This window comes from Arachis hypogaea, chromosome 3 (assembly GCF_003086295.3).
Source record: "Arachis hypogaea cultivar Tifrunner chromosome 3, arahy.Tifrunner.gnm2.J5K5, whole genome shotgun sequence".
Classification (NCBI taxonomy): Eukaryota; Viridiplantae; Streptophyta; class Magnoliopsida; order Fabales; family Fabaceae; genus Arachis; species Arachis hypogaea.
In genome coordinates this window covers 21,460,165-21,532,253 of record NC_092038.1, presented here as the reverse complement: position 1 = coordinate 21,532,253, position 72,089 = coordinate 21,460,165, and the positions used below count along the sequence as shown (strand labels likewise).

At 31.0% G+C, this 72,089-nt stretch overlaps 1 protein-coding gene, 1 long non-coding RNA gene and 1 pseudogene across 4 annotated transcripts; 1 reads left to right on the top strand and 2 right to left on the bottom strand.

Annotated features, from left to right (window-relative positions):
* Nucleotides 1-12,942: 12,942 nt before the first annotated feature.
* Nucleotides 12,943-16,882, bottom strand: LOC112789806 (uncharacterized). Of its 2 annotated transcripts, none has more exons than XR_003196412.2 (4): nt 16,177-16,882; nt 15,505-15,538; nt 15,043-15,185; nt 12,943-13,491 (listed from the first exon to the last, which is right to left on the bottom strand). It is a non-coding gene; the product is annotated as an uncharacterized lncRNA (long non-coding RNA). The 2 variants fall into 2 exon arrangements; XR_011879614.1 differs by having other exon boundaries at nt 15,505-15,566; nt 16,177-16,881.
* Nucleotides 16,883-37,371: 20,489 nt separating this feature from the next.
* LOC112774458 (isovalerate--CoA ligase AAE2-like) lies at nt 37,372-38,534 on the bottom strand (annotated as a pseudogene).
* A 9,466-nt stretch (nt 38,535-48,000) lies between these two features.
* On the top strand, nt 48,001-56,617 carry LOC112789805 (wax ester synthase/diacylglycerol acyltransferase 4). 2 transcript variants are annotated; one of them, XR_011879613.1, is made up of 6 exons: nt 48,003-48,423; nt 51,247-51,837; nt 52,514-52,867; nt 53,867-54,004; nt 54,924-55,151; nt 55,597-56,617. XR_011879613.1 is itself a non-coding variant. In XM_025831859.3 (5 exons), the coding sequence occupies exons 1-5, from the start codon at nt 48,238-48,240 to the stop codon at nt 55,065-55,067; spliced, it is 1,413 nt and encodes a 470-aa protein (XP_025687644.1). In that variant the 5' UTR covers nt 48,001-48,237; the 3' UTR covers nt 55,068-55,242. The 2 variants fall into 2 exon arrangements, 1 of the variants encoding a protein (XP_025687644.1); XM_025831859.3 differs by lacking the exon at nt 55,597-56,617 and having other exon boundaries at nt 48,001-48,423; nt 54,924-55,242.
* Nucleotides 56,618-72,089: the final 15,472 nt, after the last annotated feature.

Below are 72,089 nucleotides of genomic sequence, written 5' to 3'. Positions count from 1 at the left end.
GTTACTGGGTGTTCAACACTTATTCCACTAGCCATACAATAAGCATCAAAAGCTTGGGAAATTGTGTTTTTAATCGAATAATTTGAGCCAATAATCTCACAAACGCCAGGTTGCGAGAAGATAATAAGCACACATGTGACCATCTCGAAGATGCGTCTATTAGGACCATAAAATATCTAAAAGATCCACATATTGGATGAATAGGTCCACATATATCACCTTGAATCCTTTCTAGGAATTCAGGAGACTCAAATCCAATCTTTACTGGTGATGGCCTTAAAATTAACTTTCCTTGAGAACATGCAGCACAACAAAATTTACTAGATTTAAGAATCTTCTCGTTCTTTAGTGAATGTCCATGAGAGTTTTCAATAATTCTCCTCATCATGGTTGTTCCCGGATGACCCAATCACTCGTGCCAAGTTATGAATTCATTTGGGCTAGTAAACTTCTGGTTTACAGTGGCATGTGATTTAATTGCACTAATCTTGGTATAATACAACCCAGATGAAAGTGAGGGTAACTTTTCTAATATAACCTTTTTATTTAAATCATGAGTTGTGATACATAAATACTCATGATTTCCCTCATTCATAGTCTCAATATGATATCCATTTCGGTGAATATCTTTAAAGCTCAATAAGTTTCTTAGAGACTTGGTAGACAATAGTGCATTATTTATTATAAATTTTGTTCCTCCAGAAAACAAAATTATAGCTCTTCCGGAACCTTCTATCACATTGCCTGAGCCAATAATAGTATTAACATACTCTTCTTTTGGCACATGATGGGTAAAATATATATTACTTTTAAGAATAGTGTGCGAACTTGCACTATCCGCAAGGCATATATTTTCACAATATGTCCTTGCCATTTTTCTTTAAAAATAAATAATAATAATAATAATAAAATGAGTAAAGTACATGCATAGTAAAATTATTCACATGAATACTTAACAAACACATACATATCAAACTATTCCATCATTGATCAAATAGCCAATATTTCCTTCAGAATCCTTAAAGAAATTAGATACATCATAATGAGTGGTGAAATTTTCATCATTTGAAATAAAATTTGTTTCCTTTCCTTTGTCATCCCTTTTCAAGGATGCTTGATAAAGATCAACTATGTGCCTTAGGGTACGACAGGTACGTGACCAATGGCCCATTCCACCACAACGGAAGAATTTATCCTCAATTGATTTACTTTGCCCATTGTTTCTTTCTTTATCCCACTTCTGGTGAGATCCTTTCTTGTGAACATAATTTCTTTTCCTTCCATAATTTTTCTTGTTACTAAAACTTTGCCATTTACCTCTTCTGGGGTAATGATTTGCCGCATTTACTTCAAGAAATGGGGTGGCGCCATTTGGGCGCGCTTTATGATGTCTTAAAAGTAATTCATTGTTGCGTTCAGCAACAAGAAAGCAAGAAATTAACTCAAAATATTTTTAAATTCTTTTTCTCGATACTGGTGCTGTAGGAGCACATTCGAGACATGGAAGGTCGAGAAAATTTTCTCTAACATATCGGGTTTGAGGAAGTATCACCGTCTTTTGATGATTGTACCTTTCTTCAAGGTCTTTCCACAGATCTGCAAGATCTTTTAATGTGTGATATTCATTTTTCAATCATACATCAAGATGACGACGAGAAAAATTATAGTTTTGACTTTATTCTTTTGGGATGTGTTATTTTCATTCTCAATGGTATCTCCAAGATCCATTGAATCAAGATGGATTTCACCATCTATATCCATGATAAATAATTATTTCCAAATATATCAAGAGCATTATATTCAAGATGAAAGAGTTTTGACATAATAAAAAATTGTTACCTGAAGTCTTCTTAAAATATCGTTAGAACTTCGTGCTGATAAATTGTTATAAAATAACTAAATAAATAAATAAGGAAGAGGTAACAAATAAAGAAATATAAAGAGAGAGATATTAATAGTGTAGAAAGAAAGAGGAGAATGTTTATTATTGCTATGTGTAATTAACGGAGGCTTAACCTCCTATTTATACATGTACAAGAGTCCTCTTTTTCTTCTTTCATTAAATGTAATCTTCTTGGTAATATAGTACTTCACTATAGAAAAGTTGAGCCATTCAAGTCATACATGGTCAATGGTCATCTATATTATAACATGTTGTTCATTTCCTTTTTTATTATTGTTGTTGGTGACTTGGTGTCTTTTTTTTTTCTTTTTAATTATGTACCATCAAAAGTAAACTGATTGTTTGGATCGAATTAAGTAAAGCTCAAGTTAATTTCAGAAAAATTGAATTGTTAGCTTGCTTTATTAACAATTTAGCATATTTGTAAAGATTAGACTCAACTTACTAAAAGATCAAGAATTGACTCAAATTCAGAAGTTGATTTAAATAATATGAATATAATTTATAATTTTATATAAATAAATTATTATTTATATATTAAAAAATTATTAATTATATATTATTTATGTATATATCAATTATAATTTATATTTTTTATTAAAATTATATATAAAAATATTACTATAAAATTTTATATCAAAACATTAAAATATAGATATGTTATTCACTTCTATCATAATAATTTAGTTATATTTATTATGTTCTAATTAATCATACATTTAACCTACAATAAAATAAGATATTACAATTTAGATATGAACGAAAAAAAAAACAAAAAATACAGCTTCATATATATTTAACAAACATGAATATTATAATTATTTTATTGTGTTAAAAATAAAAAATAGAAATCACAAATCATATATATATATATATATATATATATATATAATCGAACCAGTTAAGAATCTAATCATTTGATTTTATCTATGTTCAAGTTCGATTTATTTAATATATGAGCTCAAATTTAATTTATAAACTCATGAATTTAACTTATCAAAGCTATTAATAAGTCAAACTCGAATTGACTTGCGTGTGGATTTTACAAGGCTACGTTGCGAGGCATAGAAGCCCCAAAAACATCATCGACAACTATGAAACTAAGTACGGGTGGAGATGAGTTCCAGTATCTAATCTCCAAGTTTTGTTTGAGGCTATGGGTAGCAAGTCAATCTGCACATCTGTTCGCTTCTCGATAGATATGTGCAATCGAATTTGCTAGTCTCCATCAATAAAGGTTTTTATTCTGTGGTAAAGCACTGAGTCCGAACCCGTCTTCTCCTTGTGACTCAAAATGCTCTCCACCACCGCTTTAAAATCACACTCCACCCACACTTTTGTAAAACCTAGCGTCTTTGCCGTCTCCAAGCCAATACACACACCACAGAGCTCAGCTATGGAGGCTGTGCAGAAGCCAAGATTTTTAGAAAAATTTATTATCCATCGATCGTCACTATTTCTAATCTCAGTCCACCACATTTTGTCTTACCTGGGTTGTTTTTTGTCGCTCCATCCGTATTCACTTTAACCCAACCAGGGACTCTTTCCCACTTAATATTCATGAGAGTATGTTGTTTGGGGTTAGGTCCTTTGCCATTCTGCCTAAAAATCTTCTGAATTTTCAAAGCATCTTTCTGAATGATCGAGTGTGTCGTTGGAGGTCTTCTATAGGATTAATGGAAGATTTCCATGTTCCTCCAACCCTAGAGTTTGAAACAAGCCACCATGAAGTGTTAACCCATTCAACTTGAATCGAGCTTCCCCAATCGAAGTTTAAACTCCACTAAATCCATTCCTGCCCCTGGATGTTGTAAAAAAAAAGGTTAAGTACGATTTTGGTCTCTAAGGTATAGGCCAAAAAATTTTTTTGTCCCCAACCTTTTTTGCATATAAAATCATCCCTAAGATTTAACTTGGTTTTAAAATCGTCCTTACTTTAGGGACCAAAATCGTACGGAGATGGCGGCGGAAATAGAGACAAAAGTGGATCGTGGATAGCTTTTTCTTCTTCTTTCCTTCCCCATTTATAAGAGCAGAAACACTCTCTCTTTTTTATTTTACAATTTTTTTGTTCTAGGTAATTTGGTCCAAAATTTTAAGATTTAAGTAAAAAGGATGATTTTAAAACTTAGTTTTAAATCTTAAGGACGATTTCGTATACAAAAAAAGGTCGGAGACGAAAAAAAACTTTTTGGCCTATACCTTAGGGACCAAAATCATACTTAACTCTAAAAAAAAAGCAAGACATCTAGTTTGACCAATTTTCTCCACACCTTCCTAGCTTTATTGCAGTCCCTGAGAACATGAATTGTATCTTCGATCTAAGAACATGAATTGTATCTTCGGATAATAACCTCAATTTCCATTTGCACTTTTTTCTCGTTCCAAAAATATTTTCGGTCCAGATGTTGCTTGCATTATCATTTCTCTTGTTTTGGCCCATCTAAATTCATTACACTTAACCTAATTCTTTAGACCAGAACCATAACAAAATCATTATTTCTTTCTAAAATGCTATTTGTACACTAAAATTAGTCGCTAATGTATTTGTGTATAAATATATATATAGTTTAATTTATTTTTAATGTGTATTTATATTCTAACATGTATTTTATATTGGTGGCTGACTTTGGTAGTTAATTTTAATATACATGTAGCATTACTCTATTTCTTTAGACAAGACATAAGAGAGTGAAGTACATACACTTAGTTATTTGTTCCTCCAGAAAAAAACTTGTCACTTTATTTGGTTGACAAAGAAAAAATGGTCACCAGAAGGAAATTAATGAATTTTTTTCTTATATTTAGAAGTATATATAACCAAAAAAAAGTCTCAAAATGGAAACTTGAAAAATGGGTTTAATTGCAGATTTTAGAAGGTTTAAAAACTTACTGAATATTTTTTTATTGTTAAGAAAAGTTCCTAAACAAGATATGTCACCTCTTAGGTATTGTTTGTTTCGAATGAAATCAACAGAAAGAAAATAAAAGGATGGAAGTGAGAGGAAAAACATTTATTTTTCTTTGTTTGTTTGGAATGAAATTTTTAATGGAAAAATAAAATAGTTTAAAATTGAGAGTGGGTCCCACTCAAAATTTTTCTTCCCAACTATAGACGGAAAACTGAGAGGAAAACGAAACCCAAGAGTATTATCTCACATTTGTCCTTTCATAAAAAAAAAAGAGAACAAAAAACAGAAAAGAGTTCCTCTGCATAAGATGGCGAAGTTGAGTATCACATAGAAGCAGTCAAGTTCTGTTTCCACCACAAAATTAGAGTGTTTTTCTTCTTCAACTTTGTTGTTACTATCAACATTGTACTACAATCATTCTCAGTCTAACCTTACACAACCAGGTTAGGATTTTACGATCTCTGATGTGAAAAAATTATCATTTTTCTTTTTTTTTCTATGGTAGTTCTTGAAATTTTTTTATCTTTAATTTGTATTGATAGCATTATTGTCTCTATCTTTTTAGTTTATTCTTTCTTTTTTGCATTGAGCTACCAACCTTGTGATTTAAGCGCGATATTGTATTATGTTCTGTCATAATAAGAAACCAAAAGTTGTGATACTAGAAATCCAAAACTTTTTAAATCTGTTGGTTACAAATAAAATGTTAAGAGTTTTATCTATTTTAGATATGGGTATTTAATCTTTTGCATATGCACATTATTTATTCTGTTGTTAATGTTAAGTTTTGTCTTTTATACCCCAAAAATGGTATTGTAGGATCTCATAAAATTCATTAAATATAGAAAAAAATTACTTTTCATTCACTATTTGCTTTAAACATGGTTTGATTATTTTTGTAGTTTGGGCATGTAATATACGTTGGTGATGAAGATTGAAAGTTGTTTTACTGCATAGTTTTAACTGTAAGCACAGCATGGAAAATATTTTCTTTGATGATTTTTCGTTATTCCAAATATGCAATCCTATTATGGTTGAAAATCAGGAGCATAGATTAGCTGTTTCCATAGGCAATTAAGGACTTATATATACATTTAAGAGTCAAGAATATTTATTAACTGTTCTCAAAGAAAATTGAAAAAGAGATAAGCAACTTTGTACAATAACAATGCTGTGTTATACTATCCACATGTTATATTTACAGAAAGTGATGGCCAAGAAAGTTGAGAAACCCATAAGAGATCACATTATTGGGAGAGAACGAACCACTCTGTTACAGCAGTTGCGCGAAACTAATAGGTGTCGTGAAGAATTACTCTTTTTTCTTCCACCGGGAGACAATCAGTCGTAATTTTCAAGCTGTTCTAAGAGCTGTAATCTCACTTGAAGAAGAGTTTCTTCAGCAACCTTCCGGAACAACCATTCCCTCAGAGATTCTTCATAACAATAGATTTTATCCATATTTTAAGGTATGATTAGTTGTTCATTGAAGTAGACAATCATAATTAGTATACAGAACAAATTTTTTTTATTAAGTTATATATGTAGGACTGTATTGGAGCCATTGATGAAACACATGTCAGAGTCAAGGTTCTGATCAACCTAGATTTCGTGGTAGAAAAGAATGGCCAACTCAAAATGTACTTATTGTGTGTCACTTTGATATGAGATTCACATATGCTTTAGCAGGATGGAAAGGCACTGCATCTGACTCTAAAGTTCTTAAAAGTGCACTATCAAGGGATGATAGGCTCAAAATTTCAAGAGGTTTATCTATTAAAAAAAACTTTGACATGTTTAAATAAAGTGGTGATATCTAAAGTATAGTATTTATATATGAATTTTTTTAGGAAAGTTTTATCTTGGGGATGTTGGATTCATGCTTAAACATGCTCTAATAACTCCATATCGAGATGTAAGATACCATTTAAAAGAGTTTGCTGGACGTGAACCTAAAAATGCATATGAATTATTTAACCTCCGTCATTCTTCGTTACAAAATGTGATCGAACGATCCTTTGGAGTTTTGAAAAAAAGATTTACAATTATAGCAGGTGGTATAGAACCATATTATGACGTAGAGGTTAAAGTTGACATTGTCCTAACATGCATTATACTCTACAACTTTTTTATGGGTGTAGATCCTGACCAACACTTAATTTCTCAAGTTGATTAAGAATTACAAAAATAATAATCCAAAAGCCACAAATGAGAAAAGAGAATAAGTAAATGAAGATTACAGGTGAGGTGCAGCGCTTAGGGATAACATGGCAGTTTAAATATGGGCTGACTATCAAATGGAAAGATGAGACTTATTTGAACCTTCATCCTTATGAAGGGGAATGAAATTTTTTGAACCAAAGTAAATGTAATGTGTGAATATCATGTGAATGTTATGACTATTATGTGTCAAACTAATATTTTGAAAGGTGTAATACCCATGAGTATTGTGAAAAGCATGATATTACTATGTATGAAGTGTGTAGTTAAAACATTCAGTTATGATGATAATCATTTTCTAAAATTAATTAAATTATTTCTATTATAGGACTTACTTCTGAAGGTAATATTCCTGGTTAATTGATGAATTCATTATTAACACTTTTTATATTATTATTCCATTGAAGTTATTTTATAGAAGATTATTTTTATAATTTAATTTTTAATTTTCAGTTTAAGACCGAATGGCAAAGAAGATGGCATCTCAAGGTGACACATCAAGCAAAGACAATTTAAGATGGACTGAAGAAATGGATGCAGCTTTTTTTGATGCTTTGATTGAGGAATGTAGCAAAGGAAACAGAGTTAACGGTACTTTTACAACAACTGCATATGACAACGTTCTTGCAACTCTAAAAGTTTCATTCGGAAACCATCTTTGTAAAGATAATCTTAAGAATAGACTGAAGACTTTGAAGGATCACTTTGGAGTTTGCTATGATCTCTTTCATAACTTAAGCGAATTTTCATGAAACCCAGATACCAAACTCTTTATCGCTGAACCTGAAGTTTGGGCGGATTTAATTAAGATAATTAATATCATGATAAGTTACTACTAAAGTTTATAGATTCCTTTGCGCATGATAAGTTGCAGTATGAAATTATTTTGCCCTGTGATTCTAAATGCTTAGAATTCTTCACAAGAGTCATATTTACACACAATATATACTTCCTTCATCTAAAAAATTTATACAAATAACTACTATGTGAGGACTAGATTTTCATGAAGCTATTGCTTATGTATATATTTATTTATGAAACTACTCACAACTTAAGGAAAGAAAACTGTATAATTAAATTAACATACATGCATCTATTTTTTTATATGGGCAAGACCATATGCAAAAAAGTGGATGCGAGTTCCCATCAAATATTATGATAAATTATATTTTATATACGGTCATGACAGAAAAACTGGAATTATTGCTGGAAGTGCCAAAGAAAGAAATAAAGGTATGGCCAAGATGAAGGAAACAATTAATTTGAATGATGATGAATATCAAGGGTTTGACTGTGAGTGGAATGATTGGCAACCCACTACTCATTCAACTAGCTTTGTTGCAGAAGAAAGCCTTGATTTAGGTAACTCAACCAATCTAATGGAACATAAGGGAATCATAGAGGTTCTAAGCGTAAAGCACCAATGAGTGGTTTATTTGAAGCTGATATGGAACGAATGAGTAAAGGTATTCAAGGATTGACAGATATGTTGAAGGATGAGAATAATTACTATGATAAATCACTTGATATTGCTACGAAGCAAGCATTAACTGCTAAAAGGCAAGTTGAATTAGCTGAAAAACAAGTTATGCTAGCTGAAAGACAAGTTCTGATAGCTGAAGAACAAATTCAAGTTGCCAAGATCCAAGCTCAGCTGTTGAGAGAGGAATTACATTCTTAGAAAAAAGTAGGGCTCGAGTTTACTCTGAAAATGATGTGTATAACGAGTTAAAGAAATTTGGTGTTGTCAAAGAGATCTTTTGGAGTTGCTATCGTTTTCTCTGTAGAGATGAAAGAGCAAAACGAAAATTTTTTGGTGTTCCCTTTGAAGATCGTCACGGTGCATTATATGACTTAATAAAGGAAGCTGGTGCAATTTAAGAGGAACGCAATCAGTAATGGTAAAATATACTTTGTGCATGTTTATGATTTTAGGATCTAATGTTGTATAATCTTAGTAAAGCCTCTATATTTTGTAATTAATATACTTATCAGAGTCTTAAAAGAGGCTTACAGTTGGTATATGCTTATGCATTTTGAATATATAATTATATATCTTGAATATTGACTGAAATATATATTTAATGCATCAAAAATTACATATTGTAATATTGGTGTTGTTGTAGTTGCTCTTTGATTAATAGACCCTTGAAAACTACAAGAATTTATGTGGTTGATTATAATGAGAGTGCTAGAATTCCAAAGGTGGTATGCAAATTATTTGGTGTTGATAAATTTGTGTTGTTGATATATTAACTGGATAGTAAATTAGTATTGTGCTTGAAATTTAAAACATATAATTTTTCTTGTTGAAGATAACAAATTTATAAGAGTTTGCTATAAAATATATGAAACTTCAAATCCTTCAAAATATATATACTATTAAAAGAGTAAGCACATGTTTTAGAATTTCTTTTTTACCTTTGATGTGTATGAAGAGAATTCAATAGAATTTGTATTAGCTATCCATCATGCTTTGCATGAATCGGACTGGAGTTATTATTTTTTAATAATTTAAACAATGCATTATATTTTGTCTTAAGTTTCATAGAGTGATATTTTATGTGATGTATGATTTTATTTCGTATGATTCAAACTTATTGTAACATAAAAAAAATATGATTCATGATCTATCTTTAAATTATTAATTGTATTAATATATTTTATTTTATTTTATTTTAATTATTTTAAATTAAATAATAAATTCATATACATAAAATACCCTTTATATAATACAAGGACAAAAATGTCATTTACTACTAATTTATTCTTCTTTCTCCCTAATTTTCTTTCTAACCGAACAAAGAAAATTAGTCTTTCTTTTCTTTTCATTCTTTTCATTTTCTTTTCATCCAAACAACTCAAGAGAAAATAAAAATACATTCAAATTTTTTCCTTTCTTTTCTTTTCTTTCTATTTCCTTCCTTTCTATTTCCATCTTCCCATCCAAACAAACCCTTAGAGTCTCTATGGTACGTACAAGAAAAACGTTTTCTCATAACTAGCTTTACTAATGGCTTAGCCTTCCGCAAACTGTCATCAATTAATACTCGTTGAAATTATTTAGATAGCGTTTGTTTTGAGGTACTGAGACAGAAACTGGGAGACTGAGACTCAGTATCATGTTTGTTAGTTCAGATATTGGTACTAAAATTTCTGTCTATCCCCAAAATTTCAGTATTTCAATACTTCTAAAAAATTGAGACACAAAGGACTAAAATTTTTAGAGATTGAGACTGAAACTTTAATAACATTGTATACCTAAAATACCTTCATTTCAATTAGTTAATTCCAATTTTACCCTTTATACAAATTAAATTAGAATTTCATTCTTATTTCAATTTTTGTCTTCCACTTTTCACCAAACAGAATACTGAGATTTATTTCAATCACTATCTCTTAGTCTTTGTCTTTCTGTCTCTGTCTCTCTACCAAATGCTACCTTTGGTGTTTATAGCAACAGTTTTACAGTCATCGTCTGTAATAATATTGGGGTATTTTATCAACATTCCAGCTGTTTATAAAGGACATTGAGATTTTTAAATAAAAAAGTTGTTGTATATTTTTATTGATGTCAGGTTTGTTAATAAAATTAGGTGAATGCTATGGTGGCTAAAAGGTGGTGCCTATTTACTAAAAAAGGTTAAAAGTTATTATTTAATTTAAAAAATATAAGAACAAATCATTTTTAAAAAATAAAAAATTACTACAAAAAGTTAGGCAAAATTTAAACAAAAACTTATAAACACCATAAAATTGGCCATAAAATTAAGCACCAATAGCAATAATAATAATAATAATAAAATATTATCCCATTGAATAGATAACATAAATCAAATGATACTTTTACGTCCTATCATGTCTTAGTGAAATTATTCACAAATATAACTATCTTGACCAGCTCATGCAAAACCTTTTTAGATATTACTCTACCTTAAATTACTGGTTTATATTCTATGTGATTGACCATCTTAACTGAATGCTTTATTAGTCTTCCTCTTACTTGTCCAAATTACCTAATAAGATAATGTTTCACCATCTTTTTAACAATGAATGATACTCCAACCATATCTTTTATATTTAGAATATTTATTCATTTTGGTCCTTAAAGAATTTTAGGTCAGACACTTTAGTCCTCAATTAAGATTAATTATTCGATTGGTCCCTAACAATTAATTCCGTCAATCACTTAAGTCTTTGCCTCCATCAACTCTAACGGAAAACAAAATAGTTCCTGACAACTTTAATAGGGGACAAAATTATCATTGACCCCTTTGTTCGAAAACGACAATGTTCTTTCCCAATTTTCATTATATCTCGCATAAACCTAACATTCATACTCTCCTTCACCTTCACAATCTTATTTTTCATCTTTTCCTTCCTCCTCTTCAGCTCCAAGATCAAGCCATGGTGTAATTATCACGCGTGTCACACCTACCTCAACATGTCATGGACCACACACTTTCTAAATCTTTGTGACTGGTACACCCACCTCCTTTGCACTTCACCCACCAGAAGCATCCACCTCGACGTCCTCGATAACAGTATCACCTCCAACCCTGACAATGTCCACCATATCCTCAAGATCAAGTTCCACAACTACCCCAAGGACACGCCTTTATTCACTCTCCGGTAAGAAATATAGATTGTTGGACATTAGAAAATCATGAGAAGATTCTCCTTCGACATCATATGCAAATTCTCAATTGGAATAGATCACGAGTGTTTCATTTCTTCTTTCTCAAAGTCCAAGTTGACAGACAGTTTCGACCTCACATCCAAGCTATCAATACAACGTGCAATGTCACCGTTGCCACTCATATGGAAATTGCAGCAATTACTAAACATTGGTTCAGAAAAGAAGTTGAAGGAAGCGATCGGAGTGGTGGACAATGTGGTCATGGAGATGATAGGGCAGAGGAGGAGGGAGATGGCGACGACGACGACGGGTCTTAACAAAACAAACTTGCTCTCTAGATTCATGGGATCCATCAAAGACGACAAGTACTTGAGAGACATAGTCATTAGTTTTCTGAGTATGAATTGGTTGAGAACAAGTTGGAGATTTTTCTTCTTGTGAACATTGAAGTTGCAGAGTGTGCATTGTGTAGCTTGAAGTTACAGTGTTAAACTATTAGTATTTTGCGAGATATGATGGAAATTGGGGAAGAACAATGTCGTTTTTGAACAAATATAGTTAGAGACCATTTTGTCCCCTGTTAGAGTTGTTAGGGACTATTTTGTCTTCCGTTAGAGTTGACGGAGTAAAGGACCTAAGTGACTGATGGAGTTAATTGTTAGGGACCAATCGAGTAATTAATTTTACTTGGAGACTAAAGTGTCTGGTCCAAAATTCTTTGAGAACCAAAATGGATAAATACTCTTATATCTATTTACATGTGTGTAACTTTTATCCATCTAATCATCTTCATTTCGATCATAATAAACTTATGTTTATGTTCTCTATTTACCTCTGAACACTCTATTCCATATAAAATAATTGATCTAATAGCAATTGAATAAAGTTTATCTTAAAGATACTTTTTGTTATATATAAAATCCTGAGCACATTGCCATTATTTTCACCAACTGACTTAAATCCTATGGTTTATCTTCTATTATTTTTCCATTTTTCCGAATAATACATCCAAGATAATTAACTCGCTTCTTCCCATGCTAAACCTACACTCCTTATATCCCGTCATGGTGTGATTTATGGGAAAACCATGTATTTCCAAACTCTATCTCTACAAATTTGGCTTCTCGTTTAAATCTTCTAGCAATCACTACTAGCAAATTCTTCATTACCGATGGGTTTACCAACAACCAAGACGTCAGTAAATATTTGTCAAATATATCTCTATTGGTAATTTTCTATCTACTTTTATCGGCGTCTTACAACCATCATTAATAATCATTAATAATATTAACGTTGATAACTATCGGTTAAATTGATTCAAAAATCATACTCAAACAACAATGATATACTAAATACAATTAGAAAAAAATTGTAAAATATATGTTAACAAAATTAAAAATAAACTACATCAATATCATTAATCGTAGTCCTCATCAAGTATTCATTATCATCTTCACCAGCGTTTCCAAGAGTAGTCTCACAGGCAGTGGACGGCCTTGCAAAAGTAGGTGGTTGATCACTACCAGGCATCAGAAAAAAAGTAGAGGAGACAATTAGATATCATTGGAGGAGCTACACATCTTTGTGAACGAACTCCTTATCTTGTTCATGATATATTAACGAGTGCAGATAGTTTGTTAGAGTCGGGTGATCTTCTGCTATTGCCTCAGGTAAGTCTGCCCCACTTATAATGCTCGACATGGTAGAGTGATTTACACCCTCAAGTCTAGTCTATTGGTAGTAGAGCGCTCTTCAAGTATCCTTCCATAAGCTAAGTGAGACATGGTACTAATGTTGACGTGAACTACACCATACACCTTGTGACATTTAAAAATTTGATTAATATATTGGTTTAATTACTCTATTGGTCCTTATAGTTTCATCAAATTTTCAATTAGATCTCTATATTTTTTTCCTTTTAATTGGATTCCTGAATCAATATTTTTTTTAATTAGGTCCCACTTGATAGTAAACGTTACAAAAAATATTAAACAAGAGTAAATTTATCATTATACCCATTAGTTACTCTTTACAAATTATTGATATTCAATATGTACTCTCTCCAGAATCAGTAAGTCCTACAACAACCACCCTAGATTCCTGAATAACAACCTAAGTCTATTAATAAAATCCACACTCACATACACTAACAAACAAAAAAAGCCTTTTCATGACTTTCCATAATTTGTTCAGCATGATTTATAAACAAAAATAAGTTTCATCATGAAAATGGGTGACAAAATCACACCCGAGAAAATTTAGAATCACTAGAGAGTGAAGCTTTAGCACGAGTCCTTCTGGCTTCTAATATAGCATGAACATTAACATAACTGACCATTGAAGTCTATAATCAAACTCATAAAGAGTCATATTCTTCCTAACACTACAAGAAAAAGTAATATATGTAACAAAAAAATTGTTACAAAAAATTAGAATTTTGAAACAAAAGGAATTTGTAACAAAAAACGGGTCGCTGCAGTATGTCCCGTTATAAAAAGCTTTTGTAATAAAAAATGGAACTGTTACAATTCAATGTAATATTTTGTAACAAATTTTTCTGATACAAAAACCAAAAATTCGTTACAAAAGTGATAACAAATTTTTATCTTCAAAATATTTTTGGTAATAATATATTTTTTCCTATCATAAAATTTTGTTACAAAATGTAACTTGATTTTGTAACATTTTTTTTCTTTAGTTACAAAAGCAAAATATTTATTTTGTAACAAATTTTTAATACAAATTGCATGCATAATTTACTAAATTATTTTTTTAATTAACTGATATATTAACTACTTTATTGAGCAAGTCAACATTTATATAATATGTAAAAACATATATGATTTAAACATGCTTTATTTAACTAAAATTGTTTTAAAACAAAATAACATTAGTGAGTACATTGATTAGTTCTAAAAGTTGTTCAACCAAAAGTTAAAAGTCTAACATAGATTAGTGTCTCTATGAATCAAAATAATCTTGAGTCCTTAAGGTAGCATGTTGTCACCATTTTAGCAATCTTGTAAATAAGAAAAACCAAAACAAAAAATTAGAAACAAGATATAACACCAAGTATAATTTTTTCCATGAACTTTTATCCAAAATGTTTAGAAAAATTTCGACAGAACCTCTCCTAAAATTTGGATATTTTCACCGTCTACGGTTCCATCAATAACAACCAATTCATTACTTATTTCTCAACCAATACACAACCAAATTTATTAAACCAAATAATAGGACATATGCCATTTATCAACAATGACACAAGTAAAATGTAATAAATAGATCAATATACAAAATAAACTATACTAATAATATATGAATCATCTATGAATATGTATTAAAACCATAAACAATTTTAGGAGTACCTTTAATTGTCATGTTTTTTTCATTGTCAAAGCACACTATGAAAGAGTTCACAATGGTTTGTTGAGCTTCCAATTGAGCTTTCACTCGAGCTAATTCTTCCTCTTACCATGTTCGTTGCTCTTCAAGTTTTTCTTAAGCACATCTATTACACAAGCAAAATTCAGCTAAAAAATTCAATAAATAAATTCAGTTCATTGTATCTACCAAACAAGTTAATGTATCCTCCAATTTGAAGACCTTCATCTAAGTTATCGCATACTCAAATGATTCAGTTAGATGATTTATATCAACAAATGCAGAACTTTCTTTTGTATAATTATTTATTGATAAACAGTAAATACTACCCTGCATGGCACTCATTGCAATTGCTGCACAAGCTGAGGATCTCTACAATGCTACAATGAACATGCATTTCAACGTAAAATTGGATAAGCTAATAATATTACGAACAGTATACTTACATGTTTGGATTCTTTGCTCACAAGCCTCACTTCTCTATATCCAACAAAAGGGCAAAAAATGTCTAAGATAACATCAAGGAATGTGAAAAATTGAATAAGTTTAGTTTGGGAATGTGAAATCAGACTAACAATCAAACAACTATTCTTTAATAATTCAGAAGTAATCAAATCAATTTATTCAACCATTCATCATAACACAGTTACAAACAACAAAACTAATCAAACCATTAAATTATCATTATACTAATACTGAAATCAATTACCATTTACTTTCACAGCCAAAATTCCATCACAATCACAGCCAAAATTCAAACTCAATAACATTACAATTTTTAACATACCTGACACAACATAATTAGTCAAAAATCAGAATTTCAACATTCTCAAAAGATCAAGAAACCAATTATACAACGATTTTACACAATTTTACAACAGAACATCATCACAATTTTACATTAGCCACGAATCCAACAATCTAATCAAAACTCAATAAACTAATTGAAACACGAGAGCATCATCTCAATACCAAACTAATCACAATTTTACAAACTCAAACCAAGCTTATTTTTATCAATTAATCACACAAAATATTTATAAATTATTTGCAGTTACTTACTCAACTTCATTGGTATTTATAAGTTAAAACGATTAATTTTAAAATAAATTTCCTACCTCGATGTCGCAATTAGGAGAAATCGGAGGCGGAATTGTTACGGTAGCAGCATCAACTGAATAGTTTGCAATGGTAGTAGCAGTGGATCAGCCATAAATTAAAAAGAACAGGGCAATAGGGCGACAACAGCTTTAGCGGCGACTTCCGGCAATCAGAGCGGCAGCGAGGAGCTCCGACAGTGACACAGTAGCAACAACGGCGTTGTTTCCCTTTCTTACCTCTGATTCTCGCGCTTCTCTTCTCTCTACACATAGCGGCAATGGTTTCTTCCGACAGTGGCTCCTTCTCCGGCGAGCGTCAATGGTGACAGTGACAGAACGGAACGACGGTGACTGTGACGCTAACGGCGCCGCCTCAAACCCCTGTCGCGTCTTCTGTTCCTCGCACCAACGGCGACTCAGCAGCGAATTCGCGGGTTTCTCTCTCCCTCCGCGAGCTCGCACCGGTGATGGCCTCTTCGCGGCTCCACGATGGCGATGATGCAACAAACGCGACAGCAACTCTCTCCCCCTCGACGGCAACGGTGGCAGCAATCCCCTTTTCCGTTGGCGACATCCCCGATTCTCCTCTCTTCCTTCTCCTGGCGCAGCTCTCCCTGGAGCCCTCTCTCTTTCCTTTCTGTTTTCTGTGTTGTGTATGTGTTAGGTTAAAGGGAAAAGGGGAGGGGTTTAGGGTTAGGATTTGTAATTGAAAATTAAGGTTTTTGATTTGGAAATTTAGGGTTAGGTTTTTATAAAAAAAAAATAGATAAAATAGATATTTTGATAAAATTGAATGATGGAATAATAATTTTAAAATCAAATGCACTTCATTAAAAATATTTAAAAATATAATTTATTAATATATTATTCAGTTTTAATAATTATTTTTAATTTAAATTATAAAATAAACATATTGATTATACTTTATAAAGTACCGTTTAAATTCGAAATATCAATTATTTAATTTAAATTATTTACCATTTTAATATTTTTTCATTACCAAAAGTTTAATTTCAAATTATAAAAAATAATTATAAAATTTACAAAAATATTAATTAATTTAACTCTAAATATTCATAAAACTAATTTAATTATTTTAGATTAATTTTTAAAAATAAAGAATTTAAATTAATAAAATAAACCATAATTTATTTATAATAAAAATTATTTAAATTAAACTATATAATTCTCCTCTAACATACAAAATATTAAATTATAATAAAATTACATAAAAATCTTGATTAATAAAATTACATTAGAAAAAATAACAAGGATTAGGGTTAGGATTTGAAGAGTGTATATAAATTAGATTATTTTTTATTAGTAAGGATTAGAATTAGGATTTTTATTTTTTACATTTGTTTTTATTTTAAAATTTTAACTATTTTTATTTATGTTTAACAATTAAATTTTTAATTTAAAAAATTAATTTTTAGTCAACATTTAAGATTTGATTATTAGTAAAAATTATATATTAATTTTATATAAAATATAAAATAATATATACCATTTTTAAAAGTTAATCATTTAATTTTTAATTTTTGTAAAAAATAATTAATTAATATAAATAATATTTTAAAAAATTAAATTTTTAAAACAAAATAAAATTATCTTAAAAATTTTAACATTTTAAAATAATTTTTTTAATTACAAAACTTCTTATATTTTGTGTCAAGCAAATAACCTCAATCTTAAACTCGCTTTCTTTCTCCAATTTGATCTGCTGCTTCACCCCTGAGTTCGATGCACCATTATCGTACACCATCGTCATTGTTATGCTATACAATACACAATTCAAAATGAAAATCGGTCTTGCAAGTAGCATCGATGGAAACCAAACCTGCTCATAATGACATGTTTCGTGAAGAAGCGTACGAAGAAGCACGATTCCAGTGGAAAATTTTCAGTAGAAACACCTTCAAAGGTTTGCGATAACAATAGAAAAATGACACCCTGAAGCAATGTTTTAATGGTGGAGTTGAGCTCAGTTGACGATGGTGTGCGCAACGAAGGGACGAAAGAAGGAGTGAAGGAGAACGACAGTGAAAGGACTAATTTTGTCTTTTTGAAAAATCGAGGGAAGTGATAATTAGGAATTCAAAAAAGTTAAGGCATCTTTAATTTAGGAACGGAATATTCCGTTAAATCAAACTTTTTTATCATGATAGAAATTTAATTCAAAAAAATAAATAGTTCAAAGATCCATTATAATTTTTGGATCTTAACTGAATTCCATTTAAGGGTTTGTCGCTGACCAATGGGTTGCTGTATGCACAAGGCGGGATTCGAACCTCCGACCTTACTTAAGCGAACTAATAAAGTAACCATTAGACCAACCTAATTTAGTTTGTTTTTGTATTTCTTTATTATCCATTTATGTTGACACGAACACAAATACTGAGACCAAACAAAAATATCTCTCCCAACTTGTCCAAAATCTCAACCAAAAAGTCCATAAGCAGCCTATATATGTGCTCTAAATATTCAAGAAACAGAACTTCATATACCAAAAACAAAAAAAATGTGGTGTTCAGCAAGTCTTACATCCAGTTTAGATAAATAATTTAATTAATTTTTTTAAAAAAAAATTAAATAATAAATATTTATATTAAAATAAATCATTTTATATTTGATTTTTTAGTTTTAAAAATATTTATTTTAAAAAATATATAATAAAAAAAATGTTATCATTAGAAAAAGTTTTTTTTAATTTTTTTATAAATATTTAAATAATTTTTTAAAAATTATAATTTAATTTTAAAAAAAATATTAAATATTAATATTATTATTTTTTATAAACAAAAAATTTTAAAAAAATAATTTTTAAAATTTTTTAGGCGGATCTTTAATCAAACATCTCCACTTTCTCTCTCCTGCAATTCCGACACTCGTTAAAAACAACACACACAGTCTGACATACTGATACAGCGTACGTGTTGCCATTCTATTTAATTTCAAGAAAGAAATCTCTATCTCTATACAGAACAGTCTCTGTGCCGTATAATTTGTCCTTTATTTTTTTTTCCCAGTAGGTACTTTATTAGTGATTCAATCTTTTCTACATATGTTTGGTGATTTAGTCTATTTTTTTTTCCCTTTTTTTATTCATATGCATATACCTAAAATAAGGTGACATAAGTGGCGCTTATTATTTTTTTCTGAGTTGTATAGGGACATGTATCACAAAATGATGTGAAAAGAAAAATGATTTATTTTGATATAAATTACATAAATTAATGTTTCCAATTTTTTGTATTATTTAATTTTTTTTTTACAAATTATTACAAATTGAATGATCTGATATGTGTTTTTAAAAATTTAAAAAAATTTAACATTAAAATCGAACTTTTCAAATTTTATTTTAAAAAAAATTAAAAATACAAATAAAATTGTTCGATTTGTAATTTGTTTTTTCATTTGAATAAATCAGACCTTTTAATTTGATTAATATCAATTAAAAAAAATAACATCATATCAAAGAGAAATACCTAATTTTCTATAACAAGATATTATACATATATTTAATTAATATTAAAAAAATTAGCCCATAAGTGAGTTGTTCGTTTTCAAGAGTTCAACTCAAAAAATAATTTTTATTAATTTTTCTTTCACTAATTAATTAAAAAATATTTAATAACAAAAATATATTAACTAAAATTTATCAAAATTTATTATTTTTTAATTTATTTAATATATCTTATAATAAATAATATTAAATAAAATAAATTTAAACTATTTGAACAAATTATTTTTTATTTTACTGGTATTACCGAATTAATTATAGCTTATTGCCTGGTATTAATTGATTATTTCAATTCGGTTGATGGATTGATGGTCATGGATATTAATTGTCTGATGGTCACCTGTATTATACTGATCGTCTAGCTACCCCACCAAATGCAAATAACTGTATCATCTTAATTATTACCCACTTGTGTTTTGATGATTGAATATTTTTCCAACCATCATCATCAATAACATATTATTGATGCTTTTATCTGAATCTGTTATTCGATCCTCAGAATATTACTATTTTTATTTTGGGGAAATTTCCCGTGTGCTACTAAAATCTAAAGCAATAGGCAGAAACTAAAAACTTAAGATGTTTGGTTTGTATTTTTATTTTTTATTTTTATTTTTAGTATTTTTATTTTTTAAATTTTATAAAAAAATATAAAAAATAGAAAATAAAAATAAAAAAAGATTTTATTTTTATTTTTTATAAAATTTTAAAATTAAAAATAAAAATAAAAATCAACTGCAAACTTAAATTTTTAAAACTTTGGTAAATATTACGATCTCTTATTTTAAAATCTTTGAATTATGGATAAAGTTGATTAAAAAAAAACTTATTTTCACTTATTTTTTTTATATTAAATCAATTTAAATTGGTCGAGTGATTAATTCATTCATTTATTCTTTTAAATAAGTATTAAGAATTTGAATCTCATTGACTAAGAAATTAACAATAAATTTTCATAAAACTCCGTTTCACCATAAGTTAATCCATAGTCTATCATATTATGGAGAATATATAATGAATAACAAAAAAAAATACTATTTATATTTTCATTTGTTAATTAATTTCTGCCTTTTATGTATTTTAAAATAATGAAATATTACTTGAACTTGTCATGGTGGGACCATTTGAGAATGAACAAAATAACAAAAAAAGTAATTAGCCAAATAAAAAAATCGAACACTTTAATATTTTTAATTTTAAAATATATAAAATAATCTTTAATATTTATTTTTGTTATATAAAATGTGTGTAAATGGGATAAATTAATTTCTAGAGTGAAATACAAAATAATCTTTGTAGAGTTTAAAAGATTTCAAAATACTTTTTAAAAAATTCTTAAAATCTTAAACCAATCTCTTTATAAGTATTTGCACAAACATTTTTGTTTATTTATGTAAAAAATTATTTATAATTTATTTTAAAAATATATAGACAATTTTTACATATATATTTATTATATATTTCTAATTTTACAACCGAAATATGCCACATGTCATTCTCACATTGTAATTGGAATTAAATTTTTTCCTCTAAAATTAAGGAATTTTTCCTCCTCCATACTAATTTTACAACCAAAATATGCCACATGTCACTCTCTCATTGCAATTAAAATTAAATCTTTTCTTCCAAAATTAAAGAGTTCTCCCCTCCTCCATACTAATTTACCAACCAAAATGTGTCACATGTCACTCCCTTATTACAATTGAAATCAAATCTTTACCTCCAAAACTAAAGAGTTTTCTCCTTCTCCCTCTTTCTTTCTCTATCTCTCTTATTCCTTCAACCATTCTATCTATTTTATATATCATTATTAATATCAATGACTAATTACTAATTTGACAATCAAAATGTGCAACATGATATTCTTTAATTGCATTCAAATTAAAATTAAAATATTAACATTGAAATTAAAATATACCTATATTATGTGTCATATATTACTATCTGATTTAATAATCAAATGTGTCACACGACACTCTCTTATTAAAATTGAGCGAAAATAATTTTTTTCAAAATCAATAAACTCCCTAAATTCTCTCATCTACCTCTCTCCATTTTTCTATTTCTCTCTACCATTTTTACTCTATATATAATTTATATTTTATATTAGTAATTTTGACAAATCAAAATATCTAATCCGATATTTTTTTATTACAACTAAAATAAAAATTTTTCCTCCAAACTTAACAAACTCTCACTCTCATTTTTCATCTTTATCTTTCTCTCTCTTTTCTTTCATCCTCTATTTTTTCTACCTTTTTGTTCTACAGAAAACAAGATTAACAAAATAATATAATTCAAATAAAAATTATTATTATTATATACATATTTTTTTAGTTTTAAATATTCACCACTTATCTTTCTAATCTATATTTTCATCTCTCTTCTTTTAAATATTTATCACATATAATTTGGAGAGTATACTAATGTTATAATTAAAAATTGAAATCAAAATTCAATTGTTTAAAAAAAATTAATTTTAAATTAATTTTATAACTATCAATATAGTTTTTTTATGCTAATATATAATTATATTTTTATATACATAGAGATAAAAAATATTATTTTTAAATAACAAGTATAAAAATTAATTATTTATATTTGTACAACAGACTTAACACCTAATTAAATATAAAAGTATACACGTTAAATTGTTTCAAATTTTTAGATAACAAATATTAAAATTAATTGTTAATAAAAAATTAGACATTTTCATATAAAAATAATAACTAAAAATCTTATTATTTAATTTTTTATCTATAGATACCTTGATCTTCTTAGTCAGAGACTTTTGTTAATCTATGATTTTTTTTATAAAAGTAGTTTAATTTTATAAATCTTTTGTGCCATACATAATCTATACTGTTAGAACAAAGTAGACTATAATTTTAAAAAATGTATATTCCCATAATGTTATTACGGGTAAAAATACTAGTAAATAATTAAATTTAAGATAAATAGACTGAAATTTTTTTTGGAATTGTTTAGAGATTGATTTGTCTAGTTTGTACATGTGAACTCTTTATAATCATGTGTGTGAGATTAAATTTGAGTAAACTACTATTTCTACCTATGGAAGTTGAAAACGCTGACAAATCTACCCACAAGAGAAGAAAACTACCAAATGTAACCATCAATGATGAGTTCCGTAGGACGAAACTAACCAATCCATATTTCGGCGTTGACTCCGTTAGTAACACTCCTTACGTGGAACTTCACGGTGTGACATCACTTGGGGGGCTGCACACGTGGATATTATAATTACAATTAGTTAAAAAAATAATTGGATTTTGAATTTTTTTTTTTGGAAAAAAGGAAAATTAGAAATGAATAGTTAGCAAAGATTTTCCATCTTCACGCATTTCAGAAAACAAAGGGTAGAGCCCTAAGAAGAAACTGTTTATCTTCTACACTCAAAAACCTCTCGGCCGACGATAATCTCCGTATTGAAGAGAGGGTGCTTGTTGGTGTGGATCGTTTCAGCGGGTGGAGTTGCGTGGTGTCATCCATAGGTAAGTAGTAACCGTTGATCTCTATGTCATGGTTTTCTTGTTTTCGGTGCATGGTTGTGGGAACGGGGTTTTCATTAGGGTGTGTTTGTATTTGCTAGATTTGGTTGTGAATTAGGGTGTGTCTGTTTGCAGATGGCAACTATCCATATTACGTTAGTCATTAGTCACAGAGAAAAATTTGAAAAGGGTGATGATGGAAGACTAGCATACTCTGGGGTGAGAAAACAGAGATTGAACGAATGAATGTCGATACCTTAAATAGGTTCTTCATGAATGACTTAGTAAAAAATATAGGGTACACTGATGTGAGCGAGCTTTACTGGCTTAAACCTGGGAAGAAGTTGGATAGTAGGTTGAGGTTGCTTAGACTTGACATGGATGTGGTGACTATGTACGAAGCAGCCATTGCTAATGGGAGGAGAGTTGAGGTGTTCACTGAGCATCCAGTTAACCTTCCTGAGTTTGCAGAAGAAAACAATGAACCTGAACCAGATCTTGAGATTTTAAATGTTACTAAGACCCCAGTCAAGCACAGAACCAAACTGTGTGTTAGGAGACCCCCAACCCCAAAGAAAAAGGGAAAGAGAATGGTGAAATTTAGTGAGACTGAAGGAGGTATGCCTAGACCGGATACCCAAATAGAGGATGATGCGGTGGACAAAGATGTCCATCCTACCACAACAGACACACAACAACCAAAAGTAGGCAGTGACCAACCAAATGTCCCCACACAGTCACCAAAAATAACCTTTAAAGAGCCACTAAGGATCATTCAGACACCAAATACACCCACCGAACCCAATTTGCCTCTACATGAGCCGTTGGCAAGACTCCTCCAGACCCTCAACCACCATATGTGTCAGTTGGAAGTGAAGAAACTGGATACCAAAATTCAGTTTCTGCAGAGTCAGTGGCTCCCACAGTTGATAAAGGACCTGCGGAATCTAATGAGGTTTTCACACAATACATCCCACAACCTTGCAATGAACCAGAGTCTCAGGAGTAGAGCATTCAAAATGAAAATGAAACACTCTGGGAAGGAAGTCAACCTAGCAGTTCACAACCCGAACCATTTATAAACCCAGATGTGGGTGGTGGTAGTCCAAAGAAGCGGAAGAGACGATCAACAATCAGGCCTCCTCCATCAAGGCAAACCTTCATACCTAACCAGGATCTAAACAAGCATCCTTCAATATTTATACCTGTGGAGGGTGAAGATATGTCTGAGGCAAGTGCAGGGATGCATTGTTACGAGTCTGAAGAGCTGGATTCTGTTGCAAGTGATGATGAAGACAGTCAGCAAGCAGCATTTCCTCAAGCTAATCCAGATGCTCTAGTAAAGGAGGTAAGGTTGGAGCTTAGCATGGAGTTTGAGAATCTGGAGCATTTCAAGAAGGCAGTTAGGAAGTTCAACATCAACATAGGGCGAAGCATATTCTTCTCAAGAGTGGATTCAACTAGGTGCAAGGCCATATGTTATGACGAGGATTGTCTATGGCAGATATATTGTGCAAAACGGTCGTTTCCATTAAGCTTCCAGGTGAAGACCTTTGTCAATGAACATACCTGCAGCAGAGTTAATAAGAACAAATCTGCAGATGAAAAATGGGTTGTTGAGGAGCTTGAGGACAAGATCCGTGACCATCCAAACATGACTTAAAGGCAGGCATAGGATTTTTTCAAGAAGGAGTTTGATGTGATTGTGAATGAGAGAAAGATATACCGTGCAATGGTGAAGGCGAAAGAACTAATAGAAGGATCAGAGATAGCTCAGTATGCACTTCTTCGGGACTATGCTAATGAAATAATGAGGACCAACCCTGGCTCCACCGTAAGGATTAGCACTGATTATGTCGAAGGGACTGAGCATAAATTCAAAAGGATTTACATATGCTTGGAAGGGTGTAAGAAGTGCTTTTCGGTTGGCTGCAGGCCTTTTATCGGGTTAGATGGTACTTTTCTAAAGGGATACTACCCTGGGTAGTTGATGACTGCGATCGGCCGCGATGCCAATAACCACATATATCCTATATCCTATGCTGTGGTGGAGTGCGAATGCAAGGATAGTTGGAAGTGGTTTCTCGAACTTCTCCAAGAAGACTTAGGGGACGCAGCAATCAATGGAATCAACTTCATGTCAGACATGCAGAAGGTAATGGTCTCAATTCTTATTGTTCGTGTATGTCTCTATAATTAGTGATTTACAATGTTCTTTAAATAGTTACTGCTGTCATAAATATTGTCCTTCATAGGGGATAACCATATACTTGCTTTACTTTTCCCCACCAGGGCCTCATCCCTGCTATGCGTGAAGTAAACCCAGGAGCTCATCATAGATATTGTGCTATGCACATATGGCAGAACTTCAGAAAACAGTGGGGTGATACAAAGTTGAAGATGGCAATGTGGAGGTGTGCCAAGGCCACAACCTCCCAAGAGTTCAATGTTGTACTGAATCGGATCAGACGGGTTAATCCCCATGCTTGGGAGTATCTGAACAGGATCCCTCCAAGTCAATGGAGTAGGTCTGATTTTAGCGAATACCCAAAGTCTGACAATTACACGAACAACAACTGCGAATCGTTCAATTCTAGGATCAAGAAGATGAGAGGGAAGCCTATTATAACTATGCTGGAAGAGGTGAGGGTTTACATGATGAGCATAATTGCTAGAAACAAGAAGGCGTTGGTGGGATATAACGGAGTCATCACTCCAGTGCAGCAGAGTAGGCTGGAAAAAGAGAAAAATGAGAGCAATAAGTGGCGGTCATTTCCCACTGGAGATGATCCTGGAAATGTGTATGAAGTTTAGTGCTTGCCACATAAGGTTATGGTGGACATAGAAAAGAGGACTTGCAGTTGCAGATTTTGGCAACTGACTGGCTTGCCATGCAGGCATGCATGTGCTGTCCTAGCATACCAAAATAGGCGACCAGAGGAACATGCACACAACTGGCTTTCTATGGGGGCATATAACAGCACATACCAGTTCGTCATCCAGCTTGTTCCAAATCAATAATACTGGTAGCATGTTGACCTACCACCTGTACTGCCACCAATATACAAGAAACAGATTGGGAGGCCAAAGTTGAAAAGAGACAAAAAGAATGACGCCCCAAAGGAACCCACTCCAAATCCACATAGGGCCCCCAGAAAGTATAGCCCCATCACCTACAAGTATTGCCTAAAGGTAAATCATACTTCATATGTTACATTAATTATGAATTCATGCTCCACATTTTTTTTCATGCCATATGTTACTGCAGACTGGACATAACAATCGCAGCTGTTCCAAGAAGAAGGAGGCAATGGCTGGGAGTGCTGGGGGACAAAGTGCAAGTCAACACCCACCTGCTGCGGATGATGAAGAGGAGGCGAAAAGACTAGAGGAGATGTTTTGGGAGGAAACTCTTGAAGCTGTTGAAGCAGCTGAAGCAGCTGAAGCAGCAGCAACTCAGCCCCCGCCTGTAACTCTACTGATTTATTTTGCAATCCCATTTTACAAGTTTTATTTCATTATGTCACTCATACGTTTCTATCTGAATAGGAGATCACCCCAGTTCATCAACCCATTCCTAATCCAATCATGTCTCCTTCAATTAGGCCACCCACCGCAAAAAGGCCATCAAAGAAGAAGAAGAATGTGAGGAGACCACCACCAACTAGTCAGCAACCACGACTTCCGCCCAACAACACCAACTACTACTAGTCCATCATGTGACACCTCAAACTATGCAAGCTGCCTCTCAGGGTACTACTTCAAGGTTCATAGAGTTTATGCCAACTCCCACAGTTAGAGTATCAACCTCAAGGAGGTGGCCGCAGCTAGCCTTTCGTCCACTAGCCAAAAAGGGATCAACAACTGCACACTTGAAAGAGGGGTCAAGCGAAAGCAGCAACTCCACTCCAAATCCGTGAAGCAAGAGTTTATAAGTTATGTTTTTTTGTAATCCTAATGGCAGTTTATCGTACAATTGTTGGACATGTCACATACTATGCCTTATTTTGTTTATGTTTTGATTTACGATATGGGTGCATAGTCGCAGTTGATAACTCTTAGCAGTATCTTGAACATTTCTGTAAGCCAGTTAGTACATACTTATTAGGATATTATGTCTGTCTTTCATGTTATTTTAGACCAGAAAGTAAACAAAAATTGTAATTAGTGCCAGATAATTTGTGCAAATTACATAACTTATAAGACTACATCTGACATTAATTGGATACCATGTGTGCACAAATGACGGATTCAGAATCGATCATGGGTATTTTTGTCATGATCTTACACTAACAACTAATAAGGATCAAACCCTCCTAAGAATCAGATACACAATGCACACAACATTACAAACCACAGCCATTGATATCATCAGAAGCCAAAACCTAATTTTGCTAAATTCAGCTTCAAAGCTCCCTAATCTGGTGAGAATCTTCACTTCAGCCTCAGCCTCATCAACATCTTTCTGCATCTTTTTTTCGACAGTGCTCTCCTCAAACCCTCCCATTGCCCTTTGATTTCGTCTACCCATGCAAAGAAGTTGCAGTCCGAGTTCTATCCATGACAAAAAAACCTAAAATCAAATACACATTCAACTCCCACAAAACAGGGTGTACAACGGGTTACCTTTCAATTGGGACAACGGACAAACCACTTCCCAAGATTCATCGCCGTCTCCGATTGTAACAGCGTCACCCTTAACCCACAGAAACATCTGCCATTGAACTTCCTATCATGCACCTGTTTTGAAATTGAGCTTCTAGACACACTACCGCTGCCATTCGAAGGTGGAGTAAAGAGTCTTCGCCTCGACATTGGTATAATTTCGAAGATTCTTGTGAATCTAGGATTCGCGCTTTGGATGAAAAAAGGTTTGAATTTAGAAAATTTTGGGGTTGAGGGTACATTATAACGGTCAGACATGTCAGCAATCCATGTGTGCAGCCTCTCAAGCCATGTACGCCGTGAAGTGCCATGTAGGGAGTGTTATTAACGGAGTCAATGCCGGAATATGGATTTGTTAGTTTCGTCCCACGGAACTCATGATTGATGGTTACATTTGGTAGTTTCCTTCTCTTGTGGGTAGATTTGTCAGCATTTTCAATTTTCATTGGTACAAATGGTAGTTTACTCATTAAATTTTGTGTCAACAGGAGTTACCGTTTTTTTATTGAAGATAACGAGATTCAAGTTTGTGATCTTTTCGATAAGTATGGAGAAACTATACTATTTGAGCTATAATTTATTGGGCAATGAAAATTACTATTAGTCACTAATAAAAAAATTATATTATTTAATAAAATAAATATTTAAGATTATTTTATATATTTTAAAATTTAAAATTAAAGTTTTTTAATTATAAAATCTCGGACAAAATAACGAGGGTAAACGTAACCTACAGTACCGAACAAATTCGTTATTCAAACAAACACGTTACTTTAATTAGGGATTTAATTCTCACCAACTAGCGACTTGTCTCGTGTTTCACCCAACAATAATTTATATCAAATTTCTTCCGAAATATACCGAATACCCTGTGCTTCTTATTTCTGAACATCCGCCTATTTTCAAGATAATACTTCAATATATTTCTTTTAATTTTTTAAAAAGAGAAAGAGAATGTATATGCACTCTTTTTTCTTGATGATGTGACAAGCAAGCTAGGGATATAAATGCAAACAGGGTCTACAGCAGGTGCACTGTTGAATAATCATATAATAATAGAAAGTTCCTTGCTCAATTTATGATCATTCAATCATTATTCACGTGGCTTACCTTCGTTATTAAGGTGTTAATATATATAAATTATAAAGCACAAAATTTACATTTTACAAGGGCTCGTGTAGTGTGAAAACTGAAAAGAAGAAAAATAGGGCTAATTTTGTTAGTTATGAAAATTTAAAATGTTTTCAGCATGTATAAATTAGAGGCTTAATTTTATCTTAAAAGCAAAATTTAGGGTTCAATTTGGGATTATGAAAAAATCTTAGCTTTAAGTTTATGTGGGTTGAAATTTTGTTTAAGTGATAAATAAATTGATGAGCCAGTTTTGTGATACAAATTAAAAATTATAAATCTAATTTTTAAAATTTGTAATATCTATACAAAAAGAATAAAACTAAATATTTACATAGTTAGAAAACATCATTTAAATCACAATACTAAAAATAAAAAGTCGAGAAAAAACATTTAAACATAAAAAGGATAAAGTATTAAATTGATCAATCGTACTACGTTACCAACAAAGAATCTGCCAAAATCTGCCAAAAGTTATTGGGCTATTTCACGAAGTCCAATTATTCAAAAAAATACACCCCAAATTAACCCAGTTAATCCTAATACCACATGTTTATCCCTGTAACCCTAATTTACCCCTTTTTACTTGTTCTTACTGCTGAGACACACCCCCACTCACCATCTCCTCTGGCAGCGTCGCGTAGCACGCCGGATTGCCGTCTTCTCCGATCGCATTCGTCAACGGAGTCAACGCCACCGGAAAATCAGTTGCCGCCACTGACAGGTACGGTCCCACATCCGCCAAGAGTCACACCCTGAGCGGATGCATGTTGCCGTCGTGGAGACGCATCCACCCGTGAAAACCTTCATCACGACGACCTCCGTAGGTCCGCCACAAGACATGCTGCGGCTGGACTCTTCCGTCCTCGTGGAGACATTAGCATCCTTGCAACTGGTTTGTAGCTGAATCGCCCTCCCAACGCCGATCCCTGTTTCGAGTTCAAGCCCCACTTGCAGTGTCTTTTCCCTTCGACACCAGCGGAACAACAGCAAGTAAGTGGGTCTTCAAGTTTTTGGCTAATTGCTAGTTATTGGGTTCATTTATGAACATTATACTGGAGTTGAGATTTAGTCAACAATGGTGCTGTGCCTATTGCATGTTTCATTTAAAAAAAATGAAATATGTCGATTAATAGACTTATTGTTGATATGATTCCATGTGTTAATATGGTTTACAATGATGTGCCTAACTTTATGAAAAAAATGATGTTGCCATGATAGTTACGCTGATATGATTTTTTTTTGGACGGATTTTAACTGTGAAGTAGAATTCGAAACATATTTGTGGTCCCTGCTATATAATATTGTTGCTGTACACAACTTTTTTGTTCCCCTTCTACCATGTTTTGGTCTTAAATTTTGTTTTTTAATAATTGACTGATTTTTTAATTCATTATATATGTTGGCGAACCCGATCAATGATATTATGACAGCTCTTATGTAATAGGATACATTTAAATTAAAATTTAATAATAACAATTAAAAATAACAATTTAAATCGATTTTGATGATCCTTGTGGCAGCTCCCATGTAATATGATACATTTGATTATGCTATATGAAACTATGTATGTACTATCTTTGATGAATTATGTGTCTTCTGACTATACTTTTTCATATATATATATACTATCTTTGATGAATTATGTGTCTTCTAATTATACTTTTCTATATATATATATATATATATATATATAGAGAGAGAGAGAGAGAGATATTTTGTGCATATATTTGTATTACAATTTCTTCAGCTATGATCTTGATTTTTTTGTATTACAGTTTTTTTGCTTGTCAAATTTTGGAAAGTGTAGTGATTAATAACAGATAATTGGATCTATTTAATCAGTTAAGATTGAGTTACATGTAACTTGTTCATGCAGTAGTGTTATATTTATATATTCATATGTATGTGTTATGTACATAGTGCACATGCCTTTGTACATTGGTAGAGGTATCTATTGTAATAAGTAACAATGCATTTGGAGGAAAGAAATTTAAAATTTTTAAATTTTAGTTTTAATATCTAATTATTAAAATATTGTCTCAATTTTCCAATTTCAATTCAATCTTAGTCTAAAGAAATAAACAATGTGTCTTTTCAGGATGTGTCTAACTATGAATGTATTTTTTACTGGAGATGTCTTTTATGGTCATATCTTCTATAAATGTCTCTAATATATAAATGTGTCTTCTGATATAGATGTATCTCTATATATAGATGTGTCTTTTCTGGCCATGTCTTCTATGCATCTTTTTGTCTTGGATGTGTCTACTAATGGAGCTGTGTTCCAATGGACATGTTTTCCGTTTCCCTAAATCGATGTTCCTCATCAAAGACAGATGTGCCTTTGATGGATGTATCTTCTGTTTATAGTTGACTTCTCTGCACTTCTTCATGGTTCAGATTATATGTAAAGTTGTCAGTAACTAACTTTAATTGGTTTCATTTAATATTCCATGATTTCTGCTTGATTAATTGATGTTGCTACCGAATGGTTTTATATCTTCTTGTTGTACCTTGGATTTAGTTTATGCTTCCTTAGTGGTTTGAGAGTTTTTGAAAAAGAAAAAATTGAAACTTAGAAGTGTCTTTAATGGATATGTATTATATTTAAAATTTATTTGGGTGTGTCTTTAATGGATGTGTCTCCTATTGAATGTGTCTTTAATGGATATGTTTTCTGTTTAAAATATTTTTGGAAGTGTCTTTAATGGATGTATCTTTTGTTATAATATAGAAAAATTGTGGCTGCTCACACTAAGTATGAGAAGTTGGAAGAGCAGACAAAGGAAGCTATAACTAACTTGACTCTCAAGCAAGTCAGATAGAGGAACTGAAGTTCCATCTTAGGGAGTGTGATCAAGAGGTTGCTAGCATGAAGAGTGCTATGGTCGAATAGTTTTTTGTTGGATTCTCAAGTTTTTTTAGATTAAGTGATTTATACTCTTAAGAATTTGTTAGATTCTTATTTTGAACGTCAAGAAACAGAGTTTATTCATCCATGTAGACATATTCTCAAAAGTTTATATGAATATGCACATGATTTTTCCAAGCGCCTCAGTTTTCCTTTAGACATATTTATATCAATGTAAGTTCAATTGTTTGTTACGTCTATTTGGTTATAGAGATCCTATAACTATAAATTTGTCATCATGCTGAGATGTAATGAAAGAAATCATATAACTCGTTCAACTTATCCATATAATTTGCATCATTGTAGAAATAGTGTAACACCCTAAGTTAAATTTTACCCTCGAAGGCCTTTAAATAGGGTGTCACACTTGATAAGAAACGAATGAACTCGATCGTTATGCAAGAAGGGAAAGAAAAGTACGCACAAAGTAGAAAATCAAAGAGCACTGAAACTCAAAATTGAATACACTCAAAGAGGTTCAAGCAAACATAACAAAATTCCCATGAGTACGGTTCTAAAGAAGATAGTGTTTAAAGATAACTATGACGAAAAAAGAAACTAATGCATCCTAACTGATTTCATCGAAGAAACTTCCATCGTTGTGTCATGTCTTATCCTTGGTTCGGACCCTTCAGTTTTCCACAAATCGAGGTACTAGAAATCTTCCTCCAACACTTTTTCGCGTAGTGAAGATCCGATTTCCTTGTGTGGGATGAATCAAGGTCCGATGAGGCGTCGAAGTGGGGGAATAGGGCACATACTCCACCTTTGGACTTTCGCAAGAGGTCAACTCCTCCTCAGGATCCTCCTCCATTGTGTCCTCTGCCTAGCTAGGACTGTCAGATTTTTCTTCCTCTGTCTCGAAATCTGATTTGAGATATACCACCTCAGGTGATCATTTCCTGGGTGCTGAAGCGCTCGTGTCTAGGAAGGTTATGACGGGTAGCTGGGAGTCTCTTTCTACGACCTAAGTAGATAGTTTGGAGCATGGTAGTAGTGGTCGGAACTACCCACGCATGCTTTGAAGGGTCGTATTCAGAAGTTACTCTCGAGGGGCGCTGTGTTGTCTCTATCCGCTGTGCATGTTCCTCTGGAGATAGTATGGGAAAAAAAGAAAGGGATGAGAACTTAAAGTCTCAGTAGGAGTGCTATGTAACACCTCCATATCTATCCCCAGCCCACGTGCGGAATTTAAAAAAAAAGTCGTACGGCATAACATGTAATATGAACTTTCTTGTAAAGCGTAAAACATATAGGCAAAAAGGAAAGCATATAGGCAAGTCAAAGAGAAAGGGTAGTAACTCATGAAACATCACATAAATAAATCTTAAAAACATAGTTATAATCAAACTTTCAATCATACTTCCTCCTTTCTTTACTTGTAGCTTTTTATGAAAGGTATTAAGCTCAAACCGGTATAAAAAGTGGGAGTTCCCTTCCCTTACCGAAGGTTCTTATCCCAAACGTTTTGGTGATCACCTTCCCTTACCGAAGGATCATCTCGATCGATCACCTTCCCTTACCAAAGGATCATATCGATATCTTGTCTTTGGGGGTCACATTCCCTTATCGAAGGATCATTCCCTCAGTTAAATTTACAATCAAGGTTATTTAGACATACACAAGAAAGGAGTCATATCAACAAACATATATTATTATATAAAATTGATGGGATAGTCCCTATTGCAATTTTTTCCAGACCCCCGAAAAAGCATGAAAAAAAAGGCTCGAATGGTACGATCCCGCCGTCACCCCAGAATGAAAGGGGCGATTTCGTAGTTCTTGGTCTGTGAAGATACGTTGTTCCCTTACCGAAGGTTCTTATCCCAAAGATTTGCCGATCACCTTCCCTTACCGAAGGATCATTTCGATTATCTTGTCTTTGGGGGTCACCTTCCCAAGATCATCCCCTCAGTTTAATTTACAATTAGATTTGTTTAAACATACACGAGAGAAAAATCATATAAGAAGAGATCATGCAAGAAAAGGGACAATTATGATGATAAAGGGATATATGAAAATCATGAGACTTTAGCATATGTATAGATTTTCTAATTAAAAGATCTTGGTAATATAATAGCATGGATTGAAAGAGATCATATCAAAGTACAGAAAATAGGGCATGTTAAATAATTGCATAAAATATTAAAGAAGTTATGTATTTTCGATCCCAAAGAAATAATATAATGGTACAATCGATCATATAAGTGTACATAATAAGAATAGGGTATACTAAATATTTGAATAAAATATTATAAGAAAGCATGTACTCTTGATCTTAAAGGAATATTGATATAAGAGATCACATTGATTCACATAATAAAATATGATATATTAAATATTTGAATAAAATATTGAGAAAGCATGTACTCTTGACTTTAAAGGAGTAATAATAACATAATGATATAAGAGGTCACATAGATGCACATAATAGAATAGGATATATTAAATATTTGAATAAAATATTGAGAAAGTATGTACTATTGACTTTAAAGGAGTAATAATAACATAATGATATAAGAAGTCACAAAGATGCACATAATAGAATAGAGTATATTAAATATTTGAATAAAATATTATAAGAATGCATGTACTATTAACCTTAAAAGAGTAATAATAATATAATAATATAAGAAATCACATATATACATATAATAGAATATAGTATGTTGAACAAAACATTATAAAAAGGCATGTACTCTCGGCCTTAAGAGAATATTAATTATATAATAATATAGGAGAGCACATAATAAAATGGCGTATATTAAATAGTTGAATAAACATTATAAGAAGGCATGTACTCTCGATCCTAAGGGAACAATATAATCATATGAAAGAGCACAAAAATGGGTATAGTAAATAATTGAATGAACATCATAAGGAGACATGTACTAATGATTCAAGAAGACATGAATGACATGATGGACAGATATGATCAACATGGATAAAGGATGAGTGAAAGATAATTAATACCATGTTAACATTTGTGAATGGAAGAAAATAAAAATGGAATATAACACATGCCAAGCATTAAAAAAAACATAATTCCCTACTCTTTTTCTATCGCTTCTTTATTGTCTATGAGTTTGTCTCTTGTGTTTGCTCACAGAATATTTTTGTAGAGGGAGAAGGGGAAGGATTAGTATTTGAGAAGAGTGATCTTCTACCTATGGTGTACCCCTATTTATATACTTTCAGTAGTAGGATGGTTGGGATAATTTTAAATTCAAAAGAAGGATGATTATTAGATTCTTATCCATAATTTAAAATTCTAAACACATCTCCTAACTGACTTTCAAAATTTGAAATTAATTTTGTTTCTAAAAGGGGTGAAAGGAGGTTGTTACAAACAGGAATTCATCATGACCAAAAGTAATGCAAGAACTTATATTTTGTTATGTGGTAAAACTACGTTGTTTAAAAAATTGTTATATTATTATTATACAACTAGCTAAACAAAAAATAACTTTTTATCAGCTATACTTGGATCACGTCTTTAGGAGCTCCCCCCAAGTGTGTAACCTTGTAATATTGGTTTCAAATTGCGCTGCCATGCCCCAAGGAAGGCACCATCCATTGCAATGAAACATAGGAACTTTCCATAGATACATCGGGAAGAGATCCATTTGAAATAGTAGAACTATCACGAGCAAGTTCAAATACGCGCCTCTATGGCTATAAACTACTCCTTTAGGTATATATATATATATATATATATATAGGGAAAATGACACTCCCCTCCCCTGAGAGATACTAAAATGACACTCCCCTCCCCTCTATTTGTAAAATGTACAGTTTAATCCATTTAGTTAAAAATATTAACAAAATATTTCATTTAAAAAAATTAAATATTTTATTCAATAAAATTAATATTCTAATTTACCATACTATCCCTTTATATTTATTTACTAACTAAACTCAATTTCTGAGCTAGGATTCCAATTCCCTCGCAGTCGCGTTCCAGCGCTATTTCTCTTTCAATCTCTTCAATTTCCTTTGGTTGTCTCTGCCATCGCTACCTAGGTGCTGCCATTGCTGCATAGCTTTGTGTAATCATTGCCGTTATTATCAATTCAAGTAATAAGGTTTGACATCCTTTTCTCAAACTCAATTAATTTACAAAAAAAATTCATATCATTGGCAATTCTGGATATATCCCTAAACCCTTCATTTTTGCTATCCCTAAATCCTTTTCTTCGTCGTTTCTGTTATAGTTATTCATTATTAATTACGCCAATTTCTTTTCATATTAAGAAAATGTCTACCAATATTGAAGTTATATCTAGTGTTAATGAGTACGATGGAACTGAATCCCCTATTGAACAATTATTTACCGATAGTGATGAAGAATATGATGTTAATAAGGATCAATGCGTAGAGAGTTATTTGGATGATGAGGAGTGGAATGAGGATGACTACACTTCAGAGGAAGAAAGTGAAGTAGAAGTTAACATAGAGAATGAAGGTGAGATAATGAAAAAATTAGTCTAAAAAAGTTTATGATATTTGTTGACGTACATGAGTTCAGGAGTGTATTGAGAGATTACATAATTCAAGAGAATTTTGATATAATAAGAGTGAAAAATGCACTATTTATTTGATGTTGCAGGGTTAGATTTAGCTAACTTTACAACAAATATATGTTTATTAATAGCTTTTGTAAAAGCAAAAAATTAAAATGCACTATTTATTTGATGTTGCAGGATATTAGGAAAGATAAACTTCTTAGAAAGCATTCTTCAAATTTGACGATTCAATGAGTATTTAGAAGTTTCAAGAGTTGGGTATTGGAAATTGCAGCTTGTACAAGGGACAATACACAAACATAAAAATATATTCTATTATGCACAATGCTTTTTATTTAGATTAAGAAACTTACTTTGTAGGGATGTGAAGGAATGAGATGTTGATTTTTTAAATTTGGGATTTATTCATCTCGACTTGTTTTTAAATTTTGATAAAGTTGTTAATAAATTTCAATAGTTTTATGAAACAAATTATTTATCAATATTAATTGTTATACATATTAGTAATGGTAAAATTTTTTATTTAATGTTAAAATAATAGTAAAATATAAAAATAATTATTAACAAAAATTTTGGTAAAATCACAATTTAATAATTAAAAAATTATTGAAGGGTATATTAGAAAAAATAATTTAATTATTAATTTTTTAAAAATATTTTAGTAAAAATATAATTTAATCAATAAAAAAATAATTTATTAAAGGGTATTTTAGTAAGCAAAATTTAATGACAAAAAATAAAATTTTTTATTAAAGGATATTTTTGTAAAAATAATTTTGTTTTTCAAAAAAAAATGAATAAAGTTAACATTAGTTAACACAAAATTTAAAATGGATTAAAGAGGAGTTTTTTTAAAAGTTATAGGGGAGGGGAATGTATATTTTATAAATAGAGGGGAGGGGAGTGTTATTTTAACATCTCTCAGGGGAGGGGAATGGCATTTTCTCATATATATATATATATATATATATATATATATATATATATATATATATATATATATATATATCTTGATGTGGTTCCAGAGGTGTAATTAACACTTATAGGATCCATTTCACTCTTTGGCCTAACTATTTCAAACCCTTTTTCACCATTTGCTAGTAGCATCTCATACTCATAACTAATTGAAGAAGTGTCAATTGTTGATTCAGAAATAAAGTCAGCAATTAGGACTAGAATTGATAATTTTGATGATGTTCTTTTGCATAGCAGGTCCAATGCATTGTGCACGACTTCAAGTAGTTGGTAGTCTACAAAGAGGATCTTAGCTTGTGAATGGTCCAGCAGGACTGAAACCATGGATGCATCGAGGCGCGAATTCAAGGTGCAGATAATGGATCCGGCCATTGGGACTGCAAATGCAGCTCATACATTGCTGGAACATTAGGTGATAATGTTGCAACCTGTTTCAAAACAACATTGAATATACAATAGCATCATTGATTGAATCCATTCACCTTAAAGAATTTAAGGATGCTTCCTAATATTTTTCTTATTACAAGTTTCAAACACTTTTGATGTGTCTCACCCCATTTATACTCAAAAGAACAATAAACAAGTGATGTTCTCTCCCCGCAAAAGCTTGCTACTCTCTCCAAGAACCTTATTGGGGTCAGAGGAACAAGATTTGTAGAATAGTGGAATAGACCTTCCATTGATTCGCATGATCCTTGATCCTTATGATCTTTGAAAAAGTTGCAAAATTTAAGTGATCTAAGAAGTTAATATGGGCATTCTGTCCTGCAAATTAGCTTACATAAATCATATTAAAATATGGAACTGCAAACAAATAATTTGTTTTAATTTATAGCAAAGCCAACAGGAAGAAAATTGAAATTTCAAAACATACAAAGATTGCAAAGGCAACTTAAAAAAAATCCAATAACTTAAAATTAATGACATCAGGAACATAAAAATTGAAAGTTGAAACAGCACTGCAAAGAGGAGGTTACCGTGTTGGTGGGCGTCCGTTGTGGCGAGCAGGGTCGCAAGCGCGGTGGCGAGTAGGGAGGAGGCCATTGGGCAACTGGGGTGGCGAGCGTGCCTTCGATGAAGGGGCGGCGCGACGATGCTGCAGCCGTTGGGCCACGGCGGGTAGAGGACGACATGAGGAAGGACGCGCCCACTGAGACACGGTTGAGGAAAGCGACGGGAGGGCCGGGGGTGCAGCGCGATGGAGGACGGTGAGGCAAGGGAGAAAGAGGCAACGCTGGCACTGAGTAAAGTGGCGTTCTCAACGAGATAACATCGGCGCTGAGGAAGGAAGCAGATGAAGAAGAATAAGAAATAGGCACAACGCAAATAGAGTAAGGTTTAGAGATGGATGGAAGCAAAATAAAATTAGGGTAAATTTTGAACAGAATTATTCAAATTCTAATTTTTTAAATTTTTTAATTATTTATTCAATAGTTGGTAATAGTTGGCAGACTTAAATCTTGGCAACGTATACTTTTCTTAAATTGATCGTCTATGTTTGAGCGAAATCCTGTTTTGGTTCTTAAAGTTTAAAATGTCTTATTTGAATCTAAAAATGGTTCATTTAGTTTCAATGTAGTCATATCGTGAGGTCAAAGTTAAATAATTAACGGAATGTCCCATATAACAGCAGTACAAGAATAAGGTCGATAATCTGGAGAACAAGTACAAATTCCAGAAGCACAAAATCAACCGTGAATGTATCAATACATTTATTTATTATTTTTCTTACAATTTAAATGAATTATTTTCTATAGAACTAAGAAAAATGATAAATAAATGTATTGATGCATTAACGGTTGATTTTGTGCCTTTGGAGCTTATACTTATTTTTCAGATTATCGACCTTATTCTTGTACTGCTGTCATGTAGGACATTTCGTTAATTATTTAACTTTGACCTCACAGCAGGACTATATTGAAGGTAAATGAAACTTTTTTGGATTCAAATAGGACATTTTAAACCTTAAAGACCAAAACAGGATTACGTCCAAAAATAGGGGACTAATTTAGTACTTTACCTAAAAAAAATTGAGGTGGCTAAAGAGATTAATCAATTGTCATCACTATTGGTCTATTGCTAGCAGATTGGGATGACAAAATTTTCTGAGGCGTGGAGATCTCTGCAGAGATCGTTTCGAATGGGGATCTGATTGTGGAATTTTTTTTTCCATAGAGCTAGAAATGGAGGATAAAATTTTTTCGAGGTAGACTTGAAGATTCAAACGGGGATTCCCGTCCCATCTCTGTTAATCCCCGAAATTCATAAATTTACTTAATTATCATCAGGGACGGATCCAGAAATCTAACTATAGAGGGGCCAAAAATTAAAATTTTATATAATCAAATATAATGTCATATATTTGATAATATATATAATTATAATTAAGTTTTTAATTAAAAAAATAATAAATACTTGTCAAATAAAAGAATTATCTAATTCTTTATAATTTTTTTCATAATTTTTTTATGATTTTACATCTAATAAAATATAAAATTATCTATTTTTAAATATTTTGTTAATTAATTTATTTTAGTAAGTATTTATATGCTGCGAATTAAATTTTTATGTTTTATATCATTATAAAATATGACATAAAATAATATAAATTAATCTCACTAACAATTTTGTTATGTGAATTTAAAATATACAAAAATATTTTTATATAATAATAGAGGTAAAAAGGTAATAAAAAATAATAAAAAAGAAACAACTAAATTGCCAACTAAAAAAAGAATAATATTATTATAAATAATATTAAAGTATTTTTTATATGATTATAGAAGTTAAATTAAAATTAATTTAAAAAAATAAATATAAAAAAACTTTAAACAAATAAAAAATACAAATAATATAAATGTATGTTAAATAATAAAAAATACAAATAATACAAATAATATAAAAATACAAATAATATAATCCATCCAATTTCTCTGCAGTCACCTCCTCACCACTCTTCCTTTTTACGGTGTTACTCCTCACCAAGCCATTATTTTCACCACGTCATTCTCCCTATTCGCGGCGTTCTTTCTCCTTTTTGAGGGTGGGGTTCGTTCTCCTTTTTGCAATTTTTGTTGTGTCCTCATCTCGTCCACTACTTTATGTTTTGGTTCACCGTGACCGTCCTGTCGTTTTAGACTTTTATATAAAATTTTGTTATTTTTGTATAAAATAGATATTTATAACTCTATTCTTATAAAAATGAATGATTAATCAAAATTATCAAAGATATAGAGAATAAAATTTCTATAAAAAATGAGATCTGTAAAAAATAGAAATAAAGAACACTATTTTTTCACAGCAAAAACATGAACGAAAATAAAAAACAAATTTAAAGACAAAAATAAAAAGCAGGGAGATATTTTTTGCCCCCATCTTACCCCTGTCGTTCCTACAATCCTACAGCAGAAGATATGTTGAAGAGAAAGAAAGATATTTTTTTGTCTTATATAGAATAATAATATAGGTTATATGATATATGTAACGAAATTAAATTAGTTTATTATTATTAAAATTTAATTTTAATATATATATATATATAATTATATAATAATACATCAATAAAAATAATATTTTTATATTAATTGGATGAATAATTTTTTAAAAGAATATATACGATTGAATTATTGAATAAAATATTTTATGTTTAAATAAATTAAAATTAAAGTATTATTATTATTATTATTATTATTATTATTATTATTATTAAATAGTTAAATCGTATAGCAAACACATTACTCCGATAATCTTTATAACTAAAAAAAAAAAAGATTTGTCTTGTTCATAAACATAATTATTTGAGAAGTTAATGCGTTGATCCTAACTGCCAACTAATCACGATTTGCATAATATGCGAGATATGGCCAAAATCATTGAACAATGGAGAGGAGGATGTTCTACACCTTTGGTATATTCCAAAGTAGAAGGCAAATTCAGTTTGTAAGAGTTAAATAGAGCATTTATGAACATAATATTCTTGCTTTATGTGTAAGGATATCTTCGTGTGAATACATGTAAAGTCTCACATTAATTGGAGAAGGAAACAAAATATATTTTATAAAAATGTAGATCTACAATTCAGTTGAGCTGTGTTATAATATATAATAGAATTTTCGTTGCAAAATGGTGATATATGAAGGAAAGTGAGGATTATAGGTAGTATTAAATTCATCAACTACTTCAACTCAAAATAAAAGTAATAAAGTTTTTAATTAACCCAAACAAGATTTTCTAATCCAATAATAATAAAAAGATGTTATCTCACATTCTATACTTTATTCATTCTTTTAGAAACAAATTCAGTTATGGTGATTCACTACTTTAGCCAACTATTAAAATCTTTTTATGGATTATGTAAAGTTTATAAATTTAGTTGTTATAATCAATACTCATATATATCATATATGTTACACATTCAAGCATTATTATCATCTAAATTCAATTAAATAGACTCAACACCAGCAAAAATTACTCTCATTAAAAAAGTGTGATTACACGCGCAGGACTTTACGTTATCATCGTCGTCATCTTTTTCTTCTTTGCATTCCTACTTCTCCTCTTTCTCCTTCTTTCACATGTTTTCTCCACATTGTCATTCTTTTGTTGCTACTGTTGCATTTTTTTCCTCCTCCTCTCCTTGGTGATTTTGCAGCATTATGTATATTTTCTTTTTCTTTGTTTAATTTTTTTCTCTTTTTCTTGATTTTATTTCTCTCAAGAGAGTGAAATAAGAAGAATTATAACAAAATAAAATAATAAGAAGAAGAAGCAGTAAAGGATGAAGGGGAAGAGTTTTGAATTATGCAGAAAAAGGAGACCAAATGTACCTTAATTTACTCATAAATAAACCGAAAATACGTCCAAAATGAACTGAAAATTAAATTTCGAATGAACTGAAATTACTTAATGATGACGATACGCAAACTAACAAACTCGTTTCAAAACAAGCATAGACCAAGTGTAGCTTATTTAAGTCCAGAATGAACCGAAATTACTTAATGATTACATTCGAAAATAAGCACACAAACAAAATTGAATTTCGAATGAACCAAAATTACATCCAGAATGAACCGAAAATTAAATTCCGAATGAACCAAAATTACTTAATGATGACGATACACAAATAAACTCGTTTCAAAACAAGCACAGACCAAGTGCACCTTATTTAAAGTCATAATGAACCGAAATTACTTAATGATTGTGTTAAAAAACAAGCACACAAATAAAATTAAATCATGAACAAAATCACATCCAAATCCATCAAATGATTTGGCAGCATTATACATTTCTTCTTCTTTGTTTAATTTTTTAATATTTTTATTATTGTTAAAATAATAAAATAAGAAGAATTATGAGAAAGAAAAACAAAAAGGAGAAGATGAACAAGAAAAGAAGAAGAAGTACATGATGAGGAGTTTTGAGGAGTTTTTAATTATTGTTTCTTATTTTTTGTTTGATTTTTCTTCTCTTTTTCTTCTCTTTTTCTTGGTTTTATTCCTCTCAAGATAGGATGTGAGGAAGAAGAATTTTGAATTGTAGAACAACAAGACCAAATGCATCTTAATTTACTCAGAAATGAACCGAAATTACATCCAAAATAAATTGAAGATTAAATTCTGAATGAATTGAAATAACTTAATGATGATGATATACAAACAAACTCGTTTTAAAACAAGTACAGACCAAGTGCACCTTATTTAAATCTAGAATGAACCGAATTTACTTAATGAATGTGTTCAAAAACAAGCACACAAACAAAATTGAATGATAAAAAATTCACTCATAAATGAATTAAAATTACATTCAGAATGAATCGAAAATAAATTCCGAATGAACCGAAATTACTTAATAACGACGATATACAAACAAACTCATTTCAAAACAAGCACAGACCAAGTGCATCTTATTTAAATCCAGAATAAACCGAGTTTACTTAATGATTGTGTTCGAAAACAAGCACACAAACAAAATTGAATGATCAGAAATTCAATCAGAAATGAACCGAAATTACATTCTGAATGAACCAAAAATTAAATTCCAAATGAACCAAAATTACTTAATGATGACGATACACAAACAAACTCGTTTCAAAACAAGCACAGACCAAGTGCACCTTATTTAAATCTAGAATGAACCGAATTTACTTAATGATTGTGTTCGAAAACAAGCATACAAACAAAATTGAATGATAAAAAATTCACTCAAAAATGAACCGAAATTACATTTAGAATGAACCAAAAATTAAATTCTGAATGAACCAAAATTACTTAATGATGACGATACACAAAAAAACTCGTTTCAAAACAAGCACAGACCAAATCAATTTTGAACAAAAACACATCCAAATCAACTTTGGATCAGACAATGTCATCAACATGACACAAATTTGATGATAATGGTAACAATAATGATGATAGCGATAACGCGATACGTATTAGAAGAAGACGACGACGATGACGATGACGACGACGACGACGACGACGATGATGATGATGATGATGGTGAAGGAGAAGGATGAAAAGAAAGGAAGAGGAGAAGAAGAAGAAGAAGACGTAGTATCAAGGATGAAGAAGAATGTGCGACCATGAATTTGAAAGAAAGAAAGAAAGAAAGAAGAAGAAGAAGAAGAAGAAGAAAGTATGAAAAAGAAGCACGTAAATCTAAAAGACTTGGTTGGTAAAATCACTTAGATGTGGAGTTTTAATCTAGCAGGACGATGTACTCTTATTCAATCTATATTATCAACCATTCCTAGTCACTGTATTATGCAGACTATAAAGATTCTAACTACCAGATGCTCTAAAATTACCAACTCTTTCTTATGAAGCTTGCTTGGGGGCTAATCTATAATAGAAAGGCACTTTGGATAAAAGTCATGCGAGCGAAGTATGCTGGTGGAGATGATACAATTCCGAAGGTAAAGAGGAAGGCCAGCAACTCGAATGCATGGATTGGTATCTTGAAAGTTTGAGATAAATTCAAAGAAAACCTAATATGGAGGATAAGTGATGGGAAGAATACCTACTTTTGGGATGATCACTAGATCCCAGATATTTCCAATTTAAAGGAGCATGCACTAATTGACCTTAATAGGGAGAAACTCGGTGAGCGGGTTTGTAACTATACAAATCATTCTAGGGTCTTAGAACTGGGAAGCTCTCTCCCAAATTCTATCGCAGGAGATCGTTGACCACATTCAGGTTCTAAAAGCTCCTAATCCAACTATTGAAGAAGATGTTATTGCGTGGCTACCAGCAGCAGATGATATTTTCACAGTAAAATCAGCCTATGATGCCTATTTCAAAAATAGTAAAAATACAAACAAAATTTATAAGCAACTTTAGAAGATCGAGTTATCTCAAAGAATCAAATCCTTTAGCTGTTCATGATGCATGAGGCGCTTTTAACAAATAGCAAAAGGAAGAACAAGAATCTCACAGAAGATAGCAGTTGCCCTAGAGGTTGCGGAGAAGAAGAGACGTTGCTCTATGTCCTATGGGACTACACCTACATCCGTATGACTTGGATTATCATCATAAATAGAGACGCACATGATATATTTTTCAATCAATCCTTTTAAGATTGGCTAAGAACGAATCTTACCCTGGTCTCTCAAAGGCAGTATGAGACTCCCTGTCCCATAATCTTTGTAATAGCTTGTAACACAGCTTGGAGATGCCAAAATAACTTCATCTTCAAGAATGAGAACCTACAAAATGGACAATTACACCAGATGATACGAAAATTGGCTGAGTATTACAATTTTATCATGAGGATTACAAAGCATAGTAGTCGTATTCTCAAGGTTATCAGAGATAAGCTTGTAGGATGGGAACCACCAAATTGGGGCTGGGCCAAGCTTAATATCGATGGTTCGGTCCTACAACCCGGTCATAAAGGAGCTTGCGGTGGCCTTATTAGAGATTGGAGAGGTCGCACTATTGTAGGCTTTAGTATGAATATAGGAGTTTGCACCATAACCCAAGCAGAACTTTGGGGTTTTAACTTTTAATGTTGGGGTTAAGCTGGCTAAGAAATTGGGCATTAGCAAGATAGTGGTGGAAACAGACTCATAATGTGCGTTGTCACTGATTTAGAAAGCGTGTAGGAAAAACATGGAAGCTCGTCCTTGATTCAATCCATTCAAGACTTTCTGGTAAAATTCGAGAGAATTGATGAAGGTTTTGGTAGGCTTAGAGAAGGGGATCGAATTTATGCCTTCCTTTGAGTTGCAGTTATGACCTTTTAAAAAAACTTTCAATTCTGATTCTGTTTGTACTCAGCAGCGGAAATTTATGAGACAATTTATTTTTGTCTCATGAATATCAGAAAACAGAACACAGCAGAGAAGAGAAAAGCTAACACCAGCATGTATCCTGGTTTGGTTGCCTTGTGTCATGCAACTTACGTCCAGTCTCCTCCACAACAATAGAGAAATTTTCACTATAGTTAAAAGTATTACATACACCAATTCCACAGGATTGACCCAATCCTTTCACACTCAAGTTCTAACCTAACTTGACATTGGCTATGCTAATATCTAACTATTTATTCTTAGTGCTAACCGCCTAACCCAACTAAGAAAGGGATACCTCACAGGTACAAGATACAAGACATAGACATACCTAAAAAAATCTGAAAATAACTCTAGGTTTTTTTCTCAAGTATATCACTCAGCCTTTTTCCACTCATGGCTTTTACTTGAGCTCTCTCAATATGCATTTTCACACAAGAAATTACAAAAAGATAAATATAGAAAAGTACATCACAATCTGTAAAACATGAAGGAGATTGACTTCATCAACAGCCTCTTCGCTATGTGTAAAACCAGATTTGCAAACCTCAGATACAGTTCTTCAGTATTGGCCGAATGCTTCTTTGAAAGAAAGCATTATCCAAGTAGAGGAACTTCTTTGCCGAACACAACTCTCAAACTCTGGTTTTCTCTCCTTACCTCTGAAGGAACAGAAAGCTTCTTTTTATCTCCTTGCATGTAGCTTGATTGTTCTTCCAAGGTCAACTTCTTGAGCCTTGAGCTTCACCAACCCACTGTCTCACTTTTTTTCATTAATCCTCACAATGAAAACTTTGCTTCTGACTTCTTATCTTGACCGAAAGCCACATTATCAGCAAAAAAGATTTCTTCAATGGTAAATCCAGATCTTGACCATTGAAACAGAACTTGGTCCCCAAGTATCACTTGTGACCGTAGATACATAGTAGTGAGGAACAGAAATCCTCTTTTCCATATAGCTCAAAACGGAGTGACAGATAGTTGAAGATGAAGAGAAGAAAGTGTGATGCATGTAAAAGGAAATGGGTTACCTTTAACCCAAGCTTGATTTGGTTTGAACATGCTGATTAGACATTTGCCTTTCAAGCTTAATCTCTCCCCATTTTGCTTCTTTGGTAATTAGCTTAGGGAAGAAACTCTCTCTCTCTCTCTCTTTCTCACTTTTCTGTGATTTGACTGAGACAGAGGAAAAGAAGGACATTGCTTTGGAAGTGAGATCAAGTTGGAGGGATTTTAAATCAAATTGGGTTTGGATTAGATATCCATTAAACAACCTGTTTGGTCCATCTGTCTTCTTTCTTTGTTTTTCTTTTGGGTTTTCTTTGCTTTATAGCCTGCCAGCCTTGTATCTTGATTCCATTCAGTTTGGGCTGCTTGCTTTTATTTTAGTTTTGGCCTTCATCAATAATTAATTAGCAACATATACTAATCAACATTAATTATTTATTTTACCCAAAAATAATATTTGTAATCACTAATTAATTTAGTTAATTTCTTAACTCAACAATTGATGTAAGGCACATATTTAAAGAGGCACATTTTGCGCTGATTTCCTTGTAAAAATTGGGTAAGATCATCCTCAAAGAATCCAGTTCTTCGAAAAACCTTTTCCGTCATTGCAGCACCGACTTCATTGCAAATACTTATGGAATGAAGTTTATTAAACCTGTTATGATATAGTCTTTAGCCTTTTTTTTTGGGCCTGTAGCCCGCCTTCAATCATATATATATATATATATATATATATATATATATATATGTGGTGAATTATATGGTAAAGATGTAAGTTTACAGATATTTTTTTTATTGGATGAAAGAGAGATTGAAAAAGTTAGAACCCACATTTTGAACAACAATAAAATAATAAAAAATAATTATAAAAAAATTTATATTTTCTCTATACAACTTTAATCTGTATAATAGTAAAGTGTCCCTATATATATATATATATATATATATATATATATATATAGCTTTATTCATTGTAAATTAATATCAAGCAAAATACAAAAGTAAATATAATATTTTATAATACGTTCTTATTTTTTCTTTTAATTTTATTATGGTATCCGAATCTGATTTGAGCTCTCTTGCTACCATGATAAAGACTGATTGCTGATCATTTTAATTTATATTTATCATGATCACTAGTTATTATTCCTTAAGGCTCCAATAATCCAAAGCATGCATGGTTGTCATTATGTCAAATGTGAAATTAAGAAATTAAGGCAATGTACCCTATAATGGGGGTTGTGGGTCGCCGTCATTCATCACATATATAAATAAGAGTATGGTATTTTAAATCCCCATATATATGTGTCCAATTGTTTGAGTCTTTTAAGGCAAGTAGTCCTTTATATATAGTTATATACCACTCTCTCCATCTCTCTCTCTCTCTCTCTCTCTCTCTCTCTCTCTCTCTCTCTCTCTCTCTCTCTCTCTCTCTCTCTCTCTCTCTCTCTCTCTCTCTCTCTCTCTCTCTCTCTCTCTCTCTCTCTCTCTCTCTCTCTCTCTCTCTCTCTCTCTGATATCATATAGCAATTATGGAAAGCTTCTATGAAGAGGTTGAACAGCCAGTGAGTCCTCCAGGGCAATATTTTAACAGCTCAGTGATATGTTCATATGTTTTTGGATTTCTTGAAATAGCAGTTCCAATTGATGACTCACAGGCCATAACTTTGATTAAAGATGTCTTCCTTCCAATTAATCCACGCTTCTCCTCTATCATGGTCAGTTCCATCCCTTTCTCTCCTCTATATATTTTTATAAAATTTAACTTTAATTTTCTGTGTATTTTATACATACATTTAATTATGTAACGTTAAGTTAATAAAAATAACTATATTTTATATTAATTTCATGAATAATAGTCTAAAGGAACAGATATAATTAAATAATTATATAAAAAATTTTACACTATATTAATACATTAAATTTAAATTCTTATATATATATATATATATATATATATATGTATATGTATATGTATATATATATATGTATATATATATTCAACTTTTTTTTTTGAAAAACTCTGTATTCTCCTACGTCTTACTAATCACATTTAATGCTAAAAATAAAAAGTATACCAGAAAGAATACACACAAAAAATAATACATATAATTAGTATTTTTTATGAAAAAACTAACATTTTCAGTTAGTATTGTGGTCAACATTTAATATACATAAAAAAGAGATTCAAAATTTTAAAAATAAAAAATATTTAAAATTTAATAAAAAGTATCTAAAATTTAAATTTAATAAAAATTTATCTTTATTTAACTAATATGTTTTATATTAAATCTGTTTAATAATCTATTATAATGTTAGTTGAAATTATTAGCTGCTATATTATGTGTTTCTTAGCTTTACTCTTCTTTTGTAAATGTCCCTGTCACTATTTGACTTTTCTTTCGCCATTAATTTCTACTGAGATAATAATAAGCAAATGGACCAATTAAGCCTAGTATGCTCTTAGCTTCTATTTGGCTATTTTTTAAGATATTATAAAATAAAGAGTATAATACGATAATCACTACAAGAAAATAGAGTTATTTTGACACTTTATTTTTTAACACTACAATTAAATATCAAAATTAATATATATTTTTGACAAATATCACAAATGTCAAATTTTCTATATTTTCTTGACGAAAAATTTGACCGTAGAAAATTACTCCTCAATTTTGACACTCATTTGTTTTCAATTTACTCTACTATTTTTTTCTTCTTTGGGCTCTGTTAATTTTGACATCACACTGCTCTCAGTTTAGAATTATACTACTCATTCTTTATCTTCAAAATCTCAATTTATTCTTTAGTTTCAAGATCATATCTCATTCTTTCTTAAAATTTTCTATTGAGAATATTTTATAGTCAATAAGTGTCAAAATAAATAGTATTTTTGACAATTAAAAATTATCACAGAAAATATGTTCTCAAAATTTTCTAACAAATTATTTTTGACAGCCAATATTTATCAAAATAAGATTCAAATTTTTTTCACAATCGCTTATATGTTAAAAATACTATTTTTGACAAAACTTTTATTCACATATTTTCATAGTTAAAATAGTGTCAAAATTTGTTTTTTTTGACAAATTTTAATTTTCTTTTACACATTATAACCCTAAAAAATAATCTATATTGTTGTAGTGAATATTGTATAAATTTAATGTAATAGACTCACATCGAACGATTAATATCAGAATATATCATCACTAATAATATGAACTAGGAACAAAAAATATATTTAATACGTGAGTTATTTGGTGGAGGACAAAATTTTAAGCTTAATAAAAATAAGAGTAACAATTTGTTTTGAAATTACTAACATGAAAAAAACGATATTTTCATTTTCTTCAACAACTCTCAATTATTAATCATTGTTCCGATGATTTTTGACTTCTTTTTTTTTCTCTCTTTACTCAAATCGTAATTTACGATTATTTCATTTAAATCGTGTATAACGATTTATGTAGAATTTGTTATTAATCTCACGCATATGCATTACACACTTAAAATTTTTATTTCGACGTATTATACATATCTAATCATCATATTAAAAATAAAAAACAACTATAAATACTTCTTTTTAATAATTTCAAATATTTCAAATATCCTTGTCTTAGTAACAATGAAGACAAGGGTGCATAAATAATAATAAAAAAGACAAAAAAAAATCTTTGTATCTTGGATACAATAAGAAAAAAGTCTAAGGGACAATAATTTCATTAAATTCTGTCTATCATGTAATCAGTAAATAATAGTGAATCATTGAATAAAATCTCACACCACTCTCACATTATTAAAATCATTATTAATAATTATTTAATGGTTACAAATCCCAAAAGTTATTATCCTCTAACACTCCTCTTAATCAATCTTCTAGTTCTTCTTATGATTCTAAATCTGTCATTTTAAACGGTGGAACTGTGGAAGAACATTTCTTCTCTGCACTACTACAGCACTGACCCTTGGGATGGCGAATCCGATAGCGTGTTGTGACACGAGATTTACCGATGGTCTGACCGTCAGTAAAACTTTACATTCGTCATTAATTCAAATTTAATTTTTACTATAATTTTGAGCAGATATTATTAACGGTTTAATTATTGGTAGCGTTGATAAACTTTGACGCTAAATTCACTGTCAAATATTTATATATAGTATTTCACTAAAATATCTTTTACTTTTGAATATTCTTATTCGATCCCTATTATTTGTATAAGTAATAAAAAAACATTCATCCTCAACAAATTAAACCCAACTTCAAACTAAATCATAACATATATGTACGGTAGATTTTATAGTACCTACAATTTAGTATCTAATTTTTGCTTACTTTATTTTTTTGACAAATTTTAAATATTTAATAATTATTTAATTTTATAATTTTAAATTAAATATTAATTTTTAATTACTTTTAATAAATTAGACAAATACTTTTAGACACCATAAATCAACTATATATCAACCTTTTATGATATTCATATATTTTTCTCTTAATTAATCATTTAATTTCAAGTGTATGTGTATGTAATGTAATACAGGTTACATCCAAAGATGGCAAAAAGATATGGAAAAGAGTGGAAGTGAAGCCAGAAGAGCATTTGAAGTTTCCAAAATTCCCAGAAAACCCTTCAATTGAATTCTATGACCAATACCTCAGCGACTATGTTTCAATGATTCTAACCGAAAAAACACCGCAAAACAAACCACTATGGGAGATCCACGTCATAAAGTACCCAACAACAAATGGAAAAGGAACCTTAATATTCAAACTGCACCATGCACTTGGTGATGGTTATTCACTCATGGGTGCTCTTCTTTCTTGTCTCCAAAGGGCTGACGACCCTTCTCTTCCGTTGTCTTTCCCGTCGAAGACACCGGCGGCGGCGAAGGCATCGGAGTCATCAGGAAATGCAAAGAAGTGCATGTTGAAGAGGTTGCCTTCAATTGTGTCATCTTTCTTTTATTCTTTATCTGATTCTGGATGGAGCATAATGAAGGCAAGAATACTGAAAGATGATAAGACTCCTATAAGGTCTGGATTTGAAGCATGTGAGTTAAAGCCTTTTACCTTATCAAACATGTCATTGTCTCTTGATGATATCAAAGGGATCAAGTCCAAACTTGGTGTGGTAAGAAGATTAATTAATATATTACACCTTCATTCCATCTACTATTATATATGCCATTTTTTATCCAAAATTTTGTTAGGTATTCAATTTTTTTTTTAAATTAAATATGTTTTGACTTTTTTTTTCCCCTATAATTATACCTCTATTTTCATTTCCAAGGAAATCCATTTATTTGGTATTTTTTCCATGAAGTGTTTAATAATTTTGTGAGTTAAATCAGCAGAAACACTGAAAAATAAAATAAAATTTAACGTTGAGCAATGAAATTATTAAATACTTTATTATATGTGTAAATTAATAAATTTTATTTATTAAAAATAATTTAATATTTATATTATTTAAATTATAACAAAAAATACTAAAAATGATTGGTCTAAAAAATTTCTCTTTAACGTTACTATACAAGTTGCTATATTAGTTGTCGCTTTGACATTTCCGTGGACTAATACATTAATAGATTTAAGTAAAATAAAATTATAGCAGATGGACTAAATTTATAAAGATATGTTACATTATTCTACAAGGGTTTAGGATATAGATATTTTTATATAATTGATGACCGAGAATTTTCGTTACAAAATAAAAATTTATTAGAGAAGTAAAATTGTTTTTCAAAATAACGATGAAAGAATCATAAGATTAAGATTATTGATGGTAGTTATATTTAATTTTGAAGACAATAAATGATGTGGTTACGGGGATGATCTTCTACGGGGTTCGATTGTATATGCAAGAAATGAAGAAGAAAAGCAAAAGAGCAGAGTCAACAGCAGTGGTGATGCTGAACACAAGAAACATTGGAGGGTACCGTTCAGTGAAGGAGATGCTAAACCCTGATTCTAAGGGTGTTTGGGGCAACCAAATTTCTTTCTTACAAGTTTCAATACCAAAGCTAAGTGAAGGAAGAATCTCGAATCCTCTTGAGTTTGTTAAGGAAGCTCATAAATTAATCAAGAGGAAGAGACGCTCATTCAGTGTTTATGTCATAGGCTTCATCTTGGCTCTTGAGATGAAGTTAAGAGGGCCCGAGGTCAGTATATACACCATAACCCAACATTTTTTTTTTTTAAAGCTAATTATTGTTACTCTTGTTAAATTTTATTATTATTTTAGAATATTATCATTAATATATTATTATTTTGTCACGATAGATGAATATTTTGGATTTTGTCTGATTTTTTTTGCATGAGCTTTTTTTTATTTATTTTATATTGAAATAAATATTTTTTTAATTCAATAAGGATTAAATATTGAAATTTTCTTTAATATATAAAAACTTTGATACCATATCATAAAATTGCTTCTTTCAAAAGTTTAAACTTATAAAAAAAAATACATGAATAATTATATCTTTAATATATAAATACTATGTCATAAAATTATTTTTCTTAAAAATTTAAGTTGAAATAGAAAGAAATAGATAAATAATTATATCTCTAAATTTATTTAGTTTAGTAAAATTTACCTTAATTTTGTCTGTGTATGTATTTTCCTCTTTTCATTTATTTTAATGATGCTAAAATTCATTTCTTCTAATAATAAAGATCAAATTTAGATTTTTAAGTCATAAAAATTATAATATTTTATTATAAAATTATTTGACCCAATGGCTTAAGTTTATAGGGGATATATATATATATATATATATATATATATATATATATATATACCATAGAATTGACCTATAATTTTTATGGTAAAAAAATAAATTGCATTAATAAGTTTTTATGGTAAAAAAGAATTGCATTATTAATCATTGATACTTATAAATAGTATATTTGAGTGTGAACTGCCATTGCTTGAAGAAAAAAAAAAAAAGGATGACATTGAGTGTTAGCAGGCTGCAGCCATGTGGTTATTATTGAGACGGCAGGCAATGAAGTACTTCTTTTATTTTGATCATAAACACTTCTTAGTTAGGAAATCTGAACAATTTTGTTGGACCACCGAGCAATGGACCATATTAGGCTTTGTCGTGTATATGTATGAGAAGTCCTTAAGGTTTCAACGTTTATTATATATGTTTCAGGCTGTGGCCAAAAACATTTATAACACTTTGGAGAATTCAAGTGTTGTTGTTTCAAACTTAATGGGGCCAATTGAGGAGATGGCATTGGCAAATCATCCAGTGAATGGCTTGTACTTCACCATGACAGGTCTCCCTGAGGTATATCATTTTCATACATTTTTTTTTTTCATTTCTTTGTCATCAGTTAAGTAGTCCTTATCATTGCTTAATAATAATAATAATAATAATAATAATAATAATAATAATAATAATAATAATAATAATTTACCAAAAAAAAAATAATAATACATTTTATTATATTACATATATAATTACATGCATGCATAATGTCTGGTAAAAAATGTATTGGTAAGCACCTATGTGGAAGAGAGTTGTACACTTATACAATTTAAAAAGAAAATATGATTCAATTTTATTAGGTGTATATTAAAATAATGAGTTATTAAAATCGTTCACTTATGTAAAATACATATTAAAATATAAAATATACGTTAAAAATAAATTAAATTATACATATAGTTATATATAAATACATAATGATTAATTTGGTGTAACTAATTTTTAATTAGTGTGTATATGATATTTTTGAATATAATCATAGATAAATTTGTAAAGAATTTAATTTTAATATATTAATAGAAAAATAATTTATAACTAAAATATGATTATATTTTTTTCTTTTTTACTAATATAACCATACAATAATATATCATAAACGAATTCAACTGCATAAGCACGTATATTTAATTTTCTCATTGAATAATACTAAACAATAAAAAATATAGCCATAATTTTTTTAGAAAAATAAAATTATATTATTTGACAATGAAGACTTAAAGGGGTATAATTTATTATTTATGAATTTAATTAGCTAGTGTCCTAGTGATGATTAATTTAACTAAATTTTAACAATTTTTCTTACCTTCTCGTGAGAATAGCTTTTTTTTTTTCCCCTTTTACAAATTACTTTTTCTCAATTTAATTCAACAAAACCTTTTGTACCATAAACTAGTCTCACAATATCTATAACATGCTTATTATACCTTTGTGTCTGCAGAATGTAAACATTACAATTATGAGTTATGTGAACACATTAAGAATCACCATGAGAACAATGAAAGGGTTCATAGATGAACAAAAATTCAAGAACTGCATGGAGAAAGCCTTTGAAGTCATATTCAAAGCAGCTATGGAGACTTAATTATTCCAAGTCAGAGACCCAACACAACACAATTTAAAGTTCAACTACTACTCTGTTCAGATATGAATCAATTATACTCATTTTGTACGTACATAATAAATTAAAGAATGATGATCAGACATTTGAGATGATATTATTAAATATATAATGAATGATCAAGATATGTTATCATAAAGGAACTACTCACCCAATTTGGCAACGACAACAGATAATTAATAATCTTAATTAATTGTTGTAGTTGAGTTTTATTATAAATGGATATATACTCATTAATTATTTTAAATTGAAATTGAACTTTTCTAGCACAAATTAAATTTCTGTGACTTTTGAAAAGCACTTGTTGCTACTCTCTTCATCCGGCTGCACAATTGCCACGTTACATTATCTTTTATGTTAGTGTGGAATAATGTTTCAATTTAATCGTCGGGACATCGTTTATTTATATTATTATTATCTGTTAACTACGACATGCATGTATGCATAATAACACAGAAATTTTGGCCCTTATTCAAATGATTATTGATCACAGAGGATGGGTATATATGACCAGTGACGGGGATTGAAGAGAATTTTTGAAGGTCAGTAACTCAATATGATTCGAATCACATATATTACAAATTCGTAAAAATTTGTAAGATCCTAATGACTTAGGATATTATAGAAATACTCTACATAGTCAATAATAATTTAAATCTCAAAGAAAAAATATTTTTATCATGTATTTATCTAAATCAGTAGAATATTACAAATTTTTATAGTACTCATAATATTTTTTAAACTATTTTTTAAAAATTTTTTTGTATTAGAATAAAATATATTTTTTAATTATTTTGTACGGAATAAAATATTTTCTTTCATTTCTAAATTATTATTGACTATGTAGAGTATTTTATTTAAAATTTAAGTACATAGATGTATTTACCTAAGTTATTAGACCATTACAAATTTGTATAGTAGTCCTAACATTTTTTAAACCATTTTTTTAAATTGTTTTGCATAGGATAAAATATTTTTGTAGTATAATTTAAATAAATTTATTAAAAAATATTCATGAGCTATTAAAAATGGACAAAAGAGTATCGTATGGAATTCGAATTGATAGCTCACAAATATTTTAAAAAAATCCCGTAATTAAATATTTTGTTAGCTTTTTTTAATGTATGAAATAAAATATATATTTTTTAATTTTTAAATTATTATTTTTTTTAATAAAATTTTTTAATAAATTATTAATTTTTTAACAGCATAGAAATTACTATGTGTGTAATTCGAACCAAGCTGATTCGAATTAGTGTGTGCGTGTGTGTTGTATATAATTCGAACCTATTTGGTTCGAATTAGTGTGTGCATGTGTTTGTGTATAATTCGAATATGTAGAAATAGAATTCGAATCAAGTTGGTTCGAACTACATATAAATATGCATTGGTGGATTCACGAAGCAGATTTTGCTTTGGCGGATTTATATAAAATTTTGTTCCCCTTGGTTTATTATTGTGATTTACCCCATTCTTGATGTATTCTAATATATAATTAAAAATTATTATAAATAGTTAATAAAGTTGATAAAAATCAAATCTATATTCTCTCTTTTATAATTTTAATATGAATTTTATACATTATAATTTTATTACTTTTAATTTTAATATAAAATTAATTTTTTATTTTTTATTTTATTAATATGTTTGTGAAATATAAAATAATTAAATATTATATTTGATTAAAAATAAAATTTTAATTTGTTACAAGTTGAATCAAATATATTATTTTTTAGAGTACAAGTCAGATTAAAATGTAAAGATTCTCACTTACTAGTAAATAGGATTGAACTTTAAATGGTAGTATAAATCAATATATACTAACCAACTCTCTTATTTTACATTAGGAAAAATACAAGTAAACAATAAAAATATTAAATAATATAAACAATAGATATATTGGAGGTTTATTTTACTAGTGTACAAATAATTATTTTAATATTAAAATTTAAAAAATTAAATTAATTAGAAGTGTAATGTATTTTTATTTGACTGATGGTTATTCATATTGTTCAACAAAATTATTGTGCCCTACCATTCTCCTTTACATTAAAAGTATTGACATCCTAAAGGTATAGAAACCAACTTGCAGTGAATAGAAAACTGTATACTCCAATCTATTATTAAATTTAATCTCATATATGCCTATAGAATTTTGTGAAATAGTACATATAAACCAAAAAGTCAAGATAAATCACTTTCACAATTATTAGTAGATAGAAAATAAAAAGACGAAAAACAGAATTTTCGCTTTCAGGATCATGACGCCACAAGAAAATAAATAAAATGTAAATTGAAAAGTAGTTATAGTTTTCTCAAATCAATCTTATCAATTAATTATAAGTTAAAACATAAATAAATAATAAAAGAAATTGGGCTCCAATAATATTATATTTAAATTGTAGTTGTATTTATTAATTTATTTCCATCTATCTTTAAAAAAACTCCGATTTTACTTCCCAAATCGTTAGTTAGCTAGATTTAGAGGCCGTTTAGAAAATTTTAGAAGTAATTTTTTTTTAACTTTTGACTTATAAAAAATAGTAGTATTAATGTCTGGTGCAATTTTTAAAATCAAATTACAACTTTTTAAAAAGTTATTTAGAAGTTTATAAAAAAATTAAAAAAATGACTTCTCTCATAATATTTCTATTTTTTATCATATTTTTATAAATTAAATAATTTTAGAATTAAAAATTCAATTACAAAATAATTTATTTATAAATTATTTTTAATAAAATTATTTATTATTTAAATTATTTTATTAAAAAAAATTAATTAAATTGGTTATTCAAACTGACTTCTGACGATTTACCATCTTCCAAGTTACACGTCAAGCTAAGCTTGCGAAAATGGTCTTACATGATAGAGTTACGTGTTGACCGGTGTTGACGTCAAATATGGCCAAGGCGAGACCCTCTACTATTGCCAGCGTGAACGAATTAGTTAAGATATAATTATCACGAATAGAGCTCACAATGATTAGGATAGAATAAGATAGGGTTGGGTAAGGTAAGGTAATTTTATTTATAAGTAGACTTTTTTTTAATTTTATATTATTTTATTTGTGAATTAAAAATCTCTCAATGTTAATTTTATTTGTATTCTAAAATTTTAAATTTTATCCTATTTTATTCTATTTGTAGAGATTTAAAAAATTTTAAGTAAATATAAAATTTAATTATTTCAAATTTTATACACATTAATAAAAAATTGAATGAACCTAATTTAAGAAACTGACATTAAAATTTTGAAATTCATTTAGTGTAATATATGATATCTCAATCTAAATTTTATTTTTATTTTAGGCTAATTTTTTTAAAACAAAAGTAAATGTACTAAATTAGTAAATTAAATAACTACGTTAATGGTTATTATAAGTTTTTATAAGAAAAAAGTTAGAAGTCTAACATCCACTTTTTTTATTATATATATAACTTTTGCATATATATATATATAATACACTATAGATGCAAATAGGGTAGGTATATCCTAATTAAATCTGTATCTAATTCTATCCATAGACAAATTCGTACCATTCTCTATCCTACTTGCAACAGATTGAGTAAGTTATCTAAAGAACTGAAGATTGATAGTTTAGAAGTTATAGTAAACTCTCGTTGTAAGTATAGTTACTAAACCAAGCAATCAACCTTTTTTACAAATGTTTTGGTTGTTACAAGTAACAAACCCTTTTAAAATTGATAACCGAATATTCAAATCTCGGGTCGTCTTCTCAAGGAATTGCAGGGAGGTATGTTCTTATTATTGGCTATGAAAAAGGTAAATTTGGGGGTTTTGGAAATAAGGAAGAAGTATGACAAGTAATTCAAATGACAATTAAAATAAATAAATAATTATAAAATAAACTCTTGGCAAGATATGAAATTTCGGAAGTCCTATCCTAGTTACTCCTATAAGAATGGAAGTTAATCCCACTTAGTTAACCTTTGCGTAAGCAAGGGAAAGTCCAGTGAACCAATTGGTTAGATTTTCCAAGTCCTAGCCAATTCCTAAGGAAAGACTAGAGTTAGTGGAATTACAGTTAATTAGCCGACATAACAATCAATCATGAATAGTTAATAACTCAAGAACTTCCAATTAATCAATTAAAGCCAATAATATAAAAAGCTAAATAAGAATCATAAATATCTGGAATACCTCAAATAACATTCATTCAAAGCAGTAAAATCTAACATGGAAAAGTTCATAAGCCAATTGGGCAACATAAATCAAATACAAATAACAGCATTAAAGTATCTCAAAGTAGAAGAGAAGTCAAAATAAAGAAATATTGAACCTGATATGAAGATGAGATAAATCCTAATCCTAAATTAAATTCTAATCCTAATCCTAAGAGAGAGGAGGGAGCTTCTCTCTCTAAAAACTACATCTAAAACCTAAAATTGTGAATTATGAAAGTCTGTTGAGTCTCTGCAAGTTTCCTGACTTTAATCTGTGTTTCTGAGCCGAAAACTAGGTTGAAATGCTGCCCAGAATCTCTGCCAGCGACTTTTGTAATTCTGCAGATCGCGCACGTCACGCGTCCGCGTCGTCCACGCATTCGCGTCACTTAGCATTTCTCGTACCACGCGTGCTTATCGTCCACGCTTTCGCGTCGTTCGTGCAGCTTCCAATCCGCACGGTCGCGTCAGGCACGCGAACGCGTCACTCTGATTTCTTCCATTTCGCGCGGTCGCGTGAGCCATGCGACCGCGTGACTTCTCGCTGGTCATCTCCTCAATTCCTTGTGTTCCTTCCATTTTTGCACGCTTCCTCTTTATTCTCTAAGCCATTCCTGCCCTATGAAGCCTGAAACACTTAACACACAGATCAAGACATCAAATGGTAATAAGAGAGGATTAAGATTAGCTAAATTAAGACCAAAGAAGCATATTTTCAATCATAGAACTAAACTAGGAAGGAATTGTAAAATCATGCAAATCTTATGAATAAGTGGGTGAAAAGCTTGATAAAACCACTTAATTAAATACAATATAAACCATGAAATAGTGGTTTATCAACCTCCCCACACTTAATCATTAGCATGTCCTCATGCTAAACTCAAGGAGACCAAATAAATGAATAGGGAAAGGCAAGACTCATGCAATGCAGCCTATGAATGTGAATGCAATTACATGTAAAATGTTTCTACCTACTTGGTAAAAAAAGTAAATAAATCCTTCAAGAATAAATATGAAATGGATTTCACTAATTCAAATCATACAGTGAAAATAAGTAAACTTGTAAGAAGATAGCTCGTACAAGCAGAAAATATAGAATCAAGCATTGAACCCTCACTAGTAGTGTATATCACTCTAATCTCTCAAGTGTATAGGGTACTTCACTCTAATCTTCTCTAATCATACTTTCTAAACTTTATTCTTCAGCTAACCAATCAACAAATATTTAGTATACTAATGTAAACATCATAGGTCTTTTCAAGGTTGTAATGGGACTGAGGTAAAGGTGGGAATGTATATATAAGGCTAAGTGAGCTAACAGAGTGAATCCTTGATTAGTCTAAGATCTCACCTAACATATACATACTTTATAAAATTTAAAATTCTTTACCTAGCTACCCAAATTTTTTTCACTTTTGTATTACATGCTCATGTATCAAACTTATTTTTGAATTTTGTCCCATGTGCATTGCTTTATTTTGCATTTGGGGAATTCTTTCATATCCCCTTTATTTAAATATTGAATTTTTTTTATATGCACATGGTAATTTAATTACTTTGATTTCACATGAGCATGCTTCCCAATTTTTTTTTTATTTTGAAATATCTTTATTTTTTTAACTTTCTACCTTGTTTCTATCATCCGTGTTCCCATAAAGTTTCCCCACACTTAAATAATTACACAATTTCTATCTTAAGCTAACCAAGGATTCAACTTGAGATTTTTATTTTATTTTTCTGCTTAAGGCTAGTAATGTAGTTATAAAATAAGAGGGGATTTAAAGGCTCAAGGGGGCTAACAAGGGTGATGTAAAGGTAGGCTAATTTGGGAATGGTGAGCTAGAATCAAACAATGGTCTCAATCATATGCAAGCATGTAAATATACTAAATAATGGACATATAGAATGGAATAAAGTAAATATTGCAATTATAGAGAAGAAAACACACAAGAATAAAATATTATGGTTAAATAATGTAACCATGCAATTAAGCTCAAAATCTCACAGGTTGTGTGTTCTTTGGCTCAAAAACCATGTTCCAAATACAACTTCAAACAAATTTAGCACAAATTTTTTCAATTTAAATTAGTGAAATATTATAAAAATTTCTTGAAAAAGAAAATATTACTTCAACCAAGTGGCAAAATATGCAAAAAATCAAACAAACATGCAAATGCAACAACTAACAAGGAAAATAAACCATTGGTGTTGAGACAGAAGAGTAACTAACCCATGGAGATCGGTATCGACCTCCCCACACTTAAAGATTGCACCGTCTTTGGTGCATGCTAAGATGTACAAGTGGACGGGGGTTGTTGTTCCTCAGCTGGTGCTCTCTTTGTTCCTTTCCTTGCCGGTGGTTTGGGAGTAGCTTTCTCTGTACCCTTCTTGGTGGCCATCCTGAAAAGGGAAAAAGAAAGCAACAAGTAAAGCGTCATAAATAAAGTTCATAAGCCAATTGGGCAACATAAATCAAATACAAATAACAGCATTAAAGTATCTCAAAATAGAAGAGAAGTCAAAATAAAGAAATATTGAACCTGATATGAAGATGAGATAAATCCTAAACCTAAATTAAATTCTAATCCTAATCCTAAGAGAGAGGAGAGAGCCCTCCTCTCTCTCTAAAAACCACATCTAAAACCTAAAATTGTGAATTATGAAAGCCTGTTGAGGCTCTGCAAGTTCCCTGACTTTAATCTGTATTTCTGGGCCAAAAACTGGGTTGAAATGCGGCCCAGAATATCTGCCAGCGACTTTTGTAATTCTGCATATCGTGCACGTCACGCGTCCGTGTCGTCCACGCGTTCGCGTCACTTAGCATTTCTCGTACCACGCATGCGCGTCGTCCACGCTTTCGCGTCGTTCGTGCAGCTTCCAATCCGCGCGGTCGCGTCAGGCACGCGAATGCGTCACTCTGATTTCTTCCATTTCGCGCGGTGGCGTGAACCATGCGACCGCGTGACTTCTCGCTGGTCATTTCCTCAATTTCTTGTGTTCCTTCTATTTTTTCACGCTTCCTCTTTATTCTCTAAGCCATTCCTGCCCTATGAAGTATGAAACACCTAACACATAGATCAAGGTATCGAATGGTAATAAGAGAGGATTAAGATTAGCTAAATTAAGACCAAAGAAGCATGTTTTAAATCATAGAACTAAACTAGGAAGGAATTGTAAAATCATGCAAATCTTATGAATAAGTGGGTGAAAAGCTTGATAAAACCACTCAATTAAATACAATATAAACCATAAAATAGTGGTTTATCACTACCTTACTCGAATAAGTTGATATGAATTGGATATCTACAAATAGGGTATGTTTTGACAACTCTAATTTCCAATTAATTTACAATGACTATTCATACAAAGATAATATATACATAACTAAAAATTATTAAAATAATTTTATTAAAATATTTAAATAATATATATTTACATCTTAATTGTTATCGGTAGTAAGCTTAATTTACACATGCTACTCCTGGCACACATCTTTTTCCATACACCTAGCATTATTCAACAAAATACAAGTATTTTTTAAGGTGAATTTTATCCAACACTCTCTAAAATAACATGTAACTTACCCTTCATATTGTGTTATATTTTAATTGGTCATTATCTTATCCATCGTTGGGTTATTTTGTAATTTATTATTTGAGATGAGTAATGATATAATTTTTTAAAATATCAAACCTTACTCCCGTTAATCGAAGCATCTTTCCATTCTTCCATTCTTTCTCCGTCACGTAGCTTCCGTCATTCCAAGCATCACCGTCACTGCCGTGGTGGCAAGGAGCGCCGACGTCGTCGTCATCTACTGCCCTCTCACAATTTCTTTTTCTTCCTCCTTTAACGACGTCGTTGAATTTCTATCGTCAGTAACTTTGCCGTTCTATTCAATATAGCCAACACAGACGTCATCGCTATTTTCTATTCTCTCACTCGATCCCTCTTTCTGTCGTGGATCATTCTTTACTAACATAAGTAATGTTTAGTTTGGTTATTAAATTTTTTCATTAAAACAAATCTTTATTTAATTACACGATAGAACATATATTCATATGTAAAATATAATATAATAAAATAAATCTATTTAGAATAGTTAAAAATATAATTAAAATCAGGAACATACAAATATAATAGTAAAATTTATAGTCTAAACAAATAAACATATCTTTTATCGTACATAAATTATTTTAAAAAAGAATAAATTGTTAAAATTAATAACACAAGTTTAAAATGATAAAATCTAACTTTTTTACAAGTATTTTTTATAGTATTTTTATTCTTTAATTTTTAATTTATTCGTACTTTATTATTTAATTAATGATTAAAAAAATTATTTTCATGAGAAATTATTTTTTTTTGTATTGTCTTAAAAGAAGAGACCAATATAACAGTTTAAAAAATAATGTAAAAATAATTTTTAAATAAAAAATAGATAATATTAAAATTTTTAAATACAAAAGTAAATTGTATAGATAAATATTTAAGAGATAAATATGAAATACATGTCTAAAATAAATAAAACAGACAAAAATAATTCTCTATTTCTCAAGAGTACTCCCACTTTGTCTGTTTTATTTATTTTAGGTATGTATTTCATATTTATTTTTAAAATATTTATATAATTTATTTTTTAATTTAAAATTTTAATATTAAATATTTTTATTTAAAATATTATTTTTAATTTATTTTTTAAACTATTATATTGGTCTCTTCTCTAATATAATATAAAAAATAATTTTTCATAAAAATAATTTATTTAATTATTAATTAAATAATAAAGTACTAATAAATTAAAAAAATAAAAATACTATAAAAAAATACCGTAAAAAAGTTGAATTTTATCCTTTTAAAGGGGGAGCTAATTTTGAAAAAGAAAGGAGGAGCAACATAAAAGCAAATAACAAAAATCAAAGAGAGTTTCTAAACCTTACTCAAACTCAGTTCCTTTTGATTATTGCTTAAATCATGTTTGTCATCAAGGGGGAGATTGTTGAGTTAAGAAATTAACTAAATTAATTAGTGATGACAAACATTATTTTTGGGCAAAATAAATAATTAGTGTTTATTATAAATAAGTATATGTTACTAATTATTTATTATATGTTGCAAGCCAAAACCTAGTTTAGCAGCCTAAATTGAAATAAAGATAATATAGCAAGGCTGGTGGGTCAATAAATAAATGAAGCCCATAAGGAAACAAGGCTGAAAAAATCAAAACGGGCAAAAAGAAGTGATCCGATCCAAGTCTGATTTGATTTTGCCAAATCCATCCAACTTGCTCCCAAAAGCAACGTTCTTCTCATCTCTGTCCCAGTCAAATAACTGAACTTAGAAAAAGTAAGAAAGAGAGCTTAGTCCCTAAGCTAGTCATGAAAGAAGAAGGAAAGAGAAGGTTAAGCAAAGAAAAGATCAGAAAACTCAAGGTAATCCATTTCCTCTTACATGCAACATACTTTCTTCTCTTCATCTTCAACCTTCTGTATCTCTGTTTTGAGCTATATGGAAAAAAGGGTTTCTGTTCCTCTCTGCTGGATATCCACGGTCTCAAACATATCTTGGGGACTAAGTTGGTTTTCAAGGGTTTAGATTAAGTTGACCACTAGAAGATTTTTGTGGTTGCTGCTTTATGGCTTTCGACCAAGATGAAGGAGTCAGAAGCAAAGTTTCCACTCTAAGGTTTAATGAGAAAAAATAAATCTGTGGGTTGGTGAAGCTCAAGGCTCAAGATGTTGACCTTGGAAGAAGAACCAACCAACATGCAAGGAGATAAAAGAAGTTTGCTGTTTATTCAGAAACTAAGGAGAGATAACCAGAGTATTGAGGTTTTGTTCTGAGAAGTGTTCTTTGAAAAAGTTCAACTAACTGGACAGTGTAACCTAATCAAAGGTGCATTCTGCGAGTATGAAGAACTGAATCAGAGGCTTGCTAATCTGGTTTTCGCATAGCACAAAGGCTGTTGATGAAGTCAATCTCCTTCATGTTTTACTGATTGTAATGTGCTTTTCTATGTTTATCTTTCTGTAATTTCTTGTGAGAAAAGGCATTGTGAGAAAGCTCAAGTAAAAGCCATGAGAGGAAAAAAGCTGAGTGATACACTTGAGAGAAAAGTCTAAAGTTATTTTCTGATTTCTTTAGGTTGGTTAAGTGTCTTGTATCTTGTACATGTTAGGTATCCCTTTCTTAGTTGGATTAGCACTAAGAGTGAATAGTTAGGTGTTAGCATAGCCAATGTCAAGTTAGGTTAGAACTTGAATGTGAAATTGGTGTATGTAATACTTTTAACTATAGTGAAAATTCCTCCATTGTTGTGGAGGAGACTGGACGTAGGTTTCATAGCACAAGGCAACCGAACCAGGATATATGCTGGTGTTAGCTTTTCTCTTCTCTGCTGTGTTCTGTTTTCTGATATTCATGAGAGAAAAATAAATTATCTCATAAATTTCCGCTACTGAGTACAAACAGAATCAAAATCGAAAGTGTTGATTTAAAAAGGTTATAACAGCAACTGAAAAGGAGGGCATATATTCAACCCCCCTTCTCTAAGCCTACCACAACCTTCAATTGGTATCAAGAGCTAAGGTCTCAAGAATCAAGCTTAACCGCTTGGAGCAAAGATACAATGGTGAACAACTTAGGCACAACCACAGTTGCCTATACCCTCACTGAAGGCCAGTCAAACAACTGGCCACCTTTCTTCAACGGGAAGAACTATTCATACTGGAAAGAAAGGATAAGGATCTTCATCCAATTCATTGACTACAACATATGGAAGATTGTTGTGAGCGGTCCCAAGATCCCAACAAAAACAGGTGTTGATGGAGTGGTGACTCCAAAAGAAGAAGCTGAATGGAACGAAGATGATAAGAAGAAGATAGAGCTGAATGCTAAAGCAATCAACCTTCTTCACTGTGCTATCAGCTTTGAAGAGTACCGGAAGGTGTCTAGATGCAAGACAGCCAAAAAAATCTGGGAAAAACTCCAGGTTACACACGAAGGCTCTAAACAAGTCAAAGAAACGAGGATTGATATGCTGCAAAAAGAGTACGAGATGTTTAGCATGAAGGATAGAGAAAGCATTGATGAAGCGTTTGAGAGATTCTCAATCATAATCAACAACCTTAATGCTATGGGTACAAACTATGCAGAACAAACCTTGGTGAGAAAACTCCTTAGAAGCCTCACAAAAGAATGGAAAAACACTGCCATTGTCCTAACCGAGAGCAACAATATAAGTCCCATAACCTATGATGAGTTGAGAGGAAAACTCCTTGCCTATGAAGCCACATACAAAAACACAGACTCAAAGAAAAAGGGAATATCCCTCAAGTCACAGATAGAATCGAAAGAGAGTGAGTCTAGTGATGGAATTTCAGATGATGAGCTTTTGTTTTTTGCTAGGAGATTTAGAAGGATGATGAAGAACAAGGGCAAATACAAGGGTTCAAGCTCAAAGGAGCACAAGTTCGACTTGAGCAAGGTGACGTGCCATCACTGCAAGGAGGCTGGACACTTCAAGCTAAACTGTCCAAAACTCAAAAAGGAGGACAAAGAAAAGAAGAAAAGGAAGAGAGTACTCATGGCAGCTGGTGCACGAAATTGCAATTCCGCACACCTAACCAGCAAGTGCACTGGGTCGTCCAAGTAATACCTTACGTGAGTAAGGGTCGATCCCACGGAGATTGTTGGCTTGAAGCAAGCTATGGTTATCTTGTAACTCTTAGTCAGGATATCAATAATTATCAGGGGTGATTGTAAAAAGCAAAAGAACATGAAATAAGTACTTGTTTTGCAGTAATGGTGAACAGGTTGAGGTTTTGGAGATGCTCTATCTTCTGAACCTCTGCTTTCCTACTGTCTTCTTCTTCAAGCACGCAAGGCTCCTTCCATGGCAAGCTGTATGTAGGGTTTCACCGTTGTCAATGGCTACCTCCCATCCTCTCAGTGAAAATGTTCAACGCGCCCTTTCACGGCACGGCTAATCATTTGTCGGTTCTCAATCGGGTTGGAATAGAATCCAATGATTCTTTTGCGTTTGTCACTAATGCCCAGCCCTCAGGAGTTTGAAGCTCGTCACAGTCATTCAATCCTTGAATCCTACTCAGAATACCACAGACAAGGTTTAGACCTTCCGGATTCTCTTGAATGCCGCCATCAATCCTAGCTTATACCACGAAGATTCTGATTAAGGAATCCATGAGATATCTACTCAATCTAAGGTAGAACGGAGGTGGTTGTCAGGCACACGTTCATAGATGAGAATGATGATGAGTGTCACGGATCATCACATTCATCAGTTTTATGAACAAGTGATATCTTAGAATGGAAGCAAGCATGATTGAATGAAAAACAGTAGTAATTGCATTAATCCATCAAGACACAGCAGAGCTCCTCACCCCCAACCATGGGGTTTAGAGACTCATGCTGTAGAAGATACAATGAGAAACGTGTAAAGTGTCATGAGGTCCAGATACAATGTCAAAAGATCTTATTAATAGTGAACTAGTAACCTAGGGTATACAGAAATGAGTAAATGACGTAAAAATCCACTTTTGGGTCCACTTAGTGTGTGCTTGGGCTGAGCATTGAAGCTTTCATGTGTAGAGACTTTTTCTGGAGTTAAACACCAGCTTTTATGCTAGTTTGGGCGTTTAACTCCAATTTTTATGCCAGTTCCAGTGTTAAACGCTGGGAATTCTGAAGCTGATTTGCAACGCCAGTCTGGGCCATCAAATCTGGGGCAAAGTATGAACTATTATACATTGCTGGAAAGCCCAGAATATCTACTTTCCAACGCCGTTGAGAGCGCGCCAATTGGGCTTCTGTAGCTGCAGAAAATCCACTTCGAGTGCAGGGAGGTCAGAATCCAACAGCATCTGCAGTCCTTTTCAGCCTCTGAATCAGATTTTTGCTCAGGACCCTCAATTTCAGCCAGAAAATACCTGAAATCACAGAAAAACACACAAACTCATAGTAAAGTCCAGAAAAGTGAATTTTAACTAAAAACTAATAAAAATATAGTAAAAACTAATTAAAACATACTAAAAACATACTGAAAACAATGCCAAAAAGCGTATAAATTATCCGCTCATCAGCAGCTTGGGAGGATCTTGAGAATGACTCAAATGAAGAAAAAGAATCTGAAGAAGATGACAAAGACTGCTTCATGGCTGAAAACAACAATCTTGATGAGGTAAATTACTATGATTTAACCATTGAGGATTTGCATGCTATTATTGATGATCTCACTTTAAACACCTCAAAACTGCTTGACAAATACAATGAATGCAGATTTGAAAGAGATGTGTTAAGAGCTGAAAATAATTTTTTAAAAGAAAAAGTGAAGGAAATTGAATGTGCTTTGGACATCATTGAAGAAAACAGATTTCTAAAATCTGAACTTGAAAAATTAAAAGAAAAGCACATTATGGATCCTTCTCATGAGTTAATTGCTGAAAATGAAAGATTAAATGATATTATTAAAAGGTTGAATGGTGACTTAGCAAAATTTGCTCAAGGTTCAAGTAACTTGGACAAATTACTTGTAAATCAAAGACCATTGTTTGAAAAATCTGGTTTAGGCTACATAGCCAAGGAAGATGCAGTTTCCGATTTTTCCTCTATAAAGTTTGTGGCTTCTTCATCAAATACAAAAAAATACATCTAACAAATCTGGTATTGGGTATGTTCCCACACTTGAAGAGAAATTTGATGAAGTTCACACAAGCGAAACTGAACCTTCACCAAGAACCGAACCTACTTCAAACAGGCCAGGTTTGGGATACTTTTCGAAAAATGAGGTTGCTTTCAAGAAACCACCATTTTACAACAAAACCTCATATTCAAAAAAATTCACAGGTTTTCAAAAATTCTGGTGAAAATGCTTTTGCAAAAAGGAATAATTATAACAAAAATCAGTTTGTCAAAAGAAATGCACCTCTTCCAAAACCAGAAAATTTCAATCATTTAATAATTTCTAGCATGGTAGCTCATCTAAATTTCAGCGACACACATCAGAAAATTATTGTGTTAATTGCAAGAAAGTTGGTCACTCATATGCATAATGTTTCATTGAAAAAAGAGTTGTAGGAAACAAAGTTTATAATGTTGTTTGTGATTTCAATGCACTTGGGCAACCAAGATGGATTAACTTCAAAGGATCCAAATTAGTTTGGATACCTAAGGCTACTTGAAACTCTTCATGCAGATTTGCCTAGCATCCAAGAACAAAAAGGACATGTGGTACATGGATAGTGGATGTTCAAGGCACATGAATGGAAGGTCAACTTACTTCATCAAACTAAATAAGTATGATGGAGGTTTTGTGACCTTTGGAGATGATGGTAAAGATAAAATTATTGCTGTTGGAAAAGTAGGTAATGAGTAATCTACTTTCATTGATGATGTACTTTTGGTATGTGGTTTGAAGCATAATCTTTTGAGTATTAGTCAGCTGTGTGATTTAGGATATTTAGTGACTTTCAAAAGACTTGAATACTGTGTTGTTAATGAAAAGATAAATGAACTGATGTTTGTTGCCAAGCGTTTTAATAATATGTATGGACTTACTCTTGATGAACTAAAGGATCAAAATATAGCTTGTCTTCACTCTAAAGAATCTGAAAAGTGGTTATGGCACAAGAGATTGGGCCATACAAGTATGTTTCAAATAAACAAACTTGTAAAGAAAGAATTAGTAAGAGGTCTTCCTTTGATAAAGTTTGACAAAGACATCACTTGTGATGCTTGCCAGTTGGGAAAACAAACAAAAAGTTCTTTTAAACCAAAGGAAGACATCTCTACTAAAAGACCACTTGAGTTGCTACACATTGATTTATTTGGTCCAACAAGAACTCAAAGCCTAGGTGGTAAACACTATGGTTTAGTAATTCTAGATGACTATACTAGGTTTGGTTGGGTTTTATTTCTTGCACACAAAAATAAAGCCTTTTCGGCCTTTGAACCTTTTTGCAAGAAAATTTAAAATGAAAAGGATTTAAAAATCTCTTCTATAAGAAGTGATCATGGAACTGAATTTGAAAATAATTTATTTGAATCCTTTTATGAAAAATTTGGAATATCTCACAACTTCTCTTGTCCAAGGACACCACAACAAAATGGTGTTGTGGAAAGAAAAACTAGAAGCATACAAGAGATGACAAGAGCTATGCTTTGTGAGAGTAATGTTCCAAAATTCCTTTGGGCTGAAGCAGTTAACACGGCTTGCCACATTTTGAATAGAACAATCATAAGGAAATTTTTGAAAAAAACCCCTTATGAACTTTGGAAAGGCTACCCACCAAACTTAGACTACTTACACATCTTTGGATGCAAATATTTTGTTTTAAATAACAAGGATAATTGGGCAAATTTGATCCAAAGGCTTATGAGTGTTTGTTTGTAGGATATTCCACAACTAGTAAAGCATATAGGGTTTTTCATCAAGATGCTAGGATTATTGAGGAGTCCATACATGTTACATTTTGTGATACTAACTTGGTGCAAAGCATTTTGGAAGATTGTGATGCAGGAAATCAAGCTCAAAAGGAAGTTAAAACTAGGCAAAATCAAGAAAATAGAAGTTCTGTTCAAGATAAACTAGAAACTGCTGTTGCTGAAAATTTAAGAGACAATTCCATTTTGTCTCACGAATCTGAAGGAAATCCTGAAACCAGCAGTACCCAGAATCCCTTGGTAATTGAATCTGCCTCCAAGTCCATCAGACCTCGTGAATAGAGATTCTTGAAGAATTATCCAGAGGAATTTGTCATTGAGGACGTCTCTCAAGGGGTTAGAACTCGGTCATCCACTAGAAAGGCAAATGAAGGACCAAACATTGCCCTTCTCTCACAATAGAGCCTCAAAATGTCAAGGAAGCCCTTAGTGACCCTTCTTGGGTTAAAGCAATAGAGGATGAGCTTCTTGAGTTTGAGAAGAACCAAGTGTGGACTTTGGTTCCAAGGCCAAGTGGAAAGAAAGTGACCGGCACCAAGTGGATATTTCGGAACAAGTTAGGAGAAGATGGCAGCATTGCAAGAAATAAGGCAAGGCTTGTGGCACAATGATATGACCAAGAAGAATGAATAGACTTCGATGAATCCTTTGCCCATGTTGCCCGAATGGAAGCCATAAGACTTCTCTTAGCCTATGCTGCATTTTGTGGTTTTAAATTATATCAAATGGATGTGAAATGTGTATTTTTGAATGGTGTGATAGATAGAGAAGTGTATGTGAAGCAGCCACTTGGTTTTGAAAATAAAGATAATTTTGATCATATTTTCAAATTATCTAAAGCTCTCTATGGTTTAAGACAAGCTCCTAGAGTTTGGTATGAGAGACTTAGCTCTTTTCTTTTGAAAAATGGTTTTCAAAGAGGCACCACAGATACAACTCTATTTATCAAGAATTCTAATGATTCTTTTATTCTACTCCAAATATATGTTGATGACATTATTTTTGGATCAGCAAATGAATCCCTTTGTTCTGAATTTGGAAAACTCATGACAAGTGAATTTGACATGAGTATGATAGGTGAACTTAATTTTTTTCTTGGGCTGCAAATTAAACAAACTGAAAATAGTATTTTCATTCATCAAGAGAAGTATGCCAAGGAACTAGTTAAGAAATTTGTATGAAAAATGCTAAACCCATGGGAACTCCCATGCACCCTAATTCTAAATTAGATAAGGGAGAAATTAAGAAAGATGTAGATGAGACTAGGTATAGAGGAATGATTGGTTCTCTTATGTACTTAACTTCCTCTAGACCCGATATTGTGCAAAGTGTTGGATTGTGT

What these genes read in the sequence shown, in the direction of transcription:
- LOC112789805 (XM_025831859.3), top strand. Translation starts at nt 48,238, where the DNA reads ATGGAAAGCTTCTATGAAGAGGTTGAACAGCCAGTGAGTCCTCCAGGG. An exon ending in CACGCTTCTCCTCTATCATG is followed by an intron (nt 48,424 to 51,246) that starts GTCAGTTCCATC and finishes AATGTAATACAG; the next exon opens with GTTACATCCAAAGATGGCAA. An exon ending in TGAAGTTAAGAGGGCCCGAG is followed by an intron (nt 52,868 to 53,866) that starts GTCAGTATATAC and finishes TATATGTTTCAG; the next exon opens with GCTGTGGCCAAAAACATTTA.